Source organism: Arachis hypogaea, chromosome 17 (genome assembly GCF_003086295.3).
Source record: "Arachis hypogaea cultivar Tifrunner chromosome 17, arahy.Tifrunner.gnm2.J5K5, whole genome shotgun sequence".
NCBI lineage: Eukaryota > Viridiplantae > Streptophyta > Magnoliopsida > Fabales > Fabaceae > Arachis > Arachis hypogaea.
This window is the reverse complement of record NC_092052.1, coordinates 30,808,545-30,880,633: the sequence shown is the minus strand read 5'-3', so window position 1 is coordinate 30,880,633 and position 72,089 is coordinate 30,808,545. Positions and strand designations below refer to the sequence as shown.

The 72,089-nt window shown below is 36.5% G+C and overlaps 1 protein-coding gene and 1 non-coding gene across 2 annotated transcripts; both read left to right on the top strand.

Annotated features, from left to right (window-relative positions):
- Nucleotides 1-41,261: 41,261 nt before the first annotated feature.
- Nucleotides 41,262-42,265, top strand: LOC140180557 (uncharacterized). Its single transcript, XM_072221782.1, has 2 exons — nt 41,262-41,346; nt 41,673-42,265. The coding sequence occupies exons 1-2, from the start codon at nt 41,262-41,264 to the stop codon at nt 42,263-42,265; spliced, it is 678 nt and encodes a 225-aa protein (XP_072077883.1).
- A 14,394-nt stretch (nt 42,266-56,659) lies between these two features.
- LOC112768016 (small nucleolar RNA R71) lies at nt 56,660-56,767 on the top strand. The gene has a single exon (XR_003185456.1). It is a non-coding gene; the product is annotated as a small nucleolar RNA R71 (small nucleolar RNA).
- Nucleotides 56,768-72,089: the final 15,322 nt, after the last annotated feature.

Here is a 72,089-nt window from a genome sequence, read left to right as displayed (position 1 = left end):
ACAGAAAAAAAAGATGTATCCTTTTTAAGTTATTGGGATATGGGATTAGTTTATTTTTCCTTACTTTTTTATCATATAAAAAAATTAATAAAAGATAAGGTCAATTATATTTTTGTGAAAGTTGAGTAACATAACTTTATTACACAGAGATTTGATTCTGAATGATATGATATATTATTTTATTGTTAAAAATATTTTTGACAATAGAGTAACTTTGGATATTATTTAGTAAAATAAGAACTTTTTAAGAAATTTTTTGCAATTTTGTCGAGAGATAACTTTTCAATGTTTTTGTCTAATAAAAGTTATCAAATTTGTGAAGTTTACTATATATCATTCTCCATAATTATAATAGTTGTAAAATTATTTTTAAAAGGCATAAAAAATATAGAAAAATTGGGTTAAACACACAAGATATTATATTTAAGGTGTAATAAAAATAAAAAATTTGAAAAAGAAAAAATAACGATAACAAAAAATATTTAAAGAATATATTTAAACATTTCTTAAATATATTTAAATATATTTAAATATTTGGATAAGGAAAAATATTTTAAAAAAATATATATCACAATAATTTTAATACAAAATATAATTTAATCTACAAAGATTATATTAAACTTCTAATTTTACAAATTATAAAATAAACTTTTTAATATATTCACAACTTTCTTACAAAAAATAATTAGTTCAAAAACAAAAAATATACAAATATTTGAATTTAATAAGACTTTGAAAAATGCATTTTGAGCATATTTCTATAGTAAAATTTTGATTCAATTCTCAGTGCTTATACAAAATATACCAAATATGTAATGATTTAATATACAAAAAAAATGTAATGATTTAAATATGTCATAAACCCTATAAGTCATAATACTTTTAGTTGTAATGATAAAGTATCCAAGCTTACAACAAAAAGCAATTAGATATAAGTTTTATTGATTCACATTTTTCTGTGGTAAAAAAGAGAGGCTAATCATTGATCTATAGGATTATCGTCACGACGATAATTAGGTACTGTACGAGGAAGAAAGATTTGACGGATATATTAAATAAGAAAATTCACCGTAAAAAACAGATTTAAATAGATCTTTGACTTAATGCTTACATCGAAAAGCTACATGTAAAAAAAAGAAACTTAAACCTTCACGTCAAATATCAAATATGCACTTGCTGAATTGATAATTAATTAATTTCTATTTATTTTAATTTCAAGGGGCAGAACACATTAAACAATAGAGGGTAGGATGTATGTTGAATAGATATCTATTTAATTTTGATGGTCGATGAAATCAACTTTTTGTGTAAAGTCACAGAAGGAAAAGTTGTATCCTTTTTAAGTTATTGGGATATGAGATTAGTTTATTTTTCCTTACTTTTCTAACATAAAAAAAATTCATAAAAGATAACGTCAATTACATCTTTGTGAAAGTTGAGTAACATAACTTTATTACACAGATATTTGATTCTGGATGATATGACATATTATTTTACTATTAAAATTTTTTTTGGCAATAGAGTAACTTTGGATTTTTTTTCTTAAATAAAATAAAAAAATTAATTATTTTCCCGAACAAGATATTTCAGCTTTATTTTCCAGAATACGATTTTTTTTTTGGTAATAAAGGCAAGTTCACCGTACTCCCGGGGAACTCTATATAAATTATAGAGTTCGCTGTACCACCAGTGAACTCTATACTTTATATAGAGTTCACCGCACCCCGGTGAACTCTATAAATTATATAGAGTTCGCCATAACCCCGGCAAAATAAAAGCAGGCCTGTTGGAAAGCAGATCAGAGAGGCACAATTTCTTTGTTTACTTTCTTTATCACTATTGATATTTTCTCTACGATGTCAAGGAATCCATTGTTATCCATTCATTACGATGGTGAAATAGTGTATGACGAAGAAGGTTCAATCGTTTTTAGATTGGGGCAACCGATAATTACCTATATAACATCGGATGTCAACAGTTTAACAGCTTTGAAGAATTTGATATTTCATTCCGTTAGACAACAAGAGGCAATAATGGTGAAAAAATTTACTACAGATATCCGACCAAAGTAGATGGCAGTTTATTTTATAAAAGGTATATTACAGTTGTATTCTCTCTGTTGCTAGTATATTTATCAGACCACGGTTGTGAGAAATATTTCTATTGTTTTGAATTAGGTACCATTTGCGCGACGACGATGACATACGACTTATAAGGTCGTGGCACAATCGATAGACAAATGTTCATCTGCTAGAATTATTCGTGTTTCTTGTTGAGTTGGGTGGCCGAGGATCATCTGCAGATACTGTCGATGATAGTTCGTTGAGTGGAGCTGTTAGACGAACTATCAGAAGGACGATGGTGGATCTAAATATGCCACCTGAGGGTAGTCAAGAGGGGTCTACTGTTGAAGTTCGTAAAGCTGACTTAATGGATGACGGTGTTGAAAGTCATGATGGTTCTACTATCAGAGATCCGATGATGGATCAGTATGAAGTTAACCCCGATAACGGAGACGATGCTGACGAAGAACCACCCAAAATTTTTGATGATGGTGACGAGGAAGAAGAGATGAACTACTATGGTGACACACAATTCGCTCTGACACAGCCTGCCATTTCTCAACCATATGATCGGCGAGATCATTTTACGAGGTTGAATCTCGATGTAATGACTTTGGATTGGTCGTTTACCCAAGGAGTCCCTGAGGAGGATCCAAACAACAAGTTTGAGGTTGGACAACAATTTGAGAACAAAGAAGAAGTTATGTTGGCAGTTAAGTAGTACAGCATCAGGAGGGAGTACAAAATTGTAGAAAGTGACCAGTTAAGTAGTACACAATGTATCCAGTTCGGACCCGGTTGTAATTGGAGCATACTCATATCATATCGCCGAAAGCAAGAAAAGTGGGAGGTTAGGAGATACACTGGTTCTCATACTTGCATACAAACTTCAATGGAGGCAAGACCATCGTAGGTTGGATTCGAAGGTGATTGCGCAACACATTTTCATGATGGTCAAAGCCAATCCAACAATCAGCATCAGGGTTATCCAAGGAGGTGTGGAGAATCACTTTGGTTACAAGGCGTCCTACACAACCAACCACAATATTATTTTATCGCTCAATTTAATTAACTAATTAATAATAATATGAAGGATTTTTATAAGTATTTATAATACCTCTCGACCAGGGAAAACCGACGAGTATCAAAGCTATCGGACCGTACCAGCAGAATATGGTGATAGGCCCAAGATAGCAGCAAGTTGACGCACACACCCAAATTGCGCTGACCATGCTCCATGGCCCGGCACATCTGGCGGTACATCCATGCCAGCATAGCCGAGCCCCACGATAACCGGCCACACGTCTCAAGGTCCTCCAGCAGGGGTAGCCATCTTATATGCACTCGAGAGTCAGATGCATCTGGGAATAGGATACCCCCTATCAAATGCATGATGTACCCTCTCGTGTACCTCATCAGGCGCTCCTCTGTGGCGTCCTACTCCAACTCTCCACAAACCGTGTTGTGGAACCAAGTATGCTTCACAGTCCACTTCGTTTGTGACTGTCTGTCATTTGGGCCGGGAACAACACCCAGAATCTACTCACATAACTCCTCAATGGTTCGTCCCTGATGGTGCTTCTCCCACCCACCAATGCATCCACTCATAGGATCACCGTCAATCCTGAGTCCCAACTGATAGGCCACGTCCTGCAGAGTGATAGTCATGTCCCCGCACGGTAGATGAAATGTGTGGGACTCAGACCTCCACCTCTCTATCAACACCGAGACAAGCGGCTCGACCATATAGGCCATATACTCAAACCCCACTCGTCTGAGATATGGCCTAATCTGCTCTGGCAACCGTGCCATCAGATTCCGCCTAGTGTGCAAGATCCAAGGCGCCAACCAAACGGAAACAAAAAATAAAAAAACTGAGACGGTGAACACATATAATAACAAGTTCACTACTTATTAATTACAATAAAATAAAAATAGTGAAAAAAGTATACCACTCGATCAAGCCTCCCAGCAATGTGCTCAGCGTGATCCAATCTGTACATCTCATTCTCATAACCCAATAAATGTTGCTTCATCTAAACACAATCTAGTAAAATGAAATCACATACATTGAACTCAATTTTTTACGTTAACTAAATTATTAAAAAAATATGTAAATCCAAAATAACTTATAAACTTACTAATTTTAATTCTGCCCCAGCTAACTGATGCCGTCAACTAACTAATTAATTAATAACTAATTGAACCCTAAATTTTACTAATCACATTTCTTTCTTGTCTAACTTAACATAATTAATTATTCCACTAATTACCTTCTAATTCACAACGTAAACTAATTACTCTGACTAAACTAACTAACGATTTACTTTGTTATACTAATTAACATGTTTATAGATGTAACATCCTAACTTTTAGTACCTTATGACCGTACTAAAAGCTCAGGCATTACTTACTTCTAAACCTTTTTATTTTATACTATCTTTATTTAATATCGAGCCTTTGCGAATACGAACCAAAATTTTAGCCAAGAAAACAAAAAGTATTTACTTTAAAACTCTTAATCACAAAAATATATATACTCGCATAGCAATATATACATAGACTTATTTCAAGATTCTCAAATACAAGTCCTACCCCTCTAAAAATCAAAGACAATAAATACCGAGGGAAAAGTCTAAGGCTAAACCAATTACAGAAAATACGGATACATATTTACATATAACTCCGTTGTTCAGTCGCGGCTCCGCGCCAAGGATTCCTGAACCTATTGCTGAAAGGAAAATCTGTAGGGGGGTGAGAACAACGTCCTCGCATGTTCTCCGTAGGAAAAGTGAATGTCGTAAGAGTATTGAACAAAATGTGAATAATTGACTTTATTCTATAGAACTATTCTTTTATCAACCCTTTGAAAATACTTTTTAATTTTACTTTAGACAATTAATTGTTTTCATTAAAATTTCTGAACTTAAAATAAAACTCATTTACAACAATAATTCTTAAACACTTTAATATATAAACTAATAGTTCCAAAGATCCAATTGAACACACAAACAAGGCAGAATAAGACAACTAGCACAATCACAGAGAAAATACAACAGGCAAAACACAACCCAATGCAAATATGCAAACAATATGATGCATGTCTGTTCTAAGCAGGCCATCAGTTCATGCGTTAGTTGTCTACCCGCAACCCGACGTTACTCGGGGCGAACCCCAAATATGGTTTCTTTACCGTGTCAGTCAGGCACAATTATCATTATGGGCGAACCCATGTCAGTTAGGATATCTTGGTATCACGGTAGAAGCAGGCTATCAGTTAGGCAAACAATCCCGCATTAGCAATCTTAGACTATCAGTCAGGCGGGCACTTTCTCATTAGCAATTTGGCACAAAGGCCCATTCAATCAAGCAATATGCTATCAGTTAGGCGGACATTCCCGCATTAGCAATCTTAGGCTATCAGTCAGGCAGGCACTTCCGCATTAGCACTTTGGCACAAAACCCATTCAATCATACACTTTTCATGATTCATTTTCTGTTTCAGTTATCTCCTTTATACATTGCTTTTCATTCTCTTTCTCTTTATTATGCCTCCACATCACCAATTCATACGCACACTTCCGCATCACCGCTTAATTACACATACCTCCGCATCACCAAATAATCAATCACTCTTACCTCCACATCACCACATAGGTATACTTTCAGTCTTAGCATTAAAACCTTTAATTTCCATATACCCAAACTTCATTAAAGTTTAATTAAAGAAAAATTCAGTTTCTTAATAAAAGATCTCAAAACAAAATGCTTTTCTTCACCATTCAAAATCATAGCATAATTTATTCTTTTCTTAACAAATCGAAAACAAATAATATAGTTTAACTCAACTTTCTTTTAGATAAAGCTTTAAACAAGCCTTGGAATTTTATAAAATTTCTGCAGCATTTCTTTTAAAAATCCGGATTTTGCCACCCTTCAAGGGTCCCTACCAAACCATTTTTAATTCTCTAAAATCCTTCTTGATAATTCAAACAAATCAAACTCAATACTGTAAATCCATTTTCGATTCTCAAAGGTCACTTTCAATAAATCAAACAACCCCAATCCAGTATTCAAAACATTACAAATCTAAAATCTAACCAATTCCAATATTAAAATCTTTTCCAACTCTCTATTGATTACTAATAAATCAAATTTTAAATACAAAGACCCTTTTCTCAATATGAGTAAATATGTAAACCAAATCTTTTTCTAGCATAGAGTCATTTCTCAAAATAGGCTTGTAAATCAGGTTTCCAAAATAAAATCATTTTTTCGTATATTTTTACAAGAACTTGGCAGAACGTCTCCTTAAAATAGACTTCACCACCCTCACGGGCTCCCTCACTTTCATCATTCCTTAACTTATCTCAATCCATACACTATTCTCAATTCATACATCATTTTACCAAAACATACACATAATTTATTCACATCCACAGTTTTGACAATTCTCATCACAACCAGCTATAAATCAAAATCTTTAACGTTTTCAAATATTCAAGAAATCCAACACATATTCATCAAATTCAATTATTTCCACAGTCACAAATCCAACACAAATTCATCATTCAACCAATCTAGACAGTCATAAATTATTTACAATTACTCATTAAGCATTTGAGCATTCATGAATTAAAAACTTTTAATTTAAAAATGAAACCCCCTATCTCCGTACGGAATCAAAATCAACGAAAATTTTGAAGAAATTTTTTGATTGGGCTGTTGAAGAGAAAAATGTCAGAAATCGTTTGTGCCTCCTAGAATTTCAATTGGCCAAACTCAAAGAGAAGAGGAGCTACGTCACCGTCAACTTTTACCGAACAAAAATAACACCAACGTGTAAAAGAGGAGAATATGAATACTTTATCGAATTAGATTTTTTATTGAAGTTACGGATTCAAAAAATCGAAACCGAAAATTATGGAGGTGTCACGGCTCTCCCTCAAGGACAGTCGGTCTCTCACTTTCATTCCCTTTCCAAGTTTTAATTCGGTGATGATATTGAGTATAATAAAAGGCTTGATGGTGATTATTTGAAGATTTGTGGTGTTAAGGCTTAGGTGTCATGATAATATATATGTATATAGGCATTACAAGACACGTTGCCAATTTCCTTCTTTTCTTTTGCCTTAATGGCTTTGGCTAAGTAAATGAATCCAAGGTTAAAATATGATTTTATATGTATGTACAAGACATATGAGCCATGTTTCAAATTTTCTTTCTTTACCCCCTTAAAGCCTTCGGCCAAATCTTTTTGCCTTGTCCCTTAGGCAAAACTAATAATAATAATAATAATTATAATTCTTTTATATTTTATTTTATTTTATTTTTTTAAAATATTTCGTTATAATAAAAATGATTTTAAAATTTTAATAAATTTTTATTTTAAAGTATCATAAAATTCAATTTAATTACTTTTAAAAAATAATATTTTTAAATAAAATAATAAATTATAAATAACTCATTATTTAATTTTTAAAAACTTGAGTTGTTATAATAGACAATAAACAGCAACTATACTTAAAAATAGTAATATAAAAAATCTACTTAACATAACAACAGTTAACAGTAAGTCTAGCTAACATGTAAACAGTAAATCTGTTATTCTATCTAACATGAAACCTATAACTAGTAATTTTATCTAACATGTAAACAATAACTCTAACTAAGTTAAAAAAAATAACTCTAACTAACCTAAAAAAATGAACTATAACTAATTTATTGTTAACTAACATGGAAGTGAGAATGTCGTTCACAACGAACTTCACGGCCGTCAAAAAGACAGAAAGAAGGAAGAGAGTAAATTTAGAAGAGAGATTGGAAAAGAAAGGAATAAAAGAAACTAGTCCCACTGGGTTTATATAGTGCGCCGAACTCATCATAGAATTCGCCGGAGTGCGGCATATTTGCCCTTATTAAAAAAAAATCGTATTCTAAAAAGTAAAACTAAAATATCTTGTTTAAAAAAATAATTAATTTTTTTATTTTATTTAAGAAAAAAATCCGAGTAACGTTAGACATTATTTAGTAAAATAAGAACTTTTTGAAAAATCTTTGGCAATTTTATCAAGAGATAACTTTTCAAAAATAATACTTTTGTCTAATAAAGGTTATTAAATTTGTAAAGTTTACTATATATCATTCTCCATAATTATAATAATAGTAATATTGTTTTTAAATTTATTTATTTTAAAAGCATAAAAATATAGAAAAATTGGGTTAAACACACATGATATTATGTTTAAGGTGTAATAAAAATAAAAAATTTGGATAAAGAAAAATATCGATAACAAAAAATATTTAAAATATATGGATAAGGAAAAATATTTAAAAAAAATATATCACAATAATTTTAATATACAATATAATTTAATCTAAAAGAATTATATTAGACTTCTGATTTTACAAATTATAAAATAAACTTTTCAATATATTCACAACTTTCTTACAAAAAATTATTAGTTCAAATAAAAAGGTATACAAATATTTGAATTCAATAAGACTTTGAAGAATGCATTTTGGACATATTTCTATAACAAAATTTTGGTTCAATCCTTAGTGTTTATACAAAATATACCAAATAGGTAACGATTTAATGTACAAAAAAAATGTAATAATTTAAATATATGGAGATAAATAAATATTTATATTAAAAATTATTAGGTCATAAGATGAAAAGATGTATCCTTTTTAAGTTATTGGGATATAGAATTAGTTTATTTTTTCTTACTTTTTTAATATATAAAAAAAATAATAAAATATAAGATCAACTACATTTTTATGACAGTTGAGCAATATAATTTTATTGACTGATATGATATATTATTTTACTATTAAAATTATTTTTAGCAATAGAGTAACTTTGGATATTATTTAGTAAAATAAGAACTTTTTGAAAATGTTTTTGTAATTTTGTCAAGAGATAACTTTTTAAAAATAATACTTTTGTCTAATAAAAGTTATTAAATTTGTGAATTTTAATAAATATCATTCTCCATAATTATAATAGTAGTAAAATTATTTTTAAATTTATCTATTTTGAAAATGCATAAAAGATATCGAAAAATTGGGTTAAACACACAGGATATTATGTTTAAGGTGTAATAAAAATAAAAAATTTGGATAGGTAACATATCAATAACAAAAAATATCTAAAAAATATATTTTAATCTTTCTTAAATATATTTAAATATTTGGATAAGAAAAATATTTAAAAAAATATATATCACAATAATTTCAATACACAATATAACTTAATTTGGAAAGATTATATTAGACTTCTGATTTTAGAGATTATAAAATAAACTTTCGAATATATTTACAACTTTCTTAAAAATAATTATTAGTTCAAAAAAAAAATATAAATATTTGAATTTAATAAGACTTTGAAAAAATACATTTTGGGCATATATATTTCTATAGTAAAATTTTGATTCAATCTTCAGTGCTTATATAAAATATACCAAATATGTAATAATTTAATATAAAAAAATATAATAATTTAAATATACAGAAATAAATAGACATTTATGTTAAAAATTATTAGGTCACAAGATGAAAAGATGTATCTGTTTTACGTTATTGGATATGAAATTAGTTTATTTTTTCTTATTTTTTTAACATATAAAAAAATAATAAAAGATAAGATCAATTATATTTTTGTGAAAGTTGAGTAACATAACTTTATTACACAGAGATTTAATTCTGGATGATATGACATATTATTTTATTATTAATATTATTTTTGACAATAGAATAATATTGGATATTATTTAGTAAAATAAGAAATTTTTGAAATTTTTTTGTAATTTTGTCAAGAAATAACTTTTAAAAAATAATACTTTTGACTAATAAAAGTTATTAAATTTGTGAATTTTATTAAATATCATTCTCCATAATTATAATAGTAGTAAAATTGTTTTTAAATTTATCTGTTTTGAAAATGCATTAAAGATATAAAAAAATTGGGTTAAACACACAGGATATTATGTTTAAGGTATAATAAAAATAAAAAATTACAAAAGTATAGATATCAATAACAAAAAATATTTAAAAATATATTTAAATCTTTCTTAAATATATGTAAATATTTGGATAAGAAAAAATATTTAAAAAAAATATATATCACAATAATTTTAATACACAATATAATTTAATTTGCAAAGATTACATTAGATTTCTAATTTTACAAATTATAAAATGAACTTTTCAATATATTCACAACTTTCTTGAAAGGAATTATTAGTTCAAAAAGAAAAAAAAAATACAAATATTTAAATTTAATAAGACTTTGAAGAATGAATTTTGGGCATATTTTTATAGTAAAATTTTGATTCAATCCTCAGTGTTTATACAAAATATACCAAATATATAATGATTTAATGTACAAAAAAATATAATAATTTAAATATGCAGAGACAAATAGACATTTATGTTAAAAATTATTATTTTTTAAATTCTAGCAATGGTATTAGACTTTTAATTTATTAAATTACAAAATAGTTTTAAAAATATTTTAACATGTTTTTGGAACAAGCATCGTTACTTCGTAAACAAAAAAATCTATAAAGACACGGATTTTATCAAATTAAATCTTATAAATGGGTATGTAGATGGAGCAACAATCTTGATTAATATGCGTTTGAGTAAAAATAAATATCATACAAATTTGTTTTTGGTCTCCTCTTTAGGCTATATGGTGCACTCAAGCTAATGAAACAAATGGATTTATATATTTACTAATTCATCAAGGTCACCAATTTATAAAGTATAACTACATACATCTTTAATAATAGACTGTTAATCTAAGAAATTGATAAATAGGAAATGCTATATTATATATAATAAAACATGTCCAATGCAAATCGTGAATTTACTCAAGTTTAATTTATTTATTGTGCAAAATAATTAATAAGTAATTTATATAGTTTATCTAACAAACTTAAGTAGCATTTGGGATATCCAAACAATGTACATATCTTTAAGACAAAGCACAAAGCACAAATAATTGAACAAGAACTCGAAGCTATCCTGGTTTTTTCCTGTGAAAAATAGTATAAATACATAATCTCTCTCCTACATAGAAAGTATCTCAAACACAAAATCTATGATGATTTGATATGGAAGATTTTTGTCAAAGCTGAACCCAAAACTGTTGGTAGACTCAAAGTTGTAAACAAGGCATGAAAATACAGACTTTCAACCCCATTGTTCATCAAGCAGAATTGGGAAGAAAACAAGCATAGAGAGAAGAGTGTGATTATCGGCATTGGTTATCCTCCAGCGGATCAGAACTCGCAATGGTTTGTTCGCGTTATGGCGGACACTGGAGCACAAATTCAATTCAACATTCCCTTTAACATCAATGATTTCGGGTTCTACTCACTCATAGAATCAAATCATGGTGTTTTGTGTGTAAGGGTATCACTAGGGGGTCTTAATATTAGGCTCCTTATATGGAACCTTCTCAGTAGAAAGACTAACTTTGTCACCGATGAAGCTATAAGACATTTTTGTCATGCTGTGTCCCTTTATGTATTTGGCTTCACGCATGATTCAACGGAGTATCGCATTCTCCATGTTTACAAGAAGCATATAGAGAAAAGGCGGATGTCCTGGGCTCTATACAACTCCTATGATGCTGATTGGGTTGATTCAGGAACATTCGAAAGTAATGTTCAGAAGCTCGGGCCTAAGTCAGTTGTTAATGATGGAAAAGCATACTGGGTAGGTTGGGATGGAGTTGGCTATTTGAATCCAACTTCAATTTGCACATTTGATTTGCAACAGCAGCAGTGCTATGAAGGAAACATTCCAGATGAAGCCAAGTCTACATACCACACTTTACCGCACTTTAAAGAAGGTGTGGGCTATCATTAGCTAATTTCAAATTCAGTGTTTCTGTAGCCTTAATTTCGGAAATCATTTTATTAAAGATAATTAAGGCAAGTTTTGATTTATTGGATTTGAGACGAGTTATGATTATTATCCAATTTTATAATTATTGGGTTATTTTCTATATTCATATTATAAATTTAGCAGTTATGAAATAAGAGGGGTTTTACATGATTTGGATTAGATAAGTAATATTTTAAATATTAATACTACTGTTTTGAGGAAATAAAGGATTTAATTATATTACTCCTAATTATTTGATTTGGATATTTTATTGAAAATAATTTGCAAAATTGGTGAGCAAATAGTATTTTCTATATGCAATTAGTGTTGGATTTAAAATTGGATTTCAAGTACTATATTATTCCCAATTTTATGTGAAATTGCCAAATTACTCCTAATCCTAATTTTACTCAAAAATCCTAACCCTAAAACCCTACCCGGTTACCTGTTGCTCCCTCCCTGTCCCAGCAGCCAAACATACACGGTTCCCCCTTTCCCTTCCATGAAAGAAAGACACAGGAGCAGAAAGAGAGGAAGAGAAAGGAATCTGCGTCAGTGGCACTGGGAAGGCTGTCGCCTGTCCTCATTGCGAGTCACCGTCCCTGAGCTGCAGCACCATGGAGCCAGCTTCGTCGCGCTACCTCGGCCGTCTGTGCTATCGCCGCCGCCGCTGGTTCACCTGGCGCCGCCGTCGAAGTTGAAGCACGGGGAGAGAGGGTTCGCGAGTGAGAGAGGGGTGATGGCCTGGATCTGCCGCGCCTAGTCTCTTCTGCGAAGTCACCATCGTCGTCCAAGCCCGTCACCGCCACTCGCATCATTGCCGTCTCTGCCCAGCGCCGCCGCAGATGATAGGTCGCCGGGAACCACCACTGAAGCCCGTGTAATCATCATCCTTGCCAACAGCGAGAGAGGAGCAAGATGAACCCTTCTGTCTCTGTTGTTCTGGTCCGCTGAGAAAGGAAAGATGCTGCCTTTGTACTTCATGCGTCGCCAACGAGCACGGAGAAGAGGAGCTGTGTCCGCGTCACTGCCGTTTGAGGGGCTGTGCGTCGCCGCCGTTGTACCGCCCTGCTTCACCGTGACTGAGCTCTGTCACTCCCTGCTCTTTGGGCTTGTGATGTTGTTGTGGAAATTGCTACAGGAAGAGGAACAGGCTGAGTCACCGTGCTTTGGGCCACCGGGAGTGGTTATGTGGCTTCCGGGATCACCGCCGGAGCTCCGGGCTGAGCTTCTGCCACTTGAGACCCTGCTGCCACTGTGTTCCACCGCTGGTAAGAGTTTTAAGTTCGGTTTCTGCTCTTTCGGAATTCCGGAAAGGTTATTAATGCCATGTGATTGTAACAGTTGCCGTCACCGGGACTTTTGCTCGCGATTGTCACTTGGGGTTACTGATGGAGCCGCTGCTGGGTTGATATGGAACTGCGGCTGCTTCGTTTTGTTAATTCAGTGAGTGTTTATGTTTCAAAAAGTCTCGCGTTAGTATTCGTATGTGTTTGATTAATGAATGAGTTTTGGTAACGTGGGATCGAGTCCTGATTATTATATATTACGAATAGTGTTGCTATGGTTATTGCGAAAGTGGCTGGGAGTTGAGGTTTTGGTTGTTGATTTCGGACTGAGGCGGAAAGGACTCTGTGAGACGTTTGGGTTATGGAATTGCGTTTTGAGGTAGGGGCGCTTTCCAAAAACTATAGTTTATTATTGGAATTATTACATATGGGTACTGATGTGAGATATTGTGTATTTGGTGATTGTATCTGCCTTATGTATTATTTAATTGACTCGAATGACTATGGATGTTGGTTTGGCTGAATTATTGTGCGGCTTGTGAAATGTAATGTTTGAAGTTGATTCTTTAAAGATTTGAAATGAGTTTAATCCGTTGAGGATTGGTTTGAATTGAGTCAATTATTTTGATGATGTGAAAGATAGAATACTCTTGAAATTCAGCCTGGGTTGCTTTAATTGATTTGGTTTTGATAAATGACTTATCGCTGAACTGATTCTTTAAAGCTTTGGAAATGAGTTAATTCGGTTGATATTGGTGTGATTTTGAAACGGTTTCTTTGAGATATGCCAATGAGGCGACTGTTGGATTTAGTTTAATTTTGAATTGATTTTGGATTTTGGGCGGTTGGAAAAGGATTGTGGAATGGTTTTGTTGGGAGCCGAACCGGGTGGCAAAGTCCAAGTTTTAGGGGAGATGCTGCCGGAATTTCTATAAAATCCGAGTCTTTATTGAAAGGTTGTTTGGAAAAATGATGAGTTAAAGACTTCTGCTATTTTATTTGAATTATCAAGAAAAGGATGATTCATGCTTTCGAAATGAGTTAGTAAAGAGGGAATTGTGATTTAGTCTTGCTTCTTAAGAAAGGCATTGTATCTCTTTTAAGAGAACGTTATTTAGATGAAACTTGTGTTTTAAAGCTGTTTGAATGCAAAAAGGGTTTATGCCTTTGGATTTGACTTGGGGGTTTCAATTAAAGGAGTTTCAATGACTTTGAAAGAACCTGAATGTCTATTGACAAGTTTTATTTTGAAATGTTTTGAGAAAGGTTTTAAGTACTCTTTGAACTCTGAACTTTTGTAAGACTAAAACAATTTTGAACAGTTGAAATGCTTTAGAATTTATCATGGGGGTTGAAGCTGGTTTTGCCTAAGTAAAGGAAACGGCTTTGAAAGAAGTAAATGATTACGTGACTCGGTTTGGCTTAGATCCTATTTTATTACTCAAATTGGAAAGCCAATGTTTTAATGATTTTAAATGAATTTGGCGAAATGAGTTATGTTATTCTCCCCTAAAGACTTGGGACTCTGCCGAGAAACTTTTGTTATAAAATCCCATTGTTGGATGGGTGATTTTGAATATCTCAAAGAGGCTTTTAACTTGCCATGATTATGAAAGTTTTGGAAAGAGGATGCCGAGAGTGGCATTGTTTTAAAAGGGGAATTTACCTTGAGTAAAAGTGGCTTATGAGCTTGAGATGATTTGAGAAATGAGATCTTTAAAGCCAAGGCTGAAAAGAGTTGAAACTTGATTTCAAAGTGAAATGAATTGAGAAAATGATTTATGGCTTAAATGCCGATTTCATAAATCTGATGATTTTGAATGGTGGAAGTGCTGTTTTATTATGAGCCGGAATGGCTATGTATGATTATGAATATTGACTGGTTCTGGATTGAACCGTGAGCCGGAATGGCTGTGTGTGATTATCAATATTGGCTGGTTCTGGACTGAACCGTAAGCCGGATGGCTGAGATGGATGTTGATCCATGGATGAGAATGAATGCATGTATATGCTGAATTATTGATAATTGTGATTTTTGCACTTCCACTATTGGAGATGAGGGTTTCCCTGGGTAGTAGCAATGGCTAGCCACCATGTGCTCCAGGTTAAGACTCGAAGCTCTGTTAACCCAATGTCGTAAGTGTGGCCGGGCACTGTGAAAGGCCCGGATGAGCTCGCCCCCATAAATATTCACCAGTGATGGTGATGGATAAATATTCACCAGTGAGGGTGATGGATATGGATCATGATTATGATCAAGTTTATGATGAGTATAACTCGAGTTGGGGATGCACGACAGAGGGACAGTCCAATGGTTAGCTACCAGGACTTGTCGGGTTGGCTCTATAACCGACAGATGATATCATCAGCCACTAGGGACAGGCATGCATCATATGCATCTATGTGACATTGTTTGGGTGTGCATATTGTACTTGGTTTGCCTATGTGATTAATTGCTAATTGTTCTACTTGCAATAACTGTTTGTTTGTGCTTGCATCCTCCTATCTGTGTTTGCAACTGGAACTCTGTTGGATTGTGGTGATTTGGTTGAGGGTTGGATTGTTTGGGCCTAAGGCCATGGTTGGATTGTTTGGGCCTAGGGCCGTGGTTGGAAAGAGATGAATTGATGGTTGATTTCGGTTTTGTGTTTCTGGTTTGGAATAAAATTATGAAAGGCTATTTTAGTTCTGCATAGATAAACCGTTTTGAAAGGCTTTTGAGTTTTTGAGCATTGAATGGTTCCTCTTTCAGAAAAGATTTCCGACCTTACTTTTACTGTAAATCGTTGTTTTTTTTAAAAGAGGCATAAGACGGTTATTAATCACTGGTGCGATTATCTTCACGTATCCTATTACAGTAATTCCCAAAAACCCTCTACTGAGAACCCTTTCGAGGATGATGTTCTCACCCCCCCTACATTTTTCCCCTTTCAGGATACGGGCGCAGAAGTTACGAAGAGTTTATCTAGTTGTTGTTGAGATGCTCTGTATTGCTTTAGATTATTATTCTTGTACCCTCGCCTTTATCTTGATATAATCTATAAGAGGGATAGGGATTGTATTGGATTATGTTTGTAATATTACTTATATATATGTACGTATATATATGGATGTACTCTTTATGAGTTTTGTGAGTTGTATGGTATTTATGGATGTATTATATCGGATGGAAGTATTTTTGGATCGGTATTGCGATTTAAAGTTTTAAACAGGCTCATATTTTAGTATTAAATAATATAAAAGTCATCGTAATGTCCGAACTATCAGAGTCGCGCAGCCGGAAGTGTGAGCTTTGGTAGTTAGGGTGTTACATTATGGTATCAGAGCAGTTCTTCCTGTAGAGCCTGAGGAATGGACTGACTATGCTTCAGTTGCATACTCTGAGTGTTTGTCATGTATTAGGCCTTGTCGAATGACGAGAATTAGAGCTTTATGCACATGACGATCTATTGATTAACGCCATTAGTCTTGCGTTGCATAATTCCTGATATTAAGTTTGGCCGGCTTAATACTAGTGAATTATGTATATGAAAGTACTAGTGGGTTATCATAGATGAAATTCGAGTTTTGAGTAAAGCGAATCGCGGGTTTTGGGAACGTTAGAAACTATTTCTCGAGGCTATTCAGTTGTGTCTTGAATTTTATTCGAGTCGATCTGTTCTTTTATACCCTAACCTGAAGTTCTTGTTTGCTAATTCTCTTGAAAAGTAGTTTGATTTTCTCGACTCTATTCCTCTATTCATATGCCTTCTTGAATGATCTTAAGTGCATATGCTTGTTTGAAATCCTTGTTGCATCTCTCTTCCTCTGTTTGAGTTCTTCTTGATTCAAGTATTCTTTGATATAACCTTGAACTTGTCTTAATGTGCTGTGACTTTTAACTCCGGGTTCTGTGTTCATTCTTAGAGAACTTGTTGATTCAGTTTTCCTCTTATTTGACAGTGATTACAGCTAATTTTGAGATTTTTATAAAAATTGCTGTTGACTAGATATACACTTATCCATATGTGAAACTTCGAGACTACTTATACAGTTTAACAATTATTTATTTCTAATGCCTCGCCTGTACTTTTACTGGTTTACGAAATTGCATTTACTTTAAAAGTAAATTGACTTTCTAGTAATTTTACTATAGTTCAAATGAACATCTTCATTTGATTATGTATTTGGATATTTTTCAAAATTTTGGAAAGGAAAGATTTTTCACTTCTATCCCGGTTGAGCTTCGTTTGATAAGCTTTACTTAATTTATTCTGAATTGAGAGTGGTTTACCATATTACATGGTTTATCCCATTGTTGTTCTTTTGAAAATGTTGGACTCATAGCTTTATTCTTATGAATGGACTCGTTCCTTCTTAAGCCTTGCACCTCTATGAATGTCATACGTGACCCTGTTTTTAACTAATCTTTTACATCTTGTGAAATTACCATTGATCTTGGTTGTCCTCTCTTCTGAATCTCATCCGTATGTGAGTCAGTTTGATTCGTTCCAAAATAGTGCATTGTTTATTCTCTCATTATCTCTACAAGAGTTTTAGTAAAAAATTTATCATTGAGAAATTACAAATGATTGAGTTGTCTTTTCTATGACTTTTGTATTCTTTTGGATCAATTTAAAACTTGTTTGATGTTTCATGTCTAGTGGCTCTTGTTTGAACTACTTTAATTTAAGATCCTTTCTAGTATGGCTTAACTCCTTTTGGTGCATCTTAAACTTCTTGAATGTTCTTCTGAGATGGTGATTTCAAGAACACTTTTGGAGTCTTGTTTTGAACCTTTTAAAGAAGTTTTGAATTCTCTTTGAAAAAATATTAAACGGAATTTATTTTCTGTTGCTTGATTGAGATTGAAACCATTGTTCAATTTTGACGAAATTAATTTAAAGTTGGCATGCGCTATTTTAAATGAGGTTTTGAAAAACTTCCTTGTTTAGTGGAAACCGGTTCGTTGTAACGCACCACTTATTTCCTCTACCAAGTTGTAAGCAAATTTTTACCTTGGAGTTTCTTTTCTAAAAGGAGTTTAACTTCCTCTTTCATCCTTGCTATGAATGTGGTGCACGAAATTGTGATCTCTGGTAATGGCTTCTTAGGCCAGATACTCTGATCTAGTTTTACAGTCTGTCACAACTTCGATACAACTAACCAGCAAGTGCACTGGATCGTCCAAGTAATACCTTACGTGAGTAAGGGTCGAATCCCACGGAGATTGTTGGTTTGAAGCAATCTATGGTTATCTTGTAAATCTTAGTCAGGAAGTCAATTATGTTTATCAGTTGAATTATGAATAACCAAGAGAGCATAAATTAAAGGTTACTTGTTGTGCAGTAATGGAGAATATGTTGGAGTTTTGGAGATGCTTTGTCTTCTGAATCTCTGCTTTCCTCTGTCTTCTGATTCACGCACGCACGTCCTCCTATGGCAAGCTGTGTGTTGGTGGATCACCGTTGTCAATGGCTACCTTCCATCCTTCCAGTGAAAACTACGCTCACGCGCTCTGTCACAGCACGGCTAATCACCGGTTGGTTCTCGATCCGGTTGGAATAGGATTTACTATCCTTTTGCATCTGTCACTAACGCCCAGCCTTCAGGAGTTTGAAGCTCGTCACAGTCATTCAATCCTTGAATCCTACTCGGAATACCACAGACAAGGTTTAGACTTTCCGGATTCTCATGAATGCCGCCATCAGTTCTAGCTTATACCACGGAGATTCTGATTAAGGAATCTAAGAGATACTCATTCAATCGGATATAGAACGGAGGTGGTTGTCAGGTACACGTTCGTGGTTTGAGGAAGGTGATGAATGTCACAGATCATCACCTTCATCACAGTTAAGCGCGAATGAACATCTTAGATAGGAACAAGCGTGTTTGAATGGAAAACAGAAATACTTGCATTAATTCATCGAGACACAGCAGAGCTCCTCACCCCCAACAATGGGGTTTAGAGACTCATGCCGTCAGAGAATACAAAGTTTAGATCTGAAATGTCATGAGATGCAGAATAAGTCTCTAAAAGTTGTTTAAATACTAAACTAGTAGCCTAGGGTTACAAAATATGAGTGGACTATGATGGATGATGCAGAGATCCACTTCTGGGGCCCACTTGGTGTGCTGGGGCCCACTTGGTGTGTGCTGGGGCTGAGATTTCGTGCAGAGGCTATTTGTGGAGTTGAACGCCAGTTTTTGTACCAGTTTGGGCGTTCAACTCCAGTTTTTGACCCTTTTCTGGCGCTGGACGCCAGATTTGGGCAGAAGGCTGGCGTTGAACGCCAGTTTACGTCGTCAATTCTTGTGCAAAGTATAGACTATTATATATTGATGGAAAGCCCTCGATGTCTACTTTCCAACGCAATTGGAAGCACGCCATTTCGAGTTCTGTAGCTCCAGAAAATCCACTTTGTGTGCAGGGAGGTCAGAATCCAACAGCATCAGCAGTCCTTTTTCAGCCTGAATCAGATTTTTGCTCAGCTCCTTCAATTTCAGCCAGAAAAATACCTGAAATTACAGAAAAACACACAACTCATAGTAAAGTCCAGAAACATGAATTTTTCCTAAAAACTACTGGAAATAAACTAAAAACTAACTAAAACATACTCAAAACTATATGAAATTATCCCCAAAAAGCGTATAAAATATCCGCTCATCACAACACCAAACTTAAACTGTTGCTTGTCCTCAAGCAACTAGACAAATAAAATAGAAGACTAATAGGTTAAGAAGCAATAATATCTCAGAGTTTTTGATTGAAGCTCAGATCCTATTTAGATGAGCGGGACTAGTAGCTTTTTGCTTCTGAACAGTTTTGGCATCTCACTTTATCCATTGAAGCTCAGAGTGATTGGCATCTATAGGAACTCAGAATTCAGATAGTGTTATTGATTCTCTTAGTTCAGTGTGATGATTCTTGAACACAGCTTCTTTATGAGTCTTGGCCGTGGCCCTAAGCACTTTGTTTTCCAGTATTACTACCGGATACATAAATGCCACAGACACATAACTGGGTGAACCTTTTCAGATTGTGACTCAGATTTGCTAAAGTCCCCAATTAGAGGTGTCCAGAGTTCTTAAGCACACTCTTCTTTTTGCTTTGGACCTTGACTTTAACCGCTCAGTCTCAAGTTTTCACTTGACACCTTCACGCCACAAGCACATGGTTAGGGACAGCTTGATTTAGCCGCTTAGGCCAGGATTTTATTCCTTTTTGGCCCTCCTATCCACTGATGCTCAAAGCCTTGGGATCCTTTTTATTACCCTTGCCTTTTGGTTTTAAGGGCTTTGGCTTTTTCTGCTTGCTTTCTCTTTTTTCTTTCTCTCTTTTTTTTTTTTTTCTGCAAGCTTTGTTCTTTGCTGCTTTTTCTTGCTTCAAGAATCATTTTTATGATTTTTCAGATTCTCAATAACATGTCTCATGTTCATCATTCTTTCAAGAGCCAACATATTTAACAGTCTTAAACAACAAATTCAAAAGATATATGCACTGTTCAAGCATTCATTCAGAAGACAGAAAGCATTGCCACCATATTTAACTAATTAGAATTTCTCTTATTAAGACTCGAAATTTTATTGCTTCTTATTTAAAAGATCTACTATTTTATTCATGTTTGCTGATGATGAGAAAAATAAGCTATAGCTTAATTGGAGATAAAATCAAAATAGACTAATTACTACTATATGACTCCTAAGGTAAAATTAAAATAAGAACAGTTATCACAGAGTTAAGGCTAAGATTAGAACTCAACAACCTTGAGGTTTGGGAAGTGGATGTTCCTCTAGTCTGTGAGGTGCTTGGTCCTTCAAGAGAGAATTTCTGGCGCTTCAGTTCCTTTAAATCACGCCCTTGCTCCTCTTGGAGTGGGTTGTTTTCCTTTAGGGGCCATGATCTTAGTGATCACGGATAAGCACACCAAACTTAGAGCTTTGCTTGTCCTCAAGCAAAAGAAAAAGAAGGAGATGGGTAGAAGGAGAGCTCCTCCCCACCATCCTGGCGTTTGAACGCCCAAACACTGCCTGTTTTGGGCGTTCAATGCCCAAATGCTGCTATCCTGGGCGTTCAACGCCCAGTTGTTGCCCTTTTCTGGCGTTGAACGCCAGATAGCTATTCTTACTGGCGTTCAGCGCCCACTGGATGCCCATTTTGGGCGCTGAACGCCCAAAATGGCCTTCACTGGCGTTTTCTTGCCAGTAAGCTCCCTATCTCTGTTTTGTGTGTAGATTCCTTCTGTAACCCTGTAAACTTATGCAAATGATTCTTTACTTTAGTGTCAGTGAACTTTATATAAACAAATAAAAATAAAAATAGGGCAAAATGCTTAGAGGATTGTTGCCCCATGGCTGGGTTGCCTCCCAGCATGCGCTTCTTTATTGTCTTTAGCTGGACCTTGCTGAGCTTTTAATCTAGCTTCAGCCTTGAGCATTCTTGCTCAATGTTGCCCTCAAGATAATGCTTGATTCTCTGTCCATTGACAATGAACTTCTTATCAGAATCAATATCTTGAAGCTCCACATAACCATATGGTGATACACTTGTAATCACGTATGGTCCCCTCCACCGGGATTTCAGTTTCCCGGGGAATAGCCTGAGTCTAGAGTTAAACAACAGAACCTTCTGTCCTGGTTCAAAGATTCTAGATGATAGCTTTCTGTCATGCCACTTTTTTTATTTTTCTTTATAAAGCTTGGCATTTTCGAAAGCTGTGAATATGAATTCCTCTAGCTCATTTAGCTGGAGCAATCGTTTTTCTCCTGCTAATTTGGCATCTAAGTTTAGGAATCTGGTTGCCCAGTAGGCCTTATGTTCCAGTTCCACGGGCAAGTGGCATGCCTTACCATACACGAGTTGGTATGGAGAGGTCCCTATAGGGGTCTTGAATGCTGTTCTGTAAGCCCACAGAGCATCATCCAAGCTCCTTGCCCAATCCTTTCTACGGGTACTTACTGTCCGTTCCAGGATTCTCTTTAATTCTCTATTAGAGACTTCAGCTTGCCCATTGGTTTGTGGATGATATGGCGTGGCCACTTTGTGGCGAATTCCATACCGAACCATGGCAGAGTAAAGCTGTTTATTGCAGAAGTGAGTGCCCCCATCACTGATTAACACTCTAGGGACACCAAACCTGCTAAAGATATGTTTCTGGAGGAACTTCAGCACTGTTTTAGTATCATTGGTGGGTGTGGCAATAGCCTCAACCCATTTTGATACATAGTCAACTGCCACCAGAATATAAGTGTTTGAGTATGATGGTGGGAAAGGTCCCATGAAGTCAATTCCCCATACATCAAACAACTCTATTTCCAAGATTCCTTGTTGAGGCATGGCGTAACCATGAGGCAGATTACCAGCTCTTTGGCAACTGTCACAATTACGTACAAACTCTCGGGAATCTTTATAGAGTGTGGGCCAATAGAAGCCACATTGGAGGACCTTGGTGGCTGTTCGCTCACCTCCGAAATGGCCTCCATATTGAGATCCGTGGCAATGCCATAGGATTCTCTGTGCTTCCTCTCTGGGGACACACCTACGGATAATTCCGTCTGCACATCTCTTAAAGAGATAAGGTTCATCCCACAAGTAGTACTTTGCATCAGTAACTAATTTCTTCTTTTGTATTCTATTGTACTCCTTGGGTATGAACCTTGCAGCTTTATAGTTTGCAATATCGGCAAACCATGGTGCTTCCTGAATGGCAAATAGATGCTTATCAGGGAACGTCTCAGAGATCTCAAGAAAGGGGAGGGACGTCCCTTTCACTGGCTCTATCCGGGACAGATGATCAGCCACTTGGTTCTCTGTCCCTTTTCTGTCTCTTATTTCTATATCAAACTCTTGCAGAAGCAATACCCATCTGATGAGCCTGGGTTTTGAATCCTGCTTTGTGAGTAGATATTTAAGAGCAGCATGGTCAGTATACACAATCACTTTTGATCCTACTAAGTATGATCTGAACTTGTCAATGGCGTAAACCACTGCAAGTAGTTCTTTTTCTGTGGTTGTGTAATTTTTCTAGGCATCATTTAGAACGCGACTGGCATAATAAATGACATGCAGAAGCTTGTCATGCCTCTGTCCCAATACTGCACCAATGGCATGATCACTGGCATCACACATTAACTCAAATGGCAATGTCCAGTCTGGTGCAGAAATGACTGGTGCTGTGACCAGCTTAGCTTCCAGCGTTTCAAACGCCTGCAGGCATGCTGTGTCAAACACAAATGGTGTGTCAGCAGCTAGCAGATTGCTTAGAGGTTTTGTGATTTTTGAAAAATCCTTTATAAACCTCCTATAGAATCCTGCATGCCCCAGAAAGCTTCTGATTGCCTTAACATTGGCAGGTGGTGGTAATTTTTCAATTACCTCTATTTTTGCTTGATCCACCTCTATTCCCTTGTTTGAGATTTTATGCCCAAGAACAATTCCTTCAGTCACCATGAAGTGACACTTTTCCCAGTTTAAAACTAGGTTGGTTTCTTGGCATCTTTTCAGAACAAGTTTCAGGTGATCAAGACAGGAGCTGAATGAGTCTCCATATACTGAGAAGTCATCCATGAAGACTTCCAGAAATTTTTCCACTATGTCAGAGAAAATAGAGAGCATGCATCTCTGGAAGGTTGCAGGTGCATTGCATAGCCCAAAGGGCATCCTTCTATAAGCAAACACTCCGGATGGACATGTGAATGCTGTTTTCTCTTGATCCTGGGGATCTACTGCAATCTGGTTATAGCCTGAGTAGCCATCCAAAAAGCAGTAATAATCATGACCTGCTAGTCTTTCTAGCATCTGGTCTATGAATGGTAAAGGAAAATGATCCTTTCTGGTGGCTGTATTGAGCCTTCTGTAGTCAATACACATGCGCCACCCTGTAACTGTTCTTGTAGGAACCAGTTCATTTTTTTCATTATGAATCACTGTCATGCCTCCCTTTTTTGGGACGACTTGAACAGGGCTCACCCAGGGGCTGTCAGAAATAGGATATATAATCCCAGCCTCCAGTAATTTGGTGACCTCTTTCTGCACCACTTCCTTCATGGCTGGATTTAGCCGCCTCTGTGGTTGAACCACTGGTTTGGCATTATCCTCCAATAGGATTTTGTGCATGCATCTAGCTGGGCTTATGCCCTTAAGATCACCTATGGACCACCCAAGAGCTGTCTTGTGTGTCCTTAGCACTTGAATAAGTGCTTCCTCTTCCTGTGAATTTAAAGCAGATCTTATGATCACTGGAAAAGTGTCACCTTCTCCTAGAAATGCATATTTCAAGGATGGTGGCAGTGGCTTGAGCTCTGGTTTAGGAGGTTTTTCCTCTTTCAGAAGAAAGTTCAGAGGCTCTTTCATGTCCCCTGAATCCTCCAAATCAGGCTGAACATCTTTAAAGATGTTTTCCAACTCTGATTCGAGACTCTCAGCCATGTTGATCTCTTCTACCAAAGAGTCAATAAGGTCAACTTTCATGCAGTCTGTTGATGTGTCTGGATGCTGCATGGCTTTGACAGCGTTCAATTTGAACTCGTCATCGTTGACTCTCAGGGTTATTTCCCCCTGTTGGACGTCAATGAGGGATCGTCCAGTTGCTAGGAAGGGTCTTCCTAGAATGAGAGTAGCACTCTTGTGCTCCTCCATTTCCAGCACAACAAAGTCAGTGGGAAAGGCGAATGGCCCAACTCTGACAATCATGTCCTCAATCACGCCTGATGGGTATTTAGTGGAACCATCAGCAAGTTGGAGACATATCCGGGTTGGTTTAACTTCTTCAGTTAAGCCAAGCTTCCTGATAGTGGATGCAGGTATCAGGTTGATGCTTGCCCCAAGATCGCATAAAGCTGTCTTGGTGCAATCACCTTCTAATATGCATGGTATCAGAAAACTCCCAGGGTCTTTAAGCTTTTCAGGAAAGCTTTTCAGAATGACTGCACTGCATTCTTCAGTGAGGAGAACTCTTTCTGTTTCTCTCCACTCCTTCTTATGCCTCAAGATCTCTTTCATGAACTTGGCATAAGAAGGTATTTGCTCAAGTGCCTCTGCAAATGGAATCTTTATTTCAAGAGTCCTTAGATAATCTGCAAAGCGAGCAAATTGCTTATCCTGCTCCTCTTTCCGGAGTTTTTGAGGATAAGGTATCTTGGCTTTATATTCCTCAACCTTAGTGGTTAAAGAAGCCTTTTTAGAGGGGTTGTTGTCAGCACTTGTGTGTGTCTGATCCCTCACTGGCAATTGAATGCCAGAGTCAGAAGCTGGAGTGACGTTAGACGCCAGCTCACTGTCTGTTCCTGGCGCCTGAACGCCAGAAATGTGCCCCTGTTGGGCGTTCAACGCCAGATTCTTGCCCATTTCTGGCGTTGAACGCCAATCCTGCCTTGTTTCTGGCGCTGAACGCCAGTTTTGGGCATGGTCTGGGCGTTCAGCGCCAGCCTTCCACCCATTTTCTGGCGTTTTAGTGCCAGAATTATTTTTCCCTGGGCTCTTACTGTCCTCAGGGGAATCTTTGGTGGGTTGCTTATTTCTTGAATTTTTGATGCCTTGAGGTGGGGTATTTAATGTTTTCCCACTTCTTAATTGAACTGCTTGGCATTTTTCTGCTATTTGCTTTGATAGCTGCTGCTTTGTTTGCTTAAACTGTTCTTCCATATGTATATTAGCTATCCTTGTCTCCTGTAACCTGTCTTTGAATTCAGCTAGCTGCTTTGTTAGAAAATCTAATTGCTGATTGAATTCAGCAGCTTGTTTTACAGTACTGAATTTAGCAGTTACTGTTTTAACCTCTTCATTCATGGAAGGGTTGCTGCTTAGATACAGATGCTGATTCCTGGCAACTGTATCAATGAGCTCTTGAGCCTCTTCGATTGTCTTTCTCATATGGATAGATCCACCAGCTGAGTAATCTAAAGACATCTGAGCTCCTTCTGCAAGCCCATAGTAGAAGATGTCTAACTGAACCCACTCTGAAAACATTTCAGAGGGGCATTTTCGTAGCATCTCTCTGTATCTCTCCCAGGCATCATAAAGAGATTCATTATCTCCTTGTTTAAAGCCTTGGATGTCCAGCCTTAGCTGTGTCATCCTTTTTGGAGGGAAATATTGATTCAGGAATTTTTCTGTCAGCTGTTTCCATGTTCTTATGCTGGCCTTAGGTTGGTTATTTAACCACCTCTTAGCTTGATCTTTTACAGCAAATGGAAACAGTAATAGTCTGTAGACATCCTGATCTATTTCCTTATCATGTACTGTGTCAGCAATCTGTAGAAACTGTGCCAGAAACTCTATAGGTTCTTCCTGTGGAAGACCGGAATACTGGCAACTTTGCTGCACCATGATAATGAGCTGAGGATTCAACTCAAAGCTACTAACTCCAATGGAGGGTATGCATATGCTACTCCCATATGAAGCAGTAGAGGGGTTAGAATATGACCCCAGAGTCCTCCTGGACTGTTCATTTCCACTTATGTCCATGATGGATCTATGGATATAACTTGGACTGATTTATCTTTTTATTTATTTTATTTTATAAGAAGTAAATACTTAAATAAAATAAAATAACTAAAAAGAATTTGAATTTTGAAAATTATTTTTTTATTTTTTATTTTTTATTTTTTATTTTTTTTTTTCGTAAAAAAAATTAAAAATAATTAGTTAAAAAAAAACAGAAATTTTTGAAAAAGAGGGGAGATATTTTCGAAAATTTTGAGAGAGAGAGAGTTAGTTAGGTAGTTTTGAAAAAGTTAAGAAACAAACAAAAAGTTGGTTAGTTAGTTGAAACAAATTTTGAAAAGATAGGAAGTTAGAAAAGATATTTTGAAAAGATATTTTTGAATTTAGTGAGGAAAGAGAAAAACAATAAGATAGTACAAGATTTAAAATTTTTAGATCTAATGCTCCTTGTTTTTGAAAATTTTGGAGGGAAAACACCAAGGAACACCAAACTTAAAAATTTTAAGATCAAGACACAAGAAAACTCAAGAACACTTTGAAGACTCACAAGAACACAAGAACATGAAGGAAGAACACCAAACTTAAAATTTTTAGAAAACCAAACCAAAATTTTCGAAAATCAAAGGGGAATCAACAAGAAAACACCAAACTTAAAGTTTGGCACAAGATTTAATAGAAAAAAATATTTTTGAAAAAGAAGGTTTTGAAAAGAGTATAAAAGATTCTAACCCAATCAAATTAATGTTCTAGCCAAATGAGTTATGGGACCTTATTAAAGTTTGGCACAGGATTTAATAGAAAAATTATTTTTGAAAAAGGTTTTTAAAAATATGCTAGCCAATTACCATGAACATAAACACCACGTTCTAATTAACTGAGCTATAAATTTAAAGTGTTTTAACAAGGGATAAATAATAAAAGACTCTAAACCAAAAAAAGAGAAGATTTTTCCTAATCTAAGCAACAAAATAATCCGTCAGTTGTTCAAACACGAACAATCCCCGGCAACGGCGCCAAAAACTTGGTGCACGAAATTGTGATCTCTGGTAATGGCTTCTTAGGCCAGATACTCTGATCTAGTTTTACAATCTGTCACAACTTCGATACAACTAACCAGCAAGTGCACTGGGTCGTCCAAGTAATACCTTACGTGAGTAAGGGTCGAATCCCACGGAGATTGTTGGTTTGAAGCAATCTATGGTTATCTTGTAAATCTTAGTCAGGAAGTCAATTATGTTTATCAGTTGAATTATGAATAACCAAGAGAGCATAAATTAAAGGTTACTTGTTGTGCAGTAATGGAGAATATGTTGGAGTTTTGGAGATGCTTTGTCTTCTGAATCTCTGCTTTCCTCTGTCTTTTGATTCATGCACGCACGTCCTCCTATGGCAAGCTGTGTGTTGGTGGATCACCGTTGTCAATGGCTACCTTCCATCCTTCCAGTGAAAACTACGCTCACGCGCTCTGTCACAGCACGGCTAATCACCGGTTGGTTCTCGATCCGGTTGGAATATGATTTACTATCCTTTTGCATCTGTCACTAACGCCCAGCCTTCAGGAGTTTGAAGCTCGTCACAGTCATTCAATCCTTGAATCCTACTCGGAATACCACAGACAAGGTTTAGACTTTCCGGATTCTCATGAATGCCGCCATCAGTTCTAGCTTATACCACGGAGATTCTGATTAAGGAATCTAAGAGATACTCATTCAATCGGATATAGAACGGAGGTGGTTGTCAGGCACACGTTCGTGGTTTGAGGAAGGTGATGAATGTCACAGATCATCACCTTCATCACAGTTAAGCGCGAATGAACATCTTAGATAGGAACAAGCGTGTTTGAATGGAAAACAGAAATACTTGCATTAATTCATCGAGACACAGCAGAGCTCCTCACCCCCAACAATGGGGTTTAGAGACTCATGCCGTCAGAGAATACAAAGTTTAGATCTGAAATGTCATGAGATGCAGAATAAGTCTCTAAAAGTTGTTTAAATACTAAACTAGTAGCCTAGGGTTACAAAATATGAGTGGACTATGATGGATGATGCAGAGATCCACTTCTGGGGCCCACTTGGTGTGCTGGGGCCCACTTGGTGTGTGCTGGGGCTGAGATTTCGTGCAGAGGCTATTTGTGGAGTTGAACGCCAGTTTTTGTGCCAGTTTGGGCGTTCAACTCCAGTTTTTTACCCTTTTCTGGCGCTGGACGCCAGATTTGGGCAGAAGGCTGGCGTTGAACGCCCGTTTACGTCATCAATTCTTGTGCAAAGTATAGACTATTATATATTGCGGGAAAGCCCTCGATGTCTACTTTCCAACGCAATTGGAAGCACGCCATTTCGAGTTCTGTAGCTCCAGAAAATCCACTTTGAGTGCAGGGAGGTCAGAATCCAACAGCATCAGCAGTCCTTTTTCAGCCTGAATCAGATTTTTGCTCAGCTCCTTCAATTTCAGCCAGAAAAATACCTGAAATTACAGAAAAACACACAACTCATAGTAAAGTCCAGAAACATGAATTTTTCCTAAAAACTACTGGAAATAAACTAAAAACTAACTAAAACATACTCAAAACTATATGAAATTATCCCCAAAAAGCGTATAAAATATCCGCTCATCAGAATGCTATACACGCTTGTTCGAATATGAATTTTGAGAATTTTTGAACAAGCATTTGATTTCTCTCCCGAGTTTTATGAACTGCTTTTGGTTAAGTTGTGCATCTAATTACCTTTCTAAAATATTTGAGGAATATTTTAGCTCTTAGCCAAAGTTGTGTGCATTTTGTTTTTGGAACTCTACAAAATCTACTTCAACATGAAGTTGTATTGAAGTAAAGCCACGTTTATGCTTTTGTTGCTCCCTTGAAGGGTGTTTGTTGTTTAACTTCTCTTTCAAACTACGAAGTGATATTTTTACAAGTTTTCGACTCTTTCATGAACAAAGTATTCGGAAGTACTTTTAATCGAGCTCTTGAGTTCTGTGAGCTTTGTCTTGGGTTTGAAATATTCTCTTCTGTAAACCTCATACTTCATCGACTCGGTTTGAGTTTGTTTTAAACTGATGCGCTGTTTTTCTTCTTATTGATCATGTTGAACTTCTTTGATCCAAGGGTTATCTTTGAAGTTGTCAATTGATTTATTTCTAGCAAACTTCATTGCTTGCGTGTCTTTGTTTGTCTGGAAATTGGATACATTCCCTTAAATTTATGAGTATTACCCTTGAAAATTGTCTCTCCGTTCTAAATCTGGTATCCTTCTGAGTAGACTCGAGAATTGTTTTGATATCACGTGCGATCTGTAGATGTAGTAACGCGATGCGTTAGTTCTTTAAGACGTGATATGTGCATACGAAAGTTGAAACAGTAGGTGTACAACGCTATGAGTTGTGGGTGTTTTGTTCCTTGCGAACGGGTTTGCGGTTGTCAGGCTTGTGATCGAGTATGGGGATTGTAAAGTGCTTGATGGAGTTGGAAAGTTGAAACTTTGAGGTTGATATGAGATTAGTGTGCGGATGTTAATCACGTCGTTTTAACCCCATCATGTTTTATAGCCTTGATGCTTTGCCCTTCTATCACATGATTGACCCATGTTATCTTCTGCATTGAGCCTACCTTGTAACGTTTGCTTTGCAATCACACTCCTACCTTTGCACCCTTATGCATATTACAATCAAAGTATTTGAAAATCGTATATATGTTTATATTTTGAGATATTTTTGCTTCTTCCTTAAATGTGTTCAAGGGTGAACTGTTACGAAATTTCTTTCGTTTTGTATCAATTTTCGAGGGCGAAAATTTTTATAAGGTGGGTAGAATGTAAGACCCAAGACCTTTGAAAAAGGGCTATCATTAGCTAATTTCAAATTCAGTGTTTCTGTAGCCTTAATTTCGGAAATCATTTTATTAAAGATAATTAAGGCAAGTTTTGATTTATTGGATTTGAGACGAGTTATGATTATTATCCAATTTTATAATTATTGGGTTATTTTCTATATTCATATTATAAATTTGGCAGTTATGAAATAAGAGGGGTTTTACATGATTTGGATTAGATAAGTAATATTTTAAATATTAATACTACTGTTTTGAGGAAATAAAGGGTTTAATTATATTACTCCTAATTATTTGATTTGGATATTTTATTGAAAATAATTTGCAAAATTGGTGAGCAAATAGTATTTTCTATATGCAATTAGTGTTGGATTTAAAATTGGATTTCAAGTACTATATTATTCCCAATTATATGTGAAATTGCCAAATTACCCATAATCCTAATTTTACTCAAAAACCCTAACCCTAAAACCCTACCCGGTTACCTGTTGCTCCCTCCCTGTCCCAGCAGCCAAACATACACGGTTCCCCCTTTCCCTTCCATGAAAGAAAGACACAGGAGCAGAAAGAGAGGAAGAGAAAGGAATCTGCGTCAGTGGCACTGGGAAGGCTGTCGCCTGTCCTCATTGCGAGTCACCGTCCCTGAGCTGCAGCACCATGGAGCCAGCTTCGTCGCGCTACCTCGGCCGTCTGTGCTATCGCCGCCGCCGCTGGTTCACCTGGCGCCGCCGTCGAAGTTGAAGCACGGGGAGAGAGGGTTCGCGAGTGAGAGAGGGGTGATGGCTTGGATCTGCCGCGCCTAGTCTCTTCTGCGAAGTCACCGTCGTCGTCCAAGCCCGTCACCGCCACTCGCATCGTTGCCGTCTCTGCCCAGCGCCGCCGCAGATGATAGGTCGCCGGGAACCACCACTGAAGCCCGTGTAATCATCATCCTTGCCAACAGCGAGAGAGGAGCAAGATGAACCCTTCTGTCTCTGTTGTTCTGGTCCGCTGAGAAAGGAAAGATGCTGCCTTTGTACTTCACGCGTCGCCAACGAGCACGGAGAAGAGGAGCTGTGTCCGCGTCACTGCCGTTTGAGGGGCTGTGCGTGGCCGCCGTTGTACCGCCCTGCTTCACCGTGACTGAGCTCTGTCACTCCCTGCTCTTTGGGCTTGTGATGTTGTTGCGAAAATTGCTACAGGAAGAGGAACAGGCTGAGTCACCGTGCTTTGGGCCACCGGGAGTGGTTATGTGGCTTCCGGGATCACCGCCGGAGCTCCGGGCTGAGCTTCTGCCACTTGAGACCCTGCTGCCACTGTGTTCCACCGCCGGTAAGAGTTTTGAGTTCGGTTTCTGCTCTTTCGGAATTCCGGAAAGGTTATTAATGCCATGTGATTGTAACAGTTGCCGTCACCGGGACTTTTGCTCGCGATTGTCACTTGGGGTTACTGATGGAGCCGCTGCTGGGTTGATATGGAACTGCGGCTGCTTCGTTTTGTTAATTCAGTGAGTGTTTATGTTTCAAAAAGTCTCGCGTTAGTATTCGTATGTGTTTGATTAATGAATGAGTTTTGGTAACGTGGGATCAAGTCCTGATTATTATATATTGCGAATAGTGTTGCTATGGTTATTGCGAAAGTGGCTGGGAGCTGAGGTTTTGGTTGTTGATTTTGGACTGAGGCGGAAAGGACTCTATGAGATGTTTGGGTTATGGAATTGCGTTTAGAGGTAGGGGCGCTTTCCAAAAACTATAGTTTATTATTGGAATTATTACATATGGGTACTGATGTGAGATATTGTATATTTGGTGATTGTATCTGCCTTATGTATTATTTAATTGACTCGAATGACTATGGATGTTGGTTTGGCTGAATTATTGTGCGGCTTGTGAAATGTAATGTTTGAAGTTGATTCCTTAAAGATTTGAAATGAGTTTAATCCGTTGAGGATTGGTTTGAATTGAGTCAATTATTTTGATGATGTGAAAGATAGAATACTCTTGAAATTCAGCCTGGGTTGCTTTAATTGATTTGGTTTTGATAAATGACTTATCGCTGAACTGATTCTTTAAAGCTTTGGAAATGAGTTAATTCGGTTGATATTGGTGTGATTTTGAAACGGTTTCTTTGAGATATGCCAATGAGGCGACTGTTGGATTTAGTTTAATGTTGAATTGATTTTGGATTTTGGGCGGTTGGAAAAGGATTGTGGAATGGTTTTGTTGGGACCCGAACCGGGTGGCAAAGTCCAAGTTTTAGGGGAGATGCTGCCGGAATTTCTATAAAATCCGAGTCTTTATTGAAAGGTTGTTTGGAAAAATGATGAGTTAAAGACTTCTGCTATTTTATTTGAATTATCAAGAAAAGGATGATTCATGCTTTCGAAATGAGTTAGTAAAGAGGGAATTGTGATTTAGTCTTGCTTCTTAAGAAAGGCATTGTATCTCTTTCAAGAGAACGTTATTTAGATGAAACTTGTGTTTTAAAGCTGTTTGAATGCGAAAAGGGTTTATGCCTTTGGATTTGACTTGGGGGTTTCAATTAAAGGAGTTTCAATGACTTTGAAAGAACCTGAATGTCTATTGACAAGTTTTATTTTGAAATGTTTTGAGAAAGGTTTTAAGTACTCTTTGAACTCTGAACTTTTGTAAGACTAAAACAATTTTGAACAGTTGAAATGCTTTAGAATTTATCATGGGGGTTGAAGCTGGTTTTGCCTAAGTAAAGGAAACGGCTTTGAAAGAAGTAAATGATTACGTGACTCGGTTTGGCTTAGATACTATTTTATTACTCAAATTGGAAAGCCAATGTTTTAATGATTTTAAATGAATTTGGCGAAATGAGTTATGTTATTCTCCCCTAAAGACTTGGGACTCTGCCGAGAAACTTTTGTTATAAAATCCCATTGTTGGATGGGTGATTTTGAATATCTCAAAGAGGCTTTTAACTTGCCATGATTATGAAAGTTTTGGAAAGAGGATGCCGAGAGTGGCATTGTTTTAAAAGGGGAATTTACCTTGAGTAAAAGTGGCTTATGAGCTTGAGATGATTTGAAAAATGAGATCTTTAAAGCCAAGGCTGAAAAGAGTTGAAATTTGATTTCAAAGTGAAATGAATTGAGAAAATGATTTATGGCTTAAATGCCGATTTCATAAATCTGATGATTTTGAATGGTGGAAGTGTTGTTTTATTATGAGCCGGAATGGCTATGTATGATTATGAATATTGACTGGTTCTGGATTGAACCGTGAGCCGAAATGGCTGTGTGTGATTATCAATATTGGCTGGTTCTGGACTGAACCGTAAGCCGGATGGCTGAGATGGATGTTGATCCATGGATGAGAATGAATGCATGTATATGCTGAATTATTGATAATTGTGATTTTTGCACTTCCACTATTGGAGATGATGGTTTCCCTGGGTAGTAGCAATGGCTAGCCACCATGTGCTCCAGGTTGAGACTCGAAGCTCTGTTAACCCAATGTCGTAAGTATGGCCGGGCACTGTGAAAGGCCCGGATGAGCTCGCCCCCATAAATATTCACCAGTGATGGTGATGGATAAATATTCACCAGTGAGGGTGATGGATATGGATCATGATTATGATCAAGTTTAATGATGAGTATAACTCGAGTTGGGGATGCACGACAGAGGGACAGTCCAATGGTTAGCTACCAGGACTTGTCGGGTTGGCTCTATAACCGACAGATGATATCATCAGCCACTAGGGACAGGCATGCATCATATGCATCTATGTGACATTGTTTGGGTGTGCATATTGTACTTGGTTTGCCTATGTGATTAATTGCTAATTGTTCTACCTGCAATAACTGTTTGTTTGTGCTTGCATCCTCCTATCTGTGTTTGCAATTGGAACTCTGTTGGATTGTGGTGATTTGGTTGAGGGTTGGATTGTTTGGGCCTAAGGCCATGGTTGGATTGTTTGGGCCTAGGGCCGTGGTTGGAAAGAGATGAATTGATGGTTGATTTCGGTTTTGTGTTTCTGGTTTGGAATAAAATTATGAAAGGCTATTTTGGTTCTGCATAGATAAACCGTTTTGAAAGGCTTTTGAGTTTTTGAGCATTGAATGGTTCCTCTTTCAGAAAAGATTTCCGACCTTACTTTTACTGTAAATCGTTGTTTTTTTTTAAAAGAGGCATAAGACGGTTATTAATCACTGGTGCGATTATCTTCACGTATCCTATTACAGTAATTCCCAAAAACCCTCTACTGAGAACCCTTTCGAGGATGATGTTCTCACCCCCCTACATTTTTCCCCTTTCAGGATACGGGCGCAGAAGTTACGAAGAGTTTATCTAGTTGTTGTTGAGATGCTCTGTATTGCTTTAGATTATTATTCTTGTACCCTCGCCTTTATCTTGATATAATCTGTAAGAGGGATAGGGATTGTATTGGATTATGTTTGTAATATTACTTATATATATGTACGTATATATATGGATGTACTCTTTATGAGTTTTGTGAGTTGTATGGTATTTATGGATGTATTATATCGGATGGAAGTATTTTTGGATCGGTATTGCGATTTAAAGTTTTAAACAGGCTCATATTTTAGTATTAAATAATATAAAAGTCGTCGTAATGTCCGAACTATCAGAGTCGCGCAGCCGGAAGTGTGAGCTTTGGTAGTTAGGGTGTTACAATAACATCGATTTCATGAAACAAATTGTAGTTTGGGGTCTTAAGGAGATAATAACAAGTTGGTCTGGGATAAATTTCTTAAAGTATCAGGAATTGCAATTCCACACAACCCCACATTGTTTGTTGGAAAAGATATTTTGTCAATCATGGAATTGAGGTGCGGTTCTGGTGGTTCGAATATGACACCGAGAAGACTGATATACTATTGACAAGACTTAAGTTCATGAGTTCTACAGGGACACATTATTACACCAATCTTGGCAGAAGAAGGTTTATGTGAAGACCATCACAATGCATTCCGAAGGGCTTTATATGGTTTAGTGTCAGTGTTTAATAAACAGCCAAACAAGTTGTTATATTATGGTTTCGATTGCTTTCATGAGTAGTTAAAGTGGGTAGTTTAGGGTATATGAATATCCGAAGAATCAGATATTTTGTGTCGATGTTCTATCTTTCTAGATTGATAATAGTATCATGTTTGTTGTTATGCTTACTAAATTAAGTTGTCTACTTGCAAATTATGCTTTAGGGGAGGAATGAATTAACTTATGTTCATGTAATTTATGAATCAAGTGTCTAAATTTGGAATTTATGACCATGTTACTTGATTAAAGGACAAGTTTTAATATATCTTTCGTTTTAAGAAGCTTACATGAGTTCAGGTAGAAAGTATATAACCTATAAGGTTACAACAACAATTGCCCAACAAATAAACATTTTGATGAAAAGAAACACCTTATTAATAAAATGTTTCCGCTCACATAATGTGCTATTAGAAACTATTTTTAAAACGCAGTAAGATTATTTTATTGCAATCGTAGAACAAAAAGACAAGTAGAAATAGCACTAAATGTAAGAATGAGTTAATGGACGATCATTTCCTAAGATTTGTACAATACAATATTAAAAATAAATGGCTATAACTAAACTATTAACAAAAAATGCAAGAGGTTCTTAATAATTTAACAAAAATATTATATTATACTTAATTATAATTAAAATACATTAGAAAATGTAGGTTGAAGTTTATATTAATTCTTGAATTAAATAGTCAAATTCCTTAACCAAATGGTTAACTAAAACAACTTAGTAGCATATTAAATTCAATATGATAATTATTTTGATCAAGTTTTTTTTTTTTTTCAGAATAGTTCTAATCATTACAGTATATCAAATCTAGCAATTAGCTATATCAGTCACAACAACACACACAAGATACCAAACAATCCAAACTAACATATTTTTATGAATCACCCCTACAATATACTATGCTTAGATCCGATAGAGTGTACTATAAAATACGCATTTAAATTACTTAATTTCAAGACATAAGGGAATTTTGGTACTGTGATTTTTGAAGAAAAAAATGAAAAAATGGTAATTATTTGTAATATTGAATTATGTAGGTGAAATTATTCATACCAAATTAAACCTTTCAAAAAATTTATCTCCTCATCCATGGAAATATTTATTCACCACTAGAAAAAATTTAATTAATATGACATGGTCTAATTAGAATGGAACAATAATTAAGTTGGGTTGTCTCCATAAGCAACATACATTCTATGAGTTAGAATAACTCACAAGAAAATGGTATAAGTTGTAAACTTTAAGTTTAGAAAAGTCTATATCAAGGTTTTGTCAAGAGGGTGAGGTCATCAGAATACAACTAAGGATTCTTTACTAACGTAAATCCTTTAACTCCACATTCAAGCTAATAATGGATTGACCTCATTGGCCATTTTAATCAGCCATTAACAAAAACAGATACACCTTGATGGAAGACATGCCTCCATAAATTAAATGGATGCATTATATTGCAAGACCAACACTGTTAAGAGCCCTTAGTCTCAAAAAAACAAGCATTCTTCTTCAAGAAGAAGGTCAATCTACCAATGGATAAAGCAACTGCACCCTCAACTAGAAACAAAGGGAAAAGCATAATCGATGCTAGAAGGAAGAAGCAGAAGACATCACCATCACATGTACATAATCCTATGTTATTAAGACCACCATTAGAAGAGATAAGCTTAAACACAATTCCACAAGCATAAGGTATAATAACTTTATATTCCAGTGGTTGCAGAATTTTATTCATGTCAAATCTGAGCCTTAACCTTAGTATTATGTCTAGGTGTCTATGTAAAATATAACAACAACATAGAAATATCTGTTCGCAATTCCGAAGTGGTCGGCTTGAATGAAGTTTTCAACAAAGAAGTGAATGATCTACCAACCAGAACAACGGTAGAAAATGGATGGCCAAATATTACACCAAGAAAAAACCACGTTTATAAATGTCAGTTTTGAATGGATTTGTAATAAAAATGTAGAAAAAGTTTAAATTTAGGGCTATTACGTTTTGATAAATGTGTGTATTGTCTTTACAGAACAAGCAAAGATAATTAGGAGAGAAAGGGTATTTACATTGGAACGAAGGAAGAGAGACAACAAAATAGCTAATGAAAGAGGTATGAAATACTTGAATAATAAAAGACTTTATAGTAGGAAATCCTTTTGACTCAGAAGAGAGTTTTCCTGTGTGAAGGCTCAACATCTACCATAACTGGGTTGGAAACATCTTGGCAAATTGATACAATAGATAGATCAAAGACTAAAGACCATTCTCAATTTAATTTAAGTGGTAAGCAATGAGTTAACATTGTATTTGGCAACTATATTAACCTTATCCAATAGATATTTTAAAGTTCTACCATATCTTGCAAACACTAGCTATTTTTTAAAGTAGTTTGAACTATTTTGATTTCAGAGCCCATAACGACTAACTTGGAGAATAGTTCATATCCAACTACACCAAGTGCTGATGTTATGCAACCATTATAATGTGATGCAAGTCCGTGATGCTTCGGTAAGGAAAATATTATGTGATAATAACATTCATATACATAAACATATTTTTAGTGATTTTTTTTCTTGAAGATGATATCTGTTTGTTATAATACAACTATCTTGGAACTATGTCACATTTTTTGTCGAAAAAATACGTGTTTAACAAAGAAATACTTAAGGATCTTAGTAATTTAAAAAGAATATTATACTGTAATACATACTCTTTAAAAAATCTTACATATTAGAAGGCTAGAAGCCTTAACGAGGCTATATTAAATTATTTACATTTTCATTCAGATCCCTTGACCAACAAGTACTAAAATAATTTAGTAGCATTTTTAATTCAAGAACATAATTATTCCAATCAAGTTAAAGTCATTAATTTAGTTTTAGTTACTTATAAAAAATAGTTTTACTACACACATTTATATTTTTATTAATATCAATTTCTTAAGTACAATAATTTCTTCAAAAAATCAAGCATAAATCTATAAATTTGTTAAAGCATTTTATGAGTATATATATAACACTAAACATTATAAATGTAAGTTTATATATATATATATATATATATATATATATATTATAATAAGTTGATAATTACGAGTCATTAAATGATTTGACAGGTTTCACTTGAGTATACATTAAGTGATGTTTTTTTTAAGTTATTAGGGGTTTGGTGGAAAACAAGTATCAGCGAACTATGTTACAGTTTTTTCTTTTTGAAAATGTACGAGTTTGACTAAATTTTTTTATGGACTCTCTTAACAAACTGTTAGAAATTATTTATGTACTTATATAAAATATAATAATCATTTTTAGATATTAGGGCTTATAGTTGTTATAATTGATGAGTTGGACCACCTTGGGCCAAGCCAATTACATATTCTAGGTAGGAACTCAAAAATATTTCTTTATAAATAATAAACTAAAAAGGGGATCTAGGTTTGGGACGAGTGGGTTGTCAAGTTTGGGTACAATTGTAAGGCCTTAGCCCAAGAAAAAAAAAACTAAAACCTGGCATGTTTGTGTCTTTTTGTTTTTTGTCAAAAAAGAATTTAGGTTTTAGATTAGTTTTTGTCAAGAATATTAAAAATAAACATGAACAAAAAAAAGTTACCTTTTTCGAAAAGAACTTCTTTTCACGTGCTTAAGTAAAGAATGATTGAGGATATTAATAATTTAACAAAAATATTAATATTTAATGACAATTAAAACATATTAGAAGCCTTTGAGGCTTATATTAACTTATTTACATTTTCATTCAAATTCATATACCAAATTATTAAATAAAATAATTTAGTACTGTATTTAATTCCATAAGATAATTATTTCAATTAAAGTTAATTCTATAAATTTAGCAGAGCATTTTATAGGCAGAAAACAAAAGTGATCTAAACTGATATATATGTGTGTGTGTTCAAAGAGACGGACATTTTTGTGTTTTTGTGAAAAATGAATTTGTTTTTCAAATTTAGATTTTTAAATAGGAAAATAAGTGATGACGAATAAACTCTCTTTAATTATTAACAAAGAAACTCTCTTTAATTTTCATTCAACTGTTTAAATCAAGGTATTATTATTCAAATTACATGATACATTTAAAACTTTATCATTATTCAATGACTAATAAAAAATTATAAGTATCAACTCAACAGCTATATCATGTAAAATTTACCAGGAAATGGAAAGAATGGCATTAGGAAAACAACTGTCAGAAGTACTAGATCAAGTATAGGCTCAACATGAACAATAAATGAAGGTATGTAATGTAAATTATTATACCAGAATTTGTGACACTTCTTCACCACGGATTTATTATTGAAAAATACAAAGTTAACTAATATGTTCATGGCATGTTTGTCAGAATATTGGCATATGGGAGATTTAGCTCATGAATGTGAATATTGCCAAGCTCTGTTTTGGTATGAAGAAAGAACCACAAAACATTACAGCACAATTGAACCAAAGTATACCAGTTGCTGCAAAGGTGGTCAGGTGGAACTTTTGCAGCTTTAAGAAGCTCTAAATGTGTTGTATAATTTAATATATGGGGATGATGCTAGGAGCAAACACTTTTCGGAGAATATAAGAAGTTATAATAGTATGTTCTAATTCACATCTATGGGAGCTAAGATTGATCGAGGAATAAACTCTTCAAGAGGACCACCAACATTCATTCTGTGTGGTGAGAGTTACTATTTAATGGGCAGCCTGATACCACTCGAAGATTGCCTTGCTAAGTTTGCACAGCTATACATTTTTGACACTCAGAATGAGATTCAAAATCGTATGTCTGCTATAAGGTGTGAAGTAAATGTGTTGGATAGATATCTAAGTTATTATATTGCTTGAGAAACATTTTTTATTAAAGTAACTTAACTTACAAAAGCGGTTTATGTTAACAGCATATCATTTAAACATGTAGTGTGGAAGAAAATAGTAAATTGCACGAAGACATTGTGAAAGAATTGAAAGCCATGTTGGATGTACATAATATATTGGTGAAGGCATTTCGTATAGTCAGAGAGTCAATAGCAAATGAAAATAGATCTAAAGTTAGGCTAAGACTACTAGGCAAAAGAGGCAAGGATGGTAGGAGGTACAACATGCCATCCACAAATGAAGTGGCAGCTTTGATCATTGGAAATTTTGATATTGATAAAATTGATAGAGATATTACGGTTGAAACTCAAAGTGGAAAACTCAAGCGAATAAACCAGCTTAATCCAGCGTACTTGGGGTTACAATATCCTTTGTTATTTTCATATGGCAAAAATGGCTACAAAGAAGATATACCCTTAAAGAAATGCAATGTTCACTCTGAAAGAGGTCGTCAGGAAGTATCAATGAAGGAATTCTTTGCATATAGGATACAAGAGAGATATGTGGATGGTTCCCTTTTAGTTTACTCAAGGAGATTATTCCAACAATATTTTGTTGATGGTTACTCAATGATTGAGTCATCCAGATTAACATACATTCGCCTTGACCAAGAAAAATTTATATGTGAGATGTACAAGGGAATTACAGAAGCAGTGTTGTCTAGTGAGATGACACCATCATCACGTGGCTAGCGTATTATATTGCCATCATCATTTACTAGAGGCCTTAGATATATGATACAAAATTATCAAGATGCAATAGCAATATGTCATTTTGTTGGTTATCCAGACCTTTTTTTGACCTTTATGTGTAATCCAAAGTGGCCAGAGCTAGAAGACTTCCTAAAGAACAGAGAATTAAATACAGAAGACCGACCGGACATGGTTTGTAGAGCCTTCAAAGTTAAATTGGATCGACTCATCAAAGACATACGGAAGAATAAGATTTTTGGCAGGGTCATCACAGGTATCTTTAGTTTTAATCCAATATATAAAGATTGTCAAACATAGTTATATGTATTTATTGGAGATATTGCATATATATGTGGAAGTCAGATTTTAAAACCAAACATATACGAAAAAGATACTAAATAATTCTATCTATATATATAAAAAATGTGTTAAAATGTCACATACAATAATTAGTTACATGCACAATGTTAATCTTGAGTTCCTTATATGTGCCTCCATGGTTTGGTAAAATTATAAGGTAGTTTTATCATATATTTTGATTATTTATATAAACACAAATTATTTAACAACAATTTTGTTGTGTTTTTCTTATTCTCGCAGTTGTGTATACTATTGAATTTCAAAAGCGTGGATTGCCTCATGCACATATCGTATTATTTTTCCACCACGATGACAAATACCCAACAAAAGAAGATATAAATCATATACTTAGTGTTGAAATTCCAAACAAAGAGAATGACCCTGTATATTATGAAGCAGTTGGAAAGCATATAATGCATGGACCATGTGGAGATCTAAAAAAAGATTCTCCATGCATGGAAAGTGGTAAATGCATACGCCACTTTCCTAAGAGATTTTTTGATAGTACGACAGTTGATGAAGATGGTTATCCGATTTATAGACGTAGAGAAGATGGAAGGACAATCAACAAGTCCGGCATTGATATTGACAATCAGTATGTAATGCCACACAATAGGAAACTACTATTGAAATATAGAGCACATGTTAATGTCGAGTGGTGCAACCAGTTAAGATCAATCGAATATTTATTCAAGTATATGAATAAAGGTCATGATCGAGTAACAGCTTCATTTTATAAAAGTGCTGCAACTGATGCTGAAGAAGATGATTGCGATGAAGTGAGTATGTATTATGATTGTAGATACATTTCTCCATGTGAGGTAGCTTGGTGAATCTTTGGCTATAATATCTACTATAGAGATCCTTCAGTTGTAAGATTGGGATTTAAAGACTACGAGAGCCTAGATGATGTTGCTAAGAAGTCTTCGGTGAAGGAGTCGATGTTTTTGGGATTGTTTAAGGCTAATACAAAATATCCAGAAGTACGAAACTTAACATATGTGAAATTCCCTAAGAAATTTGTTTGGGAGCCTAATCCACAAAAGTGGTTCCTGCACAAATCTCATTCGGTTATTGGGATGATATTCTTTGTCCCACCTGGATTTGGTGACATTTACTATCTAGGGCTACTTTTAAATTTTGCAAGGGGTTTGGTGCATGAATCCCCACACTTTCATACAGCTGTACCAGCAAGTACACTGGGTCGTCCAAGTAATACCTGAGCGAGTCAAGGTCGATCCCACGAGGATTGTTGGCTTGAAGCAAGCTATGGTTATCCTGCAGGTCTTAGTCAGGCGAATGAAAGAGTAGGAGATGTTGGTATGTTATTTTTAATTGCATAAAAAGGAATAAAGGAAAGTAATAATTAGAACTCAGATTGTGTAAACTGTGAAAAGAGTGATAGAAATAAGGTAAATGATTGGAGTTGCTTTGTCTTTCTGAATTAACTCTAGTATCACTGTCTTCTCTGCTTGTGAATGATCTCTTCTATGGCAGGCTGTATATGATCAACGCCATGGGCCGTGGTTATTGATCTCCTCTACTACAGATTGAACGTCATTGGCCGTGGTCATCCAATCTGACAAAGGGTGAAGCTCTAGCAATTCATTCTCTTGGCGATCCTACTCAAAACGCCACAGACAAGGTCGAATCTTTCGGACCAAAGGATGCTGCTTCTTTGGATTCTAGCCTATACCACGGAGACCCTAATCTCCCCAAAAATCGGCTGAACTGGTATCTCGAGAAGTCCTTAACGAAGTCGTGGATTTACCGTCTGAGAGATGTATAAACATAGCTGTTGATTCGTGCTTTCCAGTCACGTATTCACACGAACCCAAGTAGACACGGGTGTTTGTCAAGCACATTTGTCTTAGTATGATGAACAGAGTTGGTTGTCACTGATCATCCTATTCACCATTGATGGTTATCAGTGGCTCAGAGAAGGGGGGTTGAATCTTAGCCCTTTTTTTAATAACACTTGCTGCCTTTTTAAAATGCTTTAGGGGATATTTCTGCTTTTTGTCTCGTCACTAGTCAAGAGACATTTTCTTTTTGTCTCGTAACCAATGAGGAGATATTTTTCAATTTTGTCTCCTATGAACAGAATCAGAAATTGAGTAGAAGAGAGAGAGAAAATCACACCCAGAAGTATCCTGGTTCAGGTGCTAAATGCAGTGCAGCCTACATCCAGTCTCCATCACAACAATGATGAAATTTCACTATAATCAAATAGATTACAGACACCAATTCTCCCTAGAAACTACCCTTCTTATTTGGGACAAGTCCAGAATCTATCCCCAATCCTAAACTTGACTTGGTCACCTACCAAGCTTTCAACTGCTAAGTGCTAACCCAACTTGCAAGGGGATTCCCACAGAATCATGATACACAACACAGATGTACAAAGGACCTCTAAGACATCTAAGGCTTTTTCTTTAATTTTGTACCCTCTGCCTTTTTTCGCTCACTGGCTTTTTCTTACAAACCTCACACTATTTTCCTTTTTCACCATGAGACTCAAGGCATACAAAACTAAAGAAAATACAAAATGAAACACATTGAAGGAGAAGAACTTCTGTTAGCTTGGGTAGCTATAAAAACGCTGTGCTTACTCTCCTTTTCTCCTTGCTTCAAGCCTTGGCTGTTCACCCTTATTATAGAAGGGGAAGCCTCCAAGGTTGAAACGGTTGAACCGAGCCAACTTCTTCTTCTTTAACATCAAAACTGGTTCGGCCAGAGAGAGAAAAAAGGAAACTGAATGCAAAATCCAACATGCAATTACCTCACTCCCATCCCATCTCATCAAGCTTCATCAATCTGAGCCTTCCATCCTGACTTAGTCCCCAAGAAGGATTCTTGACCCTTGATGAACGCTTGATCCTTGACAGCTCCTCCTGCTCCACTTCTGCTTCCTCCTCCACGTAGCTACAGTAGCTACCTTCTATGATGGATGACCATAAAGTAGAGACGAGCCATACTCCAGGGATCTTCTTCTCTGACTGAGTTGGATCTTCAACCAATTTTAGGCATGGTGATCTTGAGACTTCTTCACCACTTCTTACCATAAGTGGCAAAGATCTCAGCCACGCCAAGACTTAGATCTTCTTTTTGCTAAGGACATCATAACCTTAGCCCTTTCCTTGCTTCTAGCTTCTCTGTGATTTTTACTGATAGCTTGCATCTCCTTATTTCCTGCTGAAGTGACAATCGAAGAGAGAAGAGAGAGAAGAGAGAGAATGCAGCAAAGCTTTCAATGGAATTAAGAAAAGAAATTAAAATGAGTTAAGTTTCCAAAACCCCATGCCTAGTAACGTGTAATCAATTAATGCCATCAAATCAATTTCAAACTTTTTCTTTCCAGTTACCAAGGCATTAAAGCTAGTTCATAAAATTTGAATTCCATCAAAGAGAGAGTGGGTATCCATGGAAAGTATGCAACCTTTGCTTTCTCTCTTTTTCAATTTCGGACCAAGCCATTGTTGGTCTTATAACAAAGGTTGAAATTGGGCTTGTACAATAACTCCTGGCCCAACTAACATAATAATTCAGCCATATATCATATATCATTTTTGCACCAAGGCTGAATATTTTGTCAACAATTTTGGGCTTCAAATTTCTTTATGCCTAATAGCTAAGTCTGCAAGCAACAAAATTATTAATCAACATATGTATTTCAAAATTCAAATTAATAATTTTGTAATTAATTATTTTAATAATGTTTGATCATCATCATATTAATTTGGAGTTTTCCAAACTCAACAACCATGTTGAAGAGAGAGTATACATCTTAGAAATAAATCAGACACGGATCGGAGAAGAAACAGTAATACTTTTATTAATTCATAGGACTCAGCAGGGCTCCTCCCCTCAACCTAGGAGGTTTAGAAACTTATACTGAAAGGAAATACAATGTATGAAACGAAAATATGCTGAATGATGGTAAAAGTTCTAAAAACGTGTTCGAATAACATGAATCAAATCCCTTAAATACTAAATTAATGACTAGTAAGGGTAAAACAGTCTTTTTAGTGCTAAAATCCACTTATGGGGCCCACTTTTTGGGCGTGAAACACCAGCTAGGGGGTCCTCTTTGGGCATTTGGATGCTAGGCTCTGCTCCTTTGGCCCTGGACGCCAAGAAGGGGGCAGGAGGCTGGCGTTGGACGCCAGTTTTAGGCCTTCTAATCCGAAGCAAAGTATGGACTATTATATATTGCTAGAAAGCTCTAGAAGACAGATTTTCATAGCCATTAATAATGCTCCATTTGGCCTTCTGTAACTCCATAAAAGCTCTTTCGAATACAAGGAGGTCAGATCTGGACAGCATCTGCAGTGCTTTCTCTGTCTCTGAATCAGACTTTTGCTCCAACTCCTCAATTTCAGCCAAAAATTATCTGAAATTGTGCAAAAACACACAAACTCAAAATAGAATCTAGAAATGTGAATTTAACACTAAAACCTATAAAAACTTAATAAAAAATAAACAAAGCATACTAAAAACTATATGAAAACTATGCCAAAAAGCGTATAAAATATCCGCTCATCTCAACACTAAAGCAATATAAAACTGTTTACTCATGCATTCAGAAACTAAAGCAATGCCATCACAACAAAATAATTAACCATTCTTTATTGGAAAACTCAAAAATTTATGCATATTTAATTCTTCTAAAAAAATCTACTATTTTATTCATTGTTTAATGATGATAAGAGGAATAATTTATAGCTAATTAAAAAAATTAATTAATTACTACTAAGGCTTATGTAATCCTAAAAATTAAAAGACATAAAATAAAAATAAAAATAAAGACTTAAATACTACTAGTGATCATGCAACTCTAAATTAGGATGGAAATACGTGAGACAGGAATATGAATAACAGATATATGAGAAACAAGAATTAGAATAGCCACAGAGTTGAAACTCAATAACCTTTAGCTTGAGGGATGCTGGGCTCTTCAGGTTGTGGGACGCATGGCTCTTCAACTTAAGGGGCACTGGGATCTTCATGGGAGAGCTTCTGGCATTTCAGCTCCTCTAGCTCACGCCCATTACTTCTCCTGCTCCTTGATCAGTTTGCAAATCATGCTAGTTTGATCTTTTTGTTCCTCTCTGAGCTGATCTAAAGTTCTCTACAAGTGTATTACAGACGCCTTCAGCTGGTCCCAATACTCCATTGGAGGGATCTCTTGGGAAGGCTCAGGTGCCTTCCTCTTAGGGTGATCGTCTTCTATCTTGGAGCTCTCCATCACCTGCTTGTTGATTGGTTTTTCCACTAGAATAAAGTTGTCTGATGGGATCATAACCTTAGCCTCTTGGCATGGGCAAAAGATTAGATTTGGATAAGCTAGCATGGCATTAGTAGACACCATATTTGCCAGCTTGTAAATCTCACGGGAGATTATTTGGTGGACTTCCACCTCATTCCCCATCATGATGTAGTGAATCATCACAGCTTTTGTAATATTGACTTCAGCGCAGTTACTTATGGGGAGTATAGAGCGCCCAATGAAGTCTAGCCATCCTCTAGCAATAGGCTTGAGGTTCGCCCTTTTTAGCTGGCATGGCTCCCCTTTTGTATTCTCAATCCATTGAGTTCTAGCCAGGCATCTGTCCTCTAGGACTTGATCAAGCTTTTGGTTGGCTACAACCCTTCTATTGTATGACTCACGGTCATCCTTTTGCAGAGGTAGTTTGAAGATCTCTCTCACCCTGTCCAGGTGAAAATACATGATCTTCCCTCTGACCATAGTGCGAAAAGTATGGAAGGTTGTTCCATCTTTCTTTTGCTTATCTTTCATCGACAAATTTGCATAGAATTTACGGATCATGTTATATCCAATATTTAATTTGGGATTACATATAATCTCCTAGCTTCTCCTTCGAATCTGCTCTTGGATCTCTGGGTATTCTTCTTCTCCTAAATTGAATCCCACCTCAAGGATTACTGGCCTCTTACTCATTATCTTATGATAATGTTCTTCATGTTGCTTGGTAAGGAATTGAACAGGTTTGAAAACAACTGTTGAGTTGTCTTCTTTCTTGTTCTTAGGGGCAGTCTTGCCACTTTTTGGAGGCATAGAATTGAATTCTTGATGAGAGAACTGGGCTCCTACCACACCAAACTCCATGCTACCTTGCTGGCGTTTAAATATCCAGAATGCAGGCATTCCGGCGTTTAACGCCAGATGGATCCTCCCTCTTGGGCGTTAAATGCCCAGCCAGGGCCTCCTGCTGGCGTTTAACGCCAGGCTTGCGCTCCCTTCAAGGCGTTAAACGCCCAGCCAATGCTCCCTGGCTGGCGTTTAATGCTAGGATTGCTGCCTCCATGGGCGTTTGAACGCCTATTTTCCTATCCTTTTTGGCGTTTTAATGCCAGAGAAATCCTTAGTCCAAGGTATTTTGTTTGTTGTTCTGCATCATTCTGTCTCTGTTTAAGCACTGTCCATGATCACTAACATTAAAATCAACTTAAAACATAATCAAAAACTAATTAAAAAGAAAATTAATTAAAATAGAAGTAATTAGAGAATTAATAACATATAAGGAATCATTGGGTTGCCTCCCAACAAGTGCTTCTTTAATGTCTTTAGCTGGACTTTACTGTACTTAACTTAGTAGCAGTGTTGACCCTCCTGGCTCTATATCTCCTTCAAGGTAATGTTTGACCCTCTGTCCATTGACAGTGAAACCTTTTTCTTTACCTTGAATTTCTATGTGCTCGTACGGTGATACACTAGTAATCACAAATGGTCCTGTCCTATGGGATTTGAGTTTCCCAGGAAACAGTTTGAGTCTTGAGTTGAAGAGCAGAACTTTCTGTCCTGGTTCAAAGACTCTGGAGGCTAACTTCCTGTCATGCCACCTCTTTGCCTTTTCCTTATAGATTTTTGCATTTTCAAATGCATCTAAGCGGAATTCATCCAACTCATTTAGTTGGAGAAACCATTTCTCTCCTACTGCTTTAGCATCAAGGTTGAGGAATCTAGTAGCCCAGTAGGCCTTATGTTCTAGTTTCACTGGCAAATGACAGGACTTTCCATATACTAGCTGATATGGTAAAGTTTCAATGGGGGTTTTGAAAGCTGTTCTGTATGCCCATAGAGCATCATCAAGCTTTCTAGCCCAATCCTTTTTAAAGGTACATACTGTCCTCTCTGAGGGTGATACGGTGTTGCTACTTTATGACAAATTCCGTAACAGTTTAAGACAAAATCCAACTATGTGTTGCAGAAATGAGTACCTCTATCACTTATTAGTGTCCTAGGGAAACCAAATCTGCTGAAGATGTTCTTCTAGAGGAACTTCATTACTACTCTAGTGTCATTAGTGGGTGTTATTATTACTTCAACCCATTTAGACACATAATCTACTGCCACAAGGATGTAGATGTTTGAGTATGAAGGCGGGAGAGGTCCCATGAAATCTATACCCCATACGTCAAACAACTCAATCTCTAAGATTCCTTGCTGAGGCATGCTGTGACCATGAGGAAGGTTGCCAGCCCTTTGGCAATTATCACAGTTACGGACGAACTCTCTAGAATCCTTAAAGAGAGTAGGCCAGTAAAAGCTACTTTAGAGAGCCTTGGTGGCTGTCCGCTACCTCCAAAGTGTCCTCCATAGTCAGAGCTATGGCAATGCCATAGAATTCTCTGTGCCTCTTCTTCAAACACACAGCGTCAGATTATTCCATCCTAGCATCTCTTAAAGAGATATGGTTCATCCCATAGGTAGTATTTTGCATCATGCATGAGTCTCCGGGCTTGCTGCTTGGTAAATCCCTTGGGAATGAACCTTATAGCCTTGTAATTTGCAATGTCTGCAAACCAAGGTACTGTCCGGATGGTATAGAGTTGCTCATCTAGAAAGGATTCAGATATGTCAGTGGAGGGAGAAGAAGTCCCAGCTGCTGGCTCAATTCAGGATAAGTGATCAGCCACCTGATTTTCTGTCCCTTTTTTGTCTCTAATTTCTATATCAAACTCTTGCAGGAGTAACACCCATCTTATAAGTCTGGGTTTAGAATCCTGCTTAGTGAGTAGATACTTTAGAGTAGCATGGTCAGTATAAATAATGATCTTAGATCCTACTAGGTAAGATCTAAACTTGTTAATGGCATACACCACTACAAGTAGCTCCTTTTCTGTAGTAGTGTAGTTTTTCTGCACATCATTTAATACGCGACTAGCATAATAAATGACATGTAGAAACTCCTTTTCACTGGCATCACACATTAGCTCGAATGGTAAGTCCCAGTTGGGTACAGAAATGATAGGAGCAGTGACAAGCTTGGCTTTCAGAGTTTCAAAGGCGTGCATGCATTCTTGGTCAAAGACAAAATCATCAATGGCCAAGAGATTACACAGGGGTTTTGCAATTTTTGAAAAATCTTTTATGAACCTCCTGTCGAATCCTGCATGTCCTAGGAAACTTCTAATTGCCTTGACGTTATTAGGTGGAGGCAAGCGTTCTATCACTTCCACCTTAGCTTGATCTACTTCTATCCCCTTATTTGAAATCCGGTGTCCAAGAACAATGCCTTCAGTTACCATGAAGTGGCATTTCTCCCAGTTTAAAACTAGGTTTATTTCTTGGCATCTTTTCAGAACTCGGGTCAGATGATGAAGACATGAGCCAAATGAGTCTCTAAAGACAGAGAAGTCATCCATGAATACTTCAAAGAACTTCTCTACCATATCAGAGAAGATGGATAACATACATCTCTGAAAGGTGGCAGGTGCATTGCACAGGACAAATGGCATTCGCCTGTAGGCAAATACGCCAGATGGGCATGTGAATGCTGTCTTTTCTTGATCCTATGGATTGGTGCATGAAATTGTGATCATCAATGGCGCCATCAACATGGTACGCTCAATTGTAATCTCAACTCTTTATCACAACTTTGCACAACTAACCAGCAAGTGCACTGGGTCGTCCAAGTAATAAACCTTACGCGAGTAAGGGTCGATCCCACGGAGATTGTTGGTATGAAGCAAGCTATGGTCATCTTGTAAATCTCATTCAGGCGGATTCAAATGGTTATGGAGGATGAATGATTAAAAGATAAATAAAACATAAAATAAAGATAGAGATACTTATGTAATTCATTGGTGAGAATTTCAGATAAGCGTATGAAGATGCTTTGTCCCTTCCGTCTATCTGCTTTCCTACTGTCTTTATCCAATCCTTCTTACTCCTTTCCATGGCAAGCTGTATGTTGGGCATCACCGTTGTCAGTGGCTACAATCCCATCCTCTCAGTGAAAATGTTCAACGCACTCTGTCACAGCACGGCTATTCATCTGTCGGTTCTCGATCATGTCGGAATAGAATCCAGTGATTCTTTTGCGTCTGTCACTAACGCCCCACAATCACGAGTTTAAAGCTCGTCACAGTCATTCAATCCTTGAATCCTACTCAGAATACCACAGACAAGGTTTAGACTTTCTGGATTCTCAAGAATGCCGCTATCAATTCTAGCTTATACCACGAAGATTCTGATTAAGGAATCCAAGAGATAAACACTCAATCGAAGGTAGAACAGAGGTGGTTGTCAGGCACACGTTCATAGGTGAGAATGATGATGAGTGTCACGGATCATCACATTCATCAAGTTGAAGAACAAGTGATATCTTAGAACAAGAACAAGCTGAATTGAATAGAAGAACAATAGTAATTGCATTGATACTCGAGGTACAGCAGAGCTCCACACCTTAATCTTTGGTATGTAGAAACTCCACCGTTGAAAATACATAAGAACATGGTCTAGGCATGGCCATGAGGCCAGCCCCAAAACGTGATCTAAGGTAGCATAGAACTACTCAAAGATTCCTCTCTCAAATACAATAGCAAAAGGTCCTATTTATAGAGAACTAGTAGCTTAGGGTTTACAAAAATGAGTAAATGACGTAAATATCCACTTCCGGGCCCACTTGGTGTGTGCTTGGGCTGAGCATTGAAGCATTTTCGTGTAGAGACTTCTCTTGGAGTTAAACGCCAGCTTTTGTGCCAGTTTGGGCATTTAACTCCCACTTTGGTGCCAGTTCCGGCGTTAAACGCTGGGAATTTTTGAGCTGATTTGAAACGCCGGTTTGGGCCATCAAATCTCGGGTAAAGTATAAACTATTATATATTACTGGAAAGCCCTGGATGTCTACTTTCCAACGCAATTGAGAACGCGTCGATTGGGCTTCTGTAACTCCAGAAAATCCACTTCGAGTGTAGGGAGGTCAGAATCCAACAGCATCTGCTGTCCTTTTTAGTCTCTGAATCAGATTTTTGCTCAGGTCCCTCAATTTCAGCCAGAAAATACTTGAAATCACAGAAAAACACACAAACTCATAGTAAAGTCCAGAAAAGTGAATTTTAAATAAAAACTAATAAAAATATAATAAAAACTAACTAAAACATGCTAAAAACATACTAAAAATAATGCCAAAAACCGTATAAATTATCCGCTCATCATAACACCAAACTTAAATTGTTGCTTGTCCCCAAGCAACTGAAAATAAAATAGGATAAAAAGAAGAGAATATACAATGAATTCCAAAAACATCTATGAAGATCAGTATTAATTAGATGAGCGGGGCTTTTAGCTTTTTGCTTCTAAACAGTTTTAGCATCTCACTTTATCCTTTGAAGTTCAGAATGATTGGCATCTATAGGAACTCAGAATCCAGATAGTGTTACTGACTCTCCTAGTTAAGTATGTTGATTCTTGAACACAGCTACTTTATGAGTCTTGGCCGTGGCCCTAAGCACCTTGTTTTCTAGTATTACCACCGGATACATAAATGCCACAGACACATAACTGGGTGAACCTTTTTAGATTGTGACTCAGCTTTGCTAGAGTCCCCAATTAGAGGTGTCCAGGGTTCTTAAGCACACTCTTCTTTTTGCTTTGGACCTCGACTTTAACCGCTCAGTCTCAAGTTTTCACTTGACACCTTCACGCCACAAGCACATGGTTAGGGACAGCTTGTTTTAGCCGCTTAGGCTAGGATTTTATTCCTGTGGGCCCTCCTATCCACTGATGCTCAAAGCCTTGGATCCTTTTTATCACCCTTGCCTTTTGGTTTAAAGGGGTATTGGCTTTTTCTGCTTGCTTTTTCTCTTTTTTTTTCGCATATATCTTTTTTTTTTCTGCAAGCTTTTCACTGCTTTTTCTTGCTTCAAGAATCAATTTTATAATTTTTCAGATCATCAGATAACATTTCTCCTTTTCCTTTCATTCTTTCAAGAGCCAACAATTTTAACATTCATAAACAATCAAATTCAAAAATATGCACTGTTCAAGCATTCATTCAGAAAAACAACAGCATTGCCACCACATTAAGATAATTAAACTGTTTTAAAATTTGAAATTCATGCACTTCTTTTTCTTTTTCAATTAAAAACATTTTTCATTTAAGAAAGGTGATGGATTCATAGGACACTCATAGCTTTAAGGCATAGACACTAAGACACTAATGATCATAAGACACAAACATAGATAAACATAAGCATAAAAAAATTCGAAAAACAGGAAAGTAAAGAACAAGGAGATTAGAGAATGGGTCCACCTTAGTGATGGCGGCTTGTTCTTCCTCTTGAAGATCTTATGGAGTTCTTGAGCTCCTCAATGTCTCTTCCTTGCCTTTGTTGCTCCTCTCTCATGATTCTTTGATCTTCTCTAATTTCATGGAGGAGGATGGAATGTTCTTGGTGCTCCACCCTTAGTTGTCCCATGTTGGAACTCAATTCTCCTAGGGAGGTGTTGATTTGCTCCCAATAGTTTTGTGGGGGGGGGGGAAGTGCATCCCTTGAGGCATCTCAGGGATTTCATGATGAGGAATTTCCTCATGCTCATGTCCATGAGTGGGATCTCTTGTTTGCTCCATCCTTTTCTTAGTGATGGGCTTGTCCTCATCAATGAGGATGTCTCCCTCTATGTTAATTCCAACTGAATTACAGAGGTGACAAATGAGATGAGGGAAGGCTAATCTTGCCGAGGTAGAGGACTTGTCCGCCACCTTATAGAGTTCTTGGGATATAACCTCATGAACTTCTACTTCCTCTCTAATCATGATGCTATGAATCATGATGGCCCGGTCTATAGTAGCTTCGGACCGGTTGCTAGTGGAAATGATTGAACATTGGATAAACTCCAACCATCCCCTAGCCACGGGCTTGAGGTCATGCCTTCTTAAATGAACCGGCTTTCCTCTTGAATCTCTCTTCCATTGAGCGCCCTCTTCACAAATGTCTATGAGGACTTGGTCCAACCTTTGATCAAAGTTGACCCTTCTAGTGTAGGGGTGTTCATCTCCTTGCATCATGGGCAAGTTGAATGCCAACCTTACATTTACCGGACTAAAGTCTAAGCGTTTCCCCCGAACCATTGTAAGCCAATTCTTTGGGTCCGGGTTCACACTTTGATCATGGTTCTTGGTGATCCATGCATTGGCATAGAACTCTTGAACCATTAAGATCCCGACTTGTTGAATGGGGTTGGTAAGAACTTCCCAACCTCTTCTTCAGATCTCATGTCGGATTTCCGGATATTCACTCTTTTTGAGTTTGAAGGGGACCTCGGGGATCACCTGCTTCATGGCCACAACTTCATAGAAGTGGTCTTGATGCACCCTTGAGATGAATCTCTCCATCTCCCATGACTCGGAGGTGGAAGCTTTTGCCTTTCCTTTCCTCTTTCTAGAGGTTTCTCCGGCCTTAGGTGCCATAAATGGTTATGGAAAAACAAAAAACAATGCTTTTACCACACCAAACTTAGAAGGTTTTTTTGTCCTCGAGCAAAAGAAGAAAGAGAAGAGTAGAAGAAGAAGAACATGGAGGAGATGGAGGAGGCTTTGTGGTTCGGCCAGGGGGAGAAGTGGTGTTGAGGTCGTGTGAAAATGAAGGAGTGAAGATGGGTTTATATAGGAGTTGAGAGGGGTGTAGGGTTCGGCTAGTATGGGTGGGTTTGGGAGGGAAAGTGGTTTGAATTTGGATGGTGGGGTAGGTGGGGTTTTATGAAGGATGGATGTGAGTGGTGAAGAGAATAGTGGGATTTGATAGGTGAGGGGTTTTTTGGGGAAGAGGTATTGAGGTGATTGGTGAATGGGTGAAGAAGAGAGAGAGTGGTGGGGTAGGTGGGGATCCTGTGGGGTCCACAGATCCTGAGGTGTCAAGGATAGCTCATTCCTGCACCGAGTGGCGTGCAAAAACGCCCTTTCTGCCAATTCTGGCATTAAACGCCGGGCTGCTACCCTTTTCTGGCGTTTAACGCCAGCTCCTTGCCCATTCCTGGCGTTAAACGCCCAGAATGGTGCCAGACTGGGCGTTAAACGCCCATTTGCTAGCCTTACTGGCGTTTAAATGCCAGCAAGCTTTTCCTCCAGGGTGTGCTATTTTTTTCTCTGTTTTTCATTCTGTTTTTGCTTTTTCAATTATTTTTGTGGCTTCACATGATCATCAACCTACAGAAAACATAAAATAATAATGGAAAATAGATAGATATAACATTGGGTTGCCTCCCAACAAGCGCTTCTTTAATGTCAGTAGCTTGACAGTGGGCTCTCATGGAGCCTCAAATGTTTAGAGCAATGTTGGAACCTCCCAACACCAAACTTAGAGTTTGAATGTGGGGGTTCAACACCAAACTTAGAGTTTGACTGTGGGGGCTCTGTTTGACTCTGTTTTGAGAGAAGCTCTTCATGCTTCCTCTCCATGGTTATAGAGGGATATCCTTGAGCCTTAAACACAAGGGATTCTTCATTCACTTGAATGATCAATTCTCCTCTGTCAACATCAATCACAGCTTTTGCTGTGGCTAGGAAGGGTCTGCCAAGGATGATAGATTCATCCATGCACTTCCCAGTCTCTAGGACTATGAAATCATCAGGGATGTAGTGGTCTCCAACCTTTACCAAGACATCCTCTACAAGTCCATAAACTTATTTTCTTGAATTGTCTGCCATCTCTAGTGAGATTCTTACAGCTTGTACCTCAAGGATCCCTAGCTTCTCCATTACAGAGAGAGGCATGAGGTTTACACTTGACCCTAGGTCACACAAAGCCTTCTCAAAGGTTATGGTGCCTGTGGTACAAGGTATTGAAAACTTCCCAGGATCCTGTCTCTTTTGAGGTAGTCTCTGCCTAGTCAAGTCATCCAGTTCTTTGGTGAGCAAATGGGGTTCATCCTCCCAAGTCTCATTACCAAATAACTTGTCATTTAGCTTCATGATTGCTCCAAGGTACTTAGCAACTTGCTCTTCAGTAATATCTTCATCCTCTTCAGAGGAAGAATACTCTTCAGAGCTCATGAATGGCAGAAGTAAATCCAATGGAATCTCTATGATCTCATTATGAGCCTCAGATTCCCATGGTTCCTCATTAGGGAACTCATTGGAGGCCAATGGACGTCCATTGAGATCTTCCTCAGTGGCGATCACTGCCTCTTCCTCCTCTCCAAATTCGGCCATGTTGATTGTGTTTATGCCCTTGCACTCTCCTTTTGGGTTCTCTTCTGTATTGCTTGGAAGAGTACTAGGAGGGAGTTCAGTAACTTTCTTGCTCAGCTGACCCACTTATGCCTCCAAATTTCTAATGGATGACCTTGTTTCAGTCATGAAACTCTGAGTGGTTTTAATTAGATCAGAGACCATGGTTGCTAAGTCAGAGTGGTTCTGCTTAGAGTTCTCTGTCTGCTGCTGAGAAGATGATGGAAAAGGCTTGCATTTGCTAAACCTGTTTCTTCCACCATTGTTGTTGTTGAAGCCTTGTTGAGGCCTCTATTGGTCCTTCCATGAGAGATTTGGATGGTTTCTCCATGAAGGATTGTAGGTGTTTCCATAGGGTTCACCCATGTAATTCACCTCTTCCATTGATGGGTTCTCAGGATCATAGGCTTCTTCTTCAGATGAAGCGTCCTTAGTACTGCCTGGTGCAGCTTGCATTCCAGACAGACTTTGAGAAATCATATTGACTTGCTGAGTCAATATTTTGTTCTGAGCCAATATGGCATTCAGAGTATCAATATCAAGAACTCCTTTCTTCTGATTTGTCCCATTATTCACAGGATTCCTCTCAGAAGTGTACATGAATTGGTTATTTGCAACCATTTCAATGAGTTCGTGAGCTTCTACAGGCGTCTTCTTCAGATGAAGAGATCCTCCAGCAGAGCTGTCCAATGACATCTTGGACAGTTCAGACAGACCATCATAGAAGATAGCTATGATGCTCCATTCAGAAAGCATGTCAGAAGGACACTTTCTGATCAATTGTTTGTATCTTTCCCAAGCTTCATAGAGGGATTCACCTTCCTTCTGTCTGAAGGTTTGGACTTCCACTCTAAGCTTACTCAATTTTTGAGGTGGAAAGAACTTTGCCAAGAAGGCATTGACTAGCTTTTCCCAAGAGTTCAGGCTTTCCTTAGGTTATGAATCCAACCATATCCTAGCTCTGTCTCTTACAGCAAAAGGGAATAGCATAAGTCTATAGACCTCAGGGTCAACCCCATTGGTCTTGACAGTGTCACAGATTTGCAAGAATTCAGCTAAAAACTGATGAGGATCTTCTAATGGAAGTCCATGAAACTTGCAATTCTGTTGCATCAGAAAAACTAATTGAGGCTTAAGCTCAAAGTTGTTTGCTCCAATGGCAGGGATAGAGATGTTTCTCCCATAGAAGTCGGGAGTAGGTGCAGTAAAGTCACCCAGCACCTTCCTTGCATTGTTGGCATTGTTGTTGTTTTTGGCTGCCATATCTTCTTCTAGTTTGAAGATTTCTGTTAGGTCCTCTCCAGAGAGTTGTGCTTTAGCTTCTCTTAGCTTTCGCTTCAAGGTCCTTTCAGGTTTCGGGTCAACCTCAACAAGAATGCTTTTGTCTTTGCTCCTGCTCATATGAAAGAGAAGAGAACAAGAAAGTATGGAATCCTCTATGTCACAGTATAGAGATTCCTTGAGGTGTCAGAGGAAAAGAAGAATAGAAGGAGGAGGTAGAAAAATTCGAACTTATCAAGAGAGATAAAATTCGAATTATTGATAATGGAGGAGTGTTAGTCCTTAAATAGAAGTATGTGAGAAGATGGGAAGAATTTTTGAAATTAAAGTAAAAGATTTTGAAATAATTTTGAAAAATTGAAGAATGATTTTCGAAAATTAGAGTTGGGAAAGAAATAAAGTGATTTTTAAAAAAGATTTTGAAATTAGAAATCAAAAAGATATGATTGAAAATTTAATTTTGAAAAAGATGTGATTAAGAAGATATGATTGAAAAGTTATGGTTTTTAAAAAGATATGATTGAAAAACAATTTTAAAAAGATTTGATTTTTAAAATTAATGACTTGGCTAACAAGAAAAGATATGATTCAAACATTAAACCTTTCTTAACAGAAAAGGCAACATACTTGAAATTCTTGAATCAAATCATTAATTGTCATCAAGTATTTTTGAAAATGGAAAGAAATTGATTTTGAAAATATATGATTGAAAAGATATGATTTGAAAAAGATTTGATTTTGAAAAAATTTGAAAACTTAAAAAAATGTGCATTAAAAACAAAATCTTCCCTCTTGTGTCATCCTGGCGTTAAACGCCCAAAATGGTATCCATTCTGGCGTTTAACGCCCAAAATGCTACCCTTTTGGGCGTTAAACGCCCAGCCAGGTACCCTGGCTGGCGTTTAAACGCCAGTTTTCCTTCTTCACTGGGCGTTTTGAACGCCCAGCTTTTTCTATGTAATTCCTCTGCAGCATGTTCTGAATCTTCAATTCTCTGTATTATTGACTTGAAAAGACACATTTTTTTTAAAAATTTTTTTGGATTTTTAATCGAAATGCAACTAAACATGGAAAACTAAACTCAAACAAACAATGCATGCAAGACACCAAACTTAGAAGTTTGTATACTATTGACACAAACAAATTGAGAATGCATATGAAAACAACAAAACACACAAAACAATATAATTTAAAGATCAGAGCAAGGAAATCATCAAGAACAACTTGAAGATCAATGAAGAACATAATGCATGAATTTTTCGAAAATTAGATGAATGCAGTTGACACCAAACTTAAAATTAGACACTAGACTCAAACAAGGAACAAAAAATTATTTTTGATTTTATGATTTTATAAATTTTTTTGTGGTTTTTTTCGAAAATTGAGTGGAAAGGAAAATAAAGGGATTCAAAATTTTTAATAAGAATTCCAGGAATCATTGCAATGCTAGTCTAAGACTCCGGTCCAGGAATTAGACATGGCTTACTAGCCAGCCAAGCTTTCAATGAAAGCTCCAGTCCAAAACACTAGACATGGCCAATGGCCAGCCAAGCTTTAGCAGATCATTGCTAACGACAGCAAAATTGATAGAAATCAACAAGCTCTTGTGATGATAAGTTGAAACTTCGGTCCAATAAGATTAGACATGGCTTCACAGCCAGCCAGACTTCAACAAATCATCATGAAACTCTAGAATTCATTCTTAAAAACTCTGAAGAATAAAATAAAATTTTTTTTTTTGAATTTTTGAAAATAAAAATAAAATAAAATTACCTAATCTAAGCAACAAGATGAACCGTCAGTTGTCCAAACTCGAACAATTCCCGGCAACGGCGCCAAAAACTTGGTGTTGTTGCCGGAAACAAATACGAAATTATTGTTCGTTCATTCGTTCCTTCCCCGGCAACGGCGCCAAAAACTTGGTGCATGAAATTGTGATCATCAATAGCGCCATCAACATGGTACGCTCAATTGTAATCTCAACTCTTTATCACAACTTCGCACAACTAACCAGCAAGTGCACTGGGTCGTCCAAGTAATAAACCTTACGCGAGTAAGGGTCGATCCCACGGAGATTGTTGGTATGAAGCAAGCTATGGTCATCTTGTAAATCTCAGTCAGGCGGATTCAAATGGTTATGGAGGATGAATGATTAAAAGATAAATAAAACATAAATAAAGATAGAGATACTTATGTAATTCATTGGTGAGAATTTCAGATAAGCGTATGAAGATGCTTTGTCCCTTCCGTCTCTCTGCTTTCCTACTGTCTTTATCCAATCCTTCTTACTCCTTTCCATGGCAAGCTGTATGTTGGGCATCACCGTTGTCAGTGGCTACAATCCCGTCCTCTCAGTGAAAATGTTCAACGCACTCTGTCACAGCACGGCTATTCATCTATCGATTCTCGATCATGTCAGAATAGAATCCAGTGATTCTTTTGCGTCTGTCACTAACGCCCCACAATCACGAGTTTGAAGCTCGTCACAGTCATTCAATCCTTGAATCCTACTCAAAATACCACAGACAAGGTTTAGACCTTCCGGATTCTCAAGAATGCCGCCATCAATTCTAGCTTATACCACGAAGATTTTGATTAAGGAATCCAAGAGATAAACACTCAATCGAAGGTAGAACGGAGGTGGTTGTCAGGCACACGTTCATAGGTGAGAATGATGATGAGTGTCACGGATCATCACATTCATTAAGTTGAAGAACAAGTGATATCTTAGAACAAGAACAAGCTGAATTGAATAGAAGAACAATAGTAATTGCATTGATACTCGAGGTACAACAGAGCTCCACACCTTAATCTATGGTGTGTAGAAACTCCACCGTTGAAAATACATAAGAACATGGTCTAGGCATGGCCATGAGGCCAGCCCCAAAACGTGATCTAAGGTAGCATAGAACTACTCAAAGATTCCTCTCTCAAATACAATAGCAAAAGGTCCTATTTATAGAGAACTAGTAGCTTAGGGTTTACAAAAATGAGTAAATGACGTAAATATCCACTTCCGGGCCCACTTGGTGTGTGCTTGGGCTGAGCATTGAAGCATTTTCGTGTAGAGACTTCTCTTGGAGTTAAACGCCAGCTTTTGTGCCAGTTTGGGCGTTTAACTCCCACTTTGGTGCCAGTTCCGGCGTTAAACGCTGGGAATTTTTGAGCTGATTTGAAACGCCGGTTTGGGCCATCAAATCTTGAGTAAAGTATAAACTATTATATATTGCTGGAAAGCCCTGGATGTCTACTTTCCAACACAATTAAGATCGCGTCAATTGGGCTTTTGTAGCTCCAGAAAATCCACTTCGAGTATAGAGAGGTCAGAATCCAACAGCATCTGCAGTCCTTTTTAGCCTCTGAATCAGATTTTTGCTCAGGTCCCTCAATTTCAGCCAGAAAATACCTGAAATCACAGAAAAACACACAAACTCATAGTAAAGTCCAGAAAAGTGAATTTTAAATAAAAACTAATAAAAATATAATAAAAACTAACTAAAACGTGCTAAAAACATACTAAAAACAGTGCCAAAAAGCGTATAAATTATCCGCTCATCATGGATCCACTGATATTTGATTGTATCCGGAATATCCATCCAGGAAATAATAAAAAGTATGACCTGCTAGTCTCTCTAGAATTTGGTTAATAAAGGTAAAGGAAAATGATCATTTCTGGTGGCATCATTGAGTTTTCTATAATTAATGCACATACGCTACCCTGTAACTGTCCTTTTAGGGATCAATTCATTCTTTTTATTATGAACCACTGTCATGCCTCCCTTCTTAGGAACAACTTGGACAGGGCTCACCCAAGGGCTGTCAAAAATGGGATAAATGATCCCTACCTCCCAAAGCTCAGTGACTTCCTTCTGCACTACTTCCTTTATAGCTAGATTCAATCGCCTTTGTAGTTGCACCACTGGTTTGGCATTATCCTCCAGCAGGATTTTATGCATGCATCGGGCTGAGCTAATGCCCTTAAGGTCACTTATAGTCCACCCAAGGGCGATCCTATGTGTTTTAAGCACTTCAATTACTGCTTCTTCTTCCTGTGGTTCTAAGGCAGAGCTTATGATCACAGAATAGGTGTCTCCCTCTCCCAGAAATGCATATTTCAGGGAGGAAGGTAATGGCTTAAGCTCAAGCTTTGGAGGCTTCTCCTTTTCCTTAGAGGTTTCCAAAGGTTCCTCTGAATTAGGCTGGATATCATTAAGGATATCATTCAGCCCTTCCTTGAGGCTTTCGGCCATGTTGACCTCTTCCACCAGGGAATCAATGAGGTCAATGCTCATGCATTCTTTAGGGATGTCTGGATGCTGCATAGCTTTGATAGCATTCAGTATGAACTTTTCCTCATTGACTCTTAGGATTACTTCCCCTTTTTCAACATCAATGAGGGTCCGTCTTGTAACTAGGAAGGGTCTCCCTAGGATAAGGGATGCACTCTTGTGCCCTTCCATGTCCAACACCACAAAATCAGTGGGAAAAATAAAGGGTCCCACCTTGACAATCATGTCTTCAATTACTCCTGATGGTATCTTAATAGAACCATCAGCAAGTTGAAGGCATATGCGGGTTGGTTTGACTTCATCAATCAAACAAAGATTCTTTATTAATGAAGGAGGTATTAGGTTGATGCTTGCTCCAAGGTCACATAGAGTTGTCCTTGTACAAGCATCACCTAGAGTGCATGGTATCATAAAGCTTTCAGGATCCTTAAGTTTCTCTGGTAAGCTGCTCTGAATGATTGCACTACACTCTTTAGTAAGGAGGACTGTTTCTGTCTCTCTCCAGTCCCTCCTATGACTTAGGATGTCCTTCATAAACTTAGCATAAGAAGGTATCTGCTCAAGAGCCTCTGCAAAAGGGATCTTTATCTCTAATGTTCTGAGATACTCCGCGAAGCGGGCAAATTGTTTATCTTTTTCCTCTTGACAGAGTTTTTGAGGAAATGGCATCTTAGCCTTGTATTCATCAACTTTGGTTGATGAAGGCCGAATGCCATGTGTATTGGAAGGGGGTTACTAGCTTGCTTAGGAGGGTTGTTATCAGTGAGTGACTGTTCTCCTTTGCTTGGGCGTTCAACGCCTATGCTGCTGCCCTCTTCCTGGCGTTCAACGCCAGGGACATTGCCCCCTTGTGGGCGTTCAACGCCAAGGGTGCTGCCTCCCTGGGCTTTTGAACGCTCAGTCTCTGCCCTTTTCTAGCGTTTAACGCCAGGAGTGATACCTCCCTGGGCGTTTGAACGCCCAGAGTTATCGTGTGCAGAGACCTGGGTTTCCTTATTGTACCAAGCATTTAAGGATTTCCCACTCCTTAGTTGAATAGCCTGACATTCTTCTGTTATCTTCTTAGATAATTGCTTCCTTGTTTGACTCAGCTGGGCTTCTACATTCCTGTTAGAATCCTGAGTTTCTCGCAAAGCCTTTTGCAGTTCCAGTAGTTGCTGGGCAAGGGCGTGCAGTTGCTGGGTCAATGGGTCATTCTGTTCTGGAGGGTTAGGTTCAGCAGACATTGTCTTAACCTCTCCTTTTATAGAAGTCTCAGCAGATGAGTACAGATGCTGATTAGTGGCAACTGTCTCAATAAGCTCTTGAGCTTCTCCTATGGTCTTTCTCATGTGTATGGAACCACCAGCAGAGTGGTTCAAAGACATTCTAGCCATGTTTAAAAGTCCATAGTAGAAGATGTCTAACTGTACCCATTCTGAAACATTTCAGTGGGACATTTTTTTAACATTCTTCTATACCTTTCCCAGGCATCATAAAGAGATTCACTATCTCCTTGTCTGAAGCCTTGGATGTCCAGCCTCAACTGGGTCATCTTTCTTGGGGAAAAGTATTGGTTTAAAAACTTGTCTACTAACTGTTTTCAAGTTTTCAAACTAGCTTTAGGCTGGTTATCCAACCACCTTTTTGCTTGATCCTTTATAGCAAAAGGAAAGAGCAATAATCTGTAGACATCTTGGTCTACTCCCTCACTGTGTACCGTGTCAGCAATTTTTAAGAAATCTGCTAGAAACTCTGTAGGTTCTTTCCTGAGGAAGCCCAGAATACTGGCAGTTTTACTGCACTAGTGTAATAAGTTAAGGGTTTAGTTCAAAGCTACTTGCTCTGATGTGGGGTATGCTAATACTTCTTCCATAGAAGTCAGCAGTGGGATTTGTATAAGATCCCAGAGTTCTTCTGAACTCTTCATTCCCATTTGGGTTCATAGTGAAGAAAGGTAAAAAATGTAGAAGAAGAAATAGAAGTAGAGAAGATGAACAATAATTAAAATATTTTGTTTTTATTTTATTAATTAATTAAATTCAAAAATTAAAGTAAATTAATTAAAAGGAATTAAAAATTAATTATTGAAATTCGAAAAAGAAGAGAGAGAAAGAGAAGAAGAATTTTCGAAAACAGAAGAGAGAAGAGTTAGTTAGGAAGTTTTGAAAAAGAAGAGAGAAAAGATATGCAATTAATTAAGAAAAGATTTGAATTCTAGATTTGAAATTTGAAAATTTTAATTTAAATTTTAAAATTTTGAAATTGAAAATTGAATTTTAAAATTTGAAATTTGAAATTTGAAATTTGAATTTTAAAATTTCAAATTTAAATTTTTGAATTTTGAAAAAGGTTTGAAATTTGAAAAGATTTAATTTTGAAAATTGAAAATTGAAACTTTAATTTTGGATTTTGAAAATTAAATTTTTAAATTTTTAAATTTAAGTTTTTGAATTTTGAAAGTTGAAATTTTAAATTTGAAATAAGATAAGATAAGAATTTTGAAAAAAATATGATTTTTTATTTTGAAAAGATTTGATTTTTGAAAATTAAAAGCTAAGATAAGATAAGATAAAAATTTGAAATTGAAGTTTGAATTTTAATGTTAATTTTCGAAAATATAGTTAAAATAAAAATAGAAAAGGTATTTTTTTATTTTTAAATTTAATGATGAAAGAGAAAAATAAGTAAAAGAAACAAGACCTAAAATTTTTAAATCTAGCACCCCTAATTTTCGAAAATTTTGGAGGGAAACACAAAGGGATACCAAACAAAAAAATTTTAAGATCAAAATAAAAAGAAAACACAAGAACACTTTGAAGATTAACAAGAACACAAAGAACAAGACTCAAAAACTAAAAAACACAAGAACATATAAAGGACACCAAACTTAAAATTTTTAGACAACCAAACACAAATTTTCGAAAAATTAAAGAAAATAAACAAGAAGACACCAAACTTAAAGATTAAAACAAGATTCAAACAAAAAGACACTAATTTTAAAAGAATTTTAGAAGAAGGTCTCAGAATTTTCGAAAATTTAACCAAGAACATAAATAAAAGACTCAAACAGAAAGCTAAGGATGCTTGAAAATAAACTATATGAAAAAGGTTTTTGAAAGCGTTTAAAATTTTTGGAATTGAAAAACGGAAAACAGGAAAGACTCAAACCAAGAACAAAAATTAAACAAAGAAAAGAAAAAATATTTTTGAAAAATGTTTCTAATTTTTTTTTCGAAAAATTTGAGAAGAAGAAAATAAAAATAAAATACTCAAATAAAATAAAAAGAAAACCCAATTAAAAATGATCAAGAAATAAAGTACCTAACCTAGGGAACAAGACAATCCGTCAGTTTGTCCAAACTCGAACAATCCCCGGCAACGGCGCCAAAAACTTGGTGCACGAATCCCCACACTTTTGTACAGCTATACTAGCAAGTGCACTGGGTCGTCCAAGTAATACCTGAGCGAGTCAGGGTCGATCCCACGAGGATTATTGGCTTGAAGCAAGTTATGGTTATCATGCAGGTCTTAGTCAGGCGAATGAAAGAGTAGGAGATGTTGGTATGTTATTTTTAATGGCATAAAAAGGAATAAAGAAAAGTAATAATTAGAACTCAGAAGTTGTGTAAACTGTAAAAAGAGTGATAGGAATAAGGTAAAGGATTGGAGTTGCTTTGTCTTTCTGAATTAACTCTGGTATCACTGTCTTCTCTGCTTGTGAATGATCTCTTCTATGGTAGGCTGTATGTGATCAATGCCATGGGCCGTGCTCATTGATCTCCTCTGCTACAGATTGAACGCCATTGGCTGTGGTCATCCAATCTGACGAAGGGTGAAGCTCTAGCAGTTCACTCTCCTAGCAATCCTACTCAAAATGCCACAGACAAGGTCGAATCTTCCGGATCAGAGGATGCTGCTTCTTTGGATTCCAGCCTATACCACGGAGACCCTAATCTCCCTGAAAATTGGCAGAACTGGTGTCTCGAGAAGTCCCCAATGAAGTCGTGGATTAACCGTCTGAGAGATGTATAAACATAGCTGTTGGTTCACGCTTTCCAGTCACGTATTCATACGAACCCAAGTAGACGCGGGTGTTTATCAGGCACGTTCATCTTAGTATGATAAACAGAGCTGATTGTCACTGATCATCCTATTCACCATATTGAAGTGCGAGTATACATCTTAGAAATAAATCAGACACGGATTGGAGAAGAAACAGTAATACTTTTATTAATTCATAGGACTCAGTAGGGCTCCTTCCCTCAACCTAAGAGGTTTAGAAACTCATACTAAAAGAAAATACAATGTATGAAACGAAAATATGCTGAATGATGGTAAAAGTTCTAAAAACGTGTTCGAATAACATGAATCAAATTCCTTAAATACTAAATTAATGACTAGTAAGGGTAAAACTGTCTTTTTAGTGCTAAAATCCACTTCTGGGGCCCACTTGGTGAGTGTTTGGGCTAAGATTTAATGAGATCCACGTGCTATGAGGTCTTTTGGGCATGAAACACCAGCTAGGGGGTCCTCTCTGAGCGTTTGGACGTTGGGCTCTGCTTTTTGGGCGCTGGACGCCAGGAAGGGGGCAGAAGGCTGGCGTTGGACGCTAAGTTTAGGCCTTCTAATCCAAAGCAAAGTATGGACTATTATATATTGATGGAAAGCTCTAGAAGTCAGTTTCCATAGCTATTGATAACGCTTTATTTAGACTTCTGTATCTCCAGAAAAGCTCTTCCGAATGCAAGGAGGTCAGATCTAGACAACATCTGTAGTGCTTTCTCTGTCTCTGAATCAGACTTTTGCTCCAGCTCCTCAATTTCAGCCAAAAATTACCTGAAATTGTGCAATGAATCAGACTTTTGCTCCAACTCCTCAATTTCAGCCAAAAATTACCTGAAATTGTGCAAAAACACACAAATTCAAAGTAGAATCCAAAAATGTGAATTTAACACTAAAACCTGTAAAAACTTAATAAAAAATAAACAAAGCATACTAAAAACTATATGAAAACTATGCCAAAAAGCGTATAAAATATACGCTCATCAGGGTCCAACTCGCTATGAGGACATCAGAACTATCAATGGAGTTCTTTATCCATCTTTCAGAGACGCATGTTATGCACAAGGTTTATTAGATGATGATAAAGAATACATTGATGTAATAGAGGAAGCAAGTCATTGGGATTCAGGGGAGTACCTAAAGAAGCTATTTACAATTCTTATGGCATCTAACTCAATGGAGAGACCAGAGCATGTATGGCAAAATACATGCAAGATGCTTGGTGATGAGATCCTACATAGGCAAAGAAGATTACTCGATAATCCAGTTTAGTATTACGAAACCATATTCCTAAGAATGTAAAACTATATTTGGAAGATTGTATATGCTAACACTATAAAATTCTTTTAAGAAGGAATGCCTAAACAAAATGATATACAAATTGGGTTATAGATTTTTGAGATGAAAGAAACCATTATCAAGTCATGGTATAGTTTTCAATCTTTAGTTAGTGTACTTAGTAAAGGATTAGCAATTGAAAATACGCTTATCAAATATGTAGAATTTAGTCCTGGTGTATCCAAGAATGGGCAATTCCAGCATAAAATATTTTTATGATCGTATGCTTGAAGTTTTCTATCCTTGATAGCAAAGAATCATTATTAGTAAACAAGAGATTAGTGTAAGGATATCAAAGAGACAATATGTAATTGAATAGATGAGATTAATCAGAAATAATTATTGTGACTAGGGGGATAAATGCTAACAGAACATGAATGTAATAAAACATAAGCATGTTTTATACCTAACAAAGAAGAGATTATTCTCCACACATTATCCAAATTTTTAAAGTAGTATTTATAATTAGGGGGATCTTAAATAGGGTATGCCACCATGATATGAAACTTGATTAGAAATATAACTCATCAAACAAGTCATATGCATATACACTTTTGTAAATTAGGTCAACAAAGTATATCTTACCTTAGCTCGAGTTTGTAACTTGGGTCGACCACACTTGATGATTATGTGTTCGCATAATGCTTGATTTTGTAGATACTACTGTCAGCTACTTACCTGTAGAACATAAAACACTTCTCATGACATATACATTATGTGCAAAAAGTTTTAAATAGCTTTTGCAATTGTATACATTTATATGACTGTCCAGATACACATGCTATACAAATTTCTTGAAAAATGAGTAATACAAATAATTTGTTGAGTTAAATCTTAAGTTTATTAGTATGGTTTGAATCATGATATACTGTGTAGAGGAGCCACACCTGCATAAAATAGAAGCAAACAAATTGCGTACTACTTAATTAGTGTTAGAAAAAAATTTCCAAATTACTTCAAGCTAATTTAATAGGAAACTGATAATTTTGGGATAAAGATCTTAATTTTGTATTAAATGTTGTAGTAAATTTCAAATTCAATTGTGCATTTAATTTTACTAGATATATTAATAGTATATAATTGTAACGAATTCAATATTTATTCCCATCTTTATCATGCAATTTTTGTTTTAGGATACCCCCATATCCTAAATCTGATGCATCTGTTTCCACAATCTTGAAAGCATGAGGAACAGGTAGGTAAAGACAAGGAAGATTGCGAACTTTGGTTTTAAGAAATCTGATAATATCATAATGTTTGTCTGTCCATGGTGGAGGATTTTTCTTAAGCCTATCATGGAGAGGCTTAATGAGATTGTTAAGATTTGGGATGAAATCTGAGACATAATTGAGACATCCTAGGAACCTCTGGAGCTGAGGTTTATCAAGAATATAATCTGGAAACTTCTCTGCAAACAAAATCGATCTTCAATTGGAGTTATAGTTCCTTGGAAAATCATGTGACCAAGAAAACGGATTTTTGTTTGGAAGAGAACAATTTTTTATTTAGAGACAGCAAGACCATTTTTTTGGATGATGTACATAAAGGTTTTGACATGCTTGAAATGTTCATCTAAAGTTTGGGAAAAGATTAAAACATCATCAATATAAACAATTGCAAAGTTTGAGTATAGGTTGAAAATGTCGTTCATGATTTTTTGAAATTCAGATGGGGCATTTTTCAAACCAAAAGGCATTACATTCCATTCATATTGGCCGAATGGAACTGTAAATGCTGTTTTATATTGGTCTGATTCTGTGATTTGGATTTTCCAAAAACTGGATTTCATATCAAATTTTGAAAAAATATTTGCTGAGTTTAATCTATTAAGCAAATCCTTTTTGTTTGGGATAGGATAACGAATCCATTGCAAAACTTGGTTCAAAGGTTTGTAATTGATGATAAGTCTAGGAGTTCCTCGTTCTATTTCAGCTTGTTTATTAACATAAAACACAGAACAGGACCAAGGACTCTTGCTAGGACGAATTAATCCTTTATCCAAAAGATCTTTAATTTCTTTTTGACAATGCTGCAAAAGCTGCTCATTCATCTGAATAGGGCGGGCTTTTGTAGGAATTTTTGATTCCTTGAAATCCTTTTCATATGGAAGATCAACATTGTGTTCTTTCCTATTCCAGAAGGCGTGAGGCAAATCAGAACAGATAAACTTTTCAATTTGATTTGAAAGAATTTTGATCTTATCTTGAGTCTTTGGTTGGGAAAGTTGTGACTCAAGGGTTTTGAAAGAGATTTCTTCTTTTAAAAAGCAAATCTGTTTGGTTTTGGATTCAATAAGGTTTAGAGATTTCTGTTTTGGCGAGTCTAGGAACTCAAAGAAAGTTACCTGTCCTCCCACAAAAGAGGTTAGTCCAGGAAAATCTGCTAGATATGGAAACAAAAGGATTATGAAAGGTGTCCCCAAGACTACATCATTTTTGATATTCTTTGCTATAATAAATTTGGTGGGAATTCTAAGATTACCCTTTTCAACAAAAACATTAGTTAGTTTGAAATTGATACTTAGCCTTTCACCCGTTATTGAGCTAAGGCATTCAGTAGACTTTTCGAAATATTTTGTGGGGATTAGACCTTCCTTAATACAGTTTGAATCCGCACCTGAGTCAAAGAGTGCGATGGTGTCGAAAACAAAATCTTTAACGACAATTCGAACATGAACACGATGCTTCATAAAAGAGAATACATTTATTATTCTCAAAATTTCTTTTCCCTCACTGTCGCTAGAAATTTTATTTTCTTGTTTCTTAGAACACTCAGTTTGGTTTAAAAGAGAATCAAGTTCTTCATCATCAGACTCTTCTTGTTGCATTATCTGTGAGAGAATGATTTGATGATTGTCTTGATTTCTTTTGATTTCCTGGATTTCTCTCTTAAGGTTAACCTCTGTTTGGAGATCCTGGATGGTTATGGGATGAATAACTTGTTTTTCTAATTTTTTGAAGATAGGCTTGACGTCATATTTATTGCTAAGGACCAAATTTTTGGATTTTTTCTCCTTTTGTAAAGATCTTTTCAATTTCAAAAGGAAGTCTTTCTTTTGTTCTGGATTGTCAATAGCCTCGATAGCATCAAATAAGAGATCTTGGTCCTTGGATAAAACATTAATTTGCTTGACATCTGAATCTGAGGATGATTCAATGTCATCGACTTGGATGTTATTGATATCATCCGAAGATTCTGGGCCAGAATCATTCTCTGAGCTTTCTAACAAAAGATTATTAATCTGTTTCTCAATCAGAGGATCAAGGTTTAGATTATTAATATTTCCTTTTAGCTGACAGTATTTGCTAATATGTCCTGGTTTCTTACATGTATAGCAAATAATGGGGTTTTTTTGTGGGTAGTTTTGGAAATTCTTTTGGAAACCTTTTTCATTTTTAGGATTTTGAAAACTTTTTCTGGATCTTCTGAAATTCTTTTCAAGATTAGGTTTAAAAACTTTTCGATTGGATGGTCTTTTAGATTTCCTTAGATGACAAGCAGGAAGACCAAATTGTTCACAGAAAGTTCCCAGATCAATACGATTTTGGGTTTTCTCACGAACAAGTTGCCTTTGGATTTTATCATCTTGACAAATCTTCAGAGCAACCTTTTGGACAAAAGAAATGAGTTGACCAGAACTTAACTCGTCATAGGGTATTATCCCGTCTGGGGTTAAGCTACGAATTTTGTCCCTTACTTTATCTCCCAGGGATTTGGGGAGTCCAGCAAGGAATTTTTCTTTCCAGAAAGGTTGTTGACTATCTTCTCTGGTATAGACTCTAGTAAGAAAGGTGTCCTTATACCATCGAAAGTCAGACAAAATTTTGCATCTGAGATTGGAAAGCAGTTCAGCAGATCTGTCTTTCCAAAGAGATGGATCACCTATGAAGTGGCTTGCTATGGTAAAGATTAAGGTGTTGACCGCATCAGGGATAGGTTCCCCGTCTTCTCCAATGATGGGTTTGTTCTGATCATTGAATTTTATGGCAGAAAAGATTGAGTGTTTTTGGTTATCAGAAAGGTAGTTATCCCACCATCCTTTGAGTTGACCACTGAACCCGGAAACAATAACATTCGCTATTGCTTCTTCAGAAGTTTCATGGGCTTCTTGATAGGCTGTGCCTACCATTGTCATATGCTGAAGCATACTCATGATATTATATTCGATTTTGCCGTCTATGTTCCATTCATAGACATTATTGGCATTGAAGCTGACAAAACCTAGTTCTCTTTCTTCAAGAGCTAGATCCGGAGCGGATACTCGATTATAACCATACGCAGAAGGTTTGGTTAAACCCTTATACTTGGTTAGAGAGTTGGTCATAATAGGGCTGACCTTAAGGGATGACTTGCCAGAATCATCACTTTGCTCGGAGGAAGATTCATTGGACTCATGGCCAAGGGCATTAATGGCTTTGGATGAGCGAGTTTGAACACGAGAAGTGGATTCACCAGATTTTATAGGAGTTTCAGGGACAGTGGTGAAACGATTTAAAAGTTGGTCAATCTTTTGAATGACTTCTGAATCACCAGATTGTTGTTTTAAAATGGAGGTTTTAAGACTTTGATTTGCCCTGCTACTTATTTTGAAAGGTTTAAAAAGTGGTTTCTCAATACTTTTAGAAGTAGAGGCTTCAGAAACATTTTTCAAAGAGAAAGTAGATCCTGAAGATGAAAGGTTGTCACCCAAGCATTGTAAAAATCTATTGGTATAATTTGATTGTTCAATGAGATATTTAATATCTTTTGGGGCGACAGCTTCATCTACGTTCTTTGATTTAAAAGGAGAGGCCATAACAGGGTTATGTCCTTCCGTATTTGAAATAATAAAAGCTCCTTTTGGAGGAAACTCAGATCTGACTAAGTTTCCATCTTTGACTTTCCAAGTTGAAATAACATTTGCTGAAAGTGAAGTTTGTTTGGTTTTGAAAGGATAATCAATATCATTTTTGATGGAATAAGCATGAAACCATTCAAAGAAAGGAATATGAATTTTGACCACATTTAGAAAATTGTAGTACTTTTCTTTGAATGATGAGATTTGAGCAGCTGTATAAGTACGTAAATACCATTCTCTGTGGAGGTCATACTCCTCATAGTAAAGGTTTTTACGTAAATCTTCTCTATTTATAACAAATTTTGTGCTACTCATGGGTACCATCATTCACAGAAGAATATGTTGGAGATTGAATGGAAGATTGTACTTTAATTTCAATATCATCATCCGA

What these genes read in the sequence shown, in the direction of transcription:
- LOC140180557 (XM_072221782.1), top strand. Translation starts at nt 41,262, where the DNA reads ATGGTTTGTAGAGCCTTCAAAGTTAAATTGGATCGACTCATCAAAGAC. An exon ending in TTTTGGCAGGGTCATCACAG is followed by an intron (nt 41,347 to 41,672) that starts GTATCTTTAGTT and finishes TTATTCTCGCAG; the next exon opens with TTGTGTATACTATTGAATTT.